Source organism: Vigna umbellata, chromosome 5 (genome assembly GCF_029865625.1).
Source record: "Vigna umbellata cultivar VRB3 chromosome 5, Vumbellata_1.0, whole genome shotgun sequence".
NCBI classification, from domain to species: domain Eukaryota; kingdom Viridiplantae; phylum Streptophyta; class Magnoliopsida; order Fabales; family Fabaceae; genus Vigna; species Vigna umbellata.
The window spans coordinates 66,590,283-66,662,219 of NC_142169.1; the positions used below are offsets into that span (position 1 = coordinate 66,590,283).

General features: G+C 35.2%; 6 protein-coding genes across 6 annotated transcripts; 5 read left to right on the top strand and 1 right to left on the bottom strand.

Annotated features, from left to right (window-relative positions):
• The first annotated feature begins 1,250 nt into the window (after window positions 1-1,250).
• LOC124835013 (pyruvate dehydrogenase E1 component subunit beta-like) lies at window positions 1,251-4,777 on the top strand. The gene is made up of 4 exons (XM_047309861.2): window positions 1,251-1,557; window positions 1,662-1,771; window positions 1,887-1,921; window positions 3,462-4,777. The coding sequence occupies exons 1-4, from the start codon at window positions 1,482-1,484 to the stop codon at window positions 4,432-4,434; spliced, it is 1,194 nt and encodes a 397-aa protein (XP_047165817.1). The 5' UTR covers window positions 1,251-1,481; the 3' UTR covers window positions 4,435-4,777.
• Window positions 4,778-6,098: 1,321 nt separating this feature from the next.
• On the top strand, window positions 6,099-8,586 carry LOC124834992 (Galactose oxidase/kelch repeat superfamily protein). The gene has a single exon (XM_047309834.2). The coding sequence runs from the start codon at window positions 7,163-7,165 to the stop codon at window positions 8,378-8,380; it is 1,218 nt and encodes a 405-aa protein (XP_047165790.1). The 5' UTR covers window positions 6,099-7,162; the 3' UTR covers window positions 8,381-8,586.
• Window positions 8,587-9,763: 1,177 nt separating this feature from the next.
• LOC124834993 (outer envelope membrane protein 7) lies at window positions 9,764-10,389 on the top strand. The gene has a single exon (XM_047309835.2). The coding sequence runs from the start codon at window positions 9,837-9,839 to the stop codon at window positions 10,053-10,055; it is 219 nt and encodes a 72-aa protein (XP_047165791.1). The 5' UTR covers window positions 9,764-9,836; the 3' UTR covers window positions 10,056-10,389.
• Window positions 10,390-11,643: 1,254 nt separating this feature from the next.
• CUL4 (cullin4) lies at window positions 11,644-24,562 on the bottom strand. Its single transcript, XM_047309863.2, has 17 exons — window positions 24,242-24,562; window positions 23,152-23,267; window positions 22,685-23,031; window positions 21,640-21,820; window positions 21,326-21,448; window positions 20,952-21,239; window positions 17,041-17,166; window positions 16,787-16,888; window positions 16,638-16,691; window positions 14,010-14,116; window positions 13,862-13,922; window positions 13,628-13,759; window positions 13,378-13,515; window positions 13,191-13,271; window positions 12,985-13,065; window positions 12,428-12,508; window positions 11,644-12,017 (listed from the first exon to the last, which is right to left on the bottom strand). Exons 1-17 carry the CDS (start codon window positions 24,471-24,473, stop codon window positions 11,904-11,906), a joined length of 2,364 nt encoding a protein of 787 aa, XP_047165819.1. The 5' UTR covers window positions 24,474-24,562; the 3' UTR covers window positions 11,644-11,903.
• A 5,407-nt stretch (window positions 24,563-29,969) lies between these two features.
• On the top strand, window positions 29,970-42,750 carry LOC148198831 (uncharacterized). Its single transcript, XM_088115928.1, has 4 exons — window positions 29,970-30,168; window positions 36,013-37,124; window positions 37,227-39,122; window positions 39,355-42,750. Exons 1-4 carry the CDS (start codon window positions 29,970-29,972, stop codon window positions 42,748-42,750), a joined length of 6,603 nt encoding a protein of 2,200 aa, XP_087972054.1.
• Window positions 42,751-63,296: 20,546 nt separating this feature from the next.
• Window positions 63,297-65,744, top strand: LOC124825962 (Glycosyl hydrolase superfamily protein). The gene is made up of 3 exons (XM_047298723.2): window positions 63,297-63,791; window positions 63,937-64,994; window positions 65,100-65,744. Exons 1-3 carry the CDS (start codon window positions 63,548-63,550, stop codon window positions 65,175-65,177), a joined length of 1,380 nt encoding a protein of 459 aa, XP_047154679.1. The 5' UTR covers window positions 63,297-63,547; the 3' UTR covers window positions 65,178-65,744.
• Window positions 65,745-71,937: the final 6,193 nt, after the last annotated feature.

Consider the following 71,937-nt stretch of genomic DNA (forward strand, 5'->3'; position numbering starts at 1 on the left):
GCCAAATATGAGAATAAAAACCACGATAAACGTCTTCAATCTTGAATTTATCTAACATTATATTAGCTACCAAAAAAACCATTATTTAATTATATTGGATAGAAATTTCATGTCAAACGGTAACTAGGAAAATATGGTCTGTATTTTTTTGGAAACATGATATTTTAATTTGATATATGTACTTTTTATGTTATCAAGGCAAGATTTTCTTTTCACATATTTTGTAATATATCAACAAAAACAAATAAATTTTCAAAAGAAAAAATATATAATATCAGGTAAAAATTAATTAATTAAATGAAAAAGCTCTTTTGAAACGTGTTTAAAATAATCTAAAATTGGATTTAATTTAAGTCTATATATTAATCTCCAAATAAATAAATAAAACCTGGTCAAAGAGGCAGCTAAAATAAGCTTCTAAAAATTCGGTCATTAAATTCAACTCATCACTTCAGTGATGGGGTTTGGTTAGATGTGAGTGCCTTTGTCTCCAAATTCTCACTCTATATTTAGTAATTTTATTTATTTTTAAAATAAATTGACACCCCAACAACGTATTTCCTGAAAATTCGCCACCACCACATCATTCTATATTATGAGATAAGCAATGGTTAATTGAGTCATTAAAATTTTCGTTAACTGATTTCTTCGTTTTTAATGCTAAAATTTTGGTCACAGTTGCTCATTCTTCATATGATGGCATTACATAACTAAATGTAGTAAAGGTAACAAGATACTAACAAAAAAAATATACTGTTGAAAGAAAAATAAGTAAGAACATTGTAGTTATCAAAGCTACTAAATGCAAGCTTCCTTTGTCGCATTTGCGAATAATGGAAGTATTCAAAAGTCAGTTGTTTTCTGTCTCACGTTAATGGTTTCTTCATCTATTTTACAAAAAAACAGATATTATATTTTACTTCAAATATAATTACATAACATTAATAAGATATTACTTATAGTTTTAAGTCTTAATGCAATAATATAAGTTCTATGGCTTTTCTTGGTTTTTATAAAATAGTACTTCTGTTCCAGTTCTTCTTTAATGAATAATTTGGTCTTTGTAATACTAAAAAATACATATCTAAAAGGGAGTGAAAATAGTAAAAGTATATTTTAAAAAATCTATGAAAAATCATCATCTAATTATAAAATAAAATTTTAGCATAATGAATTAGAGTATAAATTGAAGATGTTAGTGATTGTTTTAGATTAGATAGATGTTGGTAGGAGAACTAAATAGAGGAAAAAAAAGTTGCATCGGTGAAGGCTAGCATAGCAACGTAAAAACATAGACACCCAACACACAAACCAAACCTTTTTTTCTCGGTTACTCCGCCGCTTCCGTCTTTTTCTTCGTCACACTCTTTCTTCCTCTTCTTATTTATATTTTTCGATTCACCCAACGGCCCTGTCCTTGCTCACTTTCTTCCAACTTCGATCTCTTCGCTCTTTCATTCATTCATTCATTCCATATTTCCATGGCCACCCTTTTCCACCCGCCTCTCACCGCATTTCCCACCTCCAACAAACTCCACCTCCCATCACCCATCTCAGGTTTCTTCCAATTCTCAATTTTCCAATCTCCCTCTTTTCTTTTTATAAGTATTTTACTTTTCCTCACTGAAATGTGTTATCTTTCGTGTTTTTTGATGATACAGCGAGGAAAGGGCAAATCTTTGTTGTCAGATCTGATGCGGGGATGAACCATCTCCTCTCAAGAGGAGCTCACCAGTCTCGGACCCAGAAGCTGCTTACTAATGCAGTTGCGGTGAGTTCTTTTCGACAATCCCGTCATTTTTTATCAGTTTAATTGAGGATTATTGAGATGTCGCGTGCATAGTGTTTGTTATAATGCTGCTAATTGGCTTCTGGGTTGTTTGCAGACTAAGCCAGATAGTTCTACATCATCAAAAGCCGGGTAAATTTCTTTCTGCTATCACTTTCTGTCACTCTTACACGCTCTTTTTTATTTAATGTTTTAAAGTAGTAGTGTCTTACAACACCATTTGCAGTGTGTCATGTGATGAAACTAAGTTGATATGTTTATCCTTTTTGGCTGGTAAATTTACTTCTTTATTTAATTTAGCTCAGTTTCTCTGTTCTGGTTATCTTCCTTCATTTACTCTTGCAAGTAATTTTGTTTGTTTTGGCTATGTACACACTTGTGCTGTGCTTGACCTCCACCTCACCACTTAAGCTGCTTTGAGAATCACTATTTGACAATACTGAAAGCTGTTAGGTTCCTAAAGTGTCACGTGCCTTTGAGGCGAGAGGTACTCTCGCGGCTTTCTCTTTCCAGCCAGAGTCTATAAGATGATAAGTTTTCATTGACTCAGTAATGCTCTTCGTTTTGATTTAGCTCGAAACAGGGAGACACCAAGAGCAGAAATTCCCCTTTTATGAACCAGATTACCCTTGTTATTAATGAAGGTTACTATTGTACTAAATGACCTTCTGGATAAGAATCCAATAGTGGAAATCCTCCTTTTATAAACTAACATACCAGAATCAGATTACTGTTGTTAGTAGTGGTTGCTATTTTACTGGGTGGCCTTCTATTTGTACATTTTTTTCTGACGTTCAAAATAAAGGAATCGAAAGCCTTCTTGGAATGGACAAAAACTTAATCCTTTCATTGTGCAAACTCACAAAGGCCCTTGCCTAGACACCAAAAGCTAAACTTGTTCATTGTCTGAATGACCAAGACGGGGAGCTTTAGGAAATGGACATCATTGGTTTTGCCTTAGCTATAACATTACCCTGGTGCTAATGCTATCATAATTAGGACAGTCTAATTCATTTTGCATAAAACCCATGTGAATTTCTTAAATTAGTTGACTTAGTTGTCACTTTCAAACTGATTGTGTTTATTTAGCCCCCAGTAAAAAGCAGAGCGCTGTTACATGTTTACTGATGATCTTTTAGGAATAGATGATAATTTTATGCGGCTGCTTTTTAGGAACAGATAATAATTTTATGTTGGCTGTTTTTATTGGTGTCATGTTTTTTTAAATAGAACGTATTTTCGCTGTACATGAAATGGGTTATAGGTGTGCATTTTACATTGAGAATGCCAGTGTATTTGCATTCATCTATAATGTAGCACAACTACTAAGAACCTCCATGGAGTCCTTGATTTTATGGTAATTTCATTGTCCTGGGTGTTTGATTTTAATGCAAAAAATAATCTCTTGTGCATTTTTCTGACTTTTTTTTAGTCCGATAAAATGCAGTCGTAAAACCAAAGTATAAGTTCGGAACTATGATAAAGGTTGGTTGGCAAGTAAAATTTACGTGACACTTAATCTTGAATCTTGGTTAATAAAGGATTGGTTGAACTTTCTAAAAGCACGCTTTGGCATATGTTGTATGTTCTTATTGCCTGTGTTAGTTGTAGAAATAGGATGAGATGGTGCCAAATGATGATGAAATTGATCAGCTATGCACTTGACTCGCAGGCATGAACTTCTCCTCTTTGAGGCCCTACGTGAAGGTTTGGAAGAAGAGATGGAGAGGGATCCTCGTGTATGTGTAATGGGTGAGGATGTCGGTCATTATGGTGGATCTTACAAAGTGACCAAGGGCCTAGCACCTAAGTTTGGGGACCTCAGGGTTTTGGACACCCCTATTGCTGAGAATGCCTTCACAGGCATGGGCATTGGAGCTGCCATGACTGGTCTGAGGCCAATTGTTGAGGGCATGAACATGGGTTTTCTACTTCTGGCATTCAACCAGATCTCCAACAACTGTGGCATGCTCCATTACACGTCTGGAGGTCAGTTTAAAATACCAATTGTTATCCGCGGACCTGGTGGAGTTGGGCGGCAACTAGGGGCCGAGCACTCACAGCGACTTGAGTCATATTTTCAGTCAATCCCTGGAATCCAGATGGTTGCCTGCTCAACTCCTTACAATGCCAAGGGCTTGATGAAAGCTGCTATCAGAAGCGAGAACCCTGTGATACTTTTTGAGCATGTGTTGCTTTATAACCTCAAGGAGAGAATTCCTGATGAGGAGTATGTATTATCACTTGAAGAAGCTGAAATGGTTAGGCCTGGGGAACATGTCACAATTTTAACCTATTCCAGAATGAGGTATCATGTCATGCAAGCTGCCAAGACATTGGTGAACAAAGGGTACGATCCTGAAGTAATTGACATAAGATCTTTGAAACCATTTGACCTTCACACAATTGGAAATTCAGTGAAGAAAACTCATCGCGTGTTAATTGTTGAAGAGTGTATGCGCACAGGTGGAATTGGGGCTAGTTTGACAGCTGCTATTACTGAAAATTTCAATGATTATTTGGATGCTCCTATCATATGTTTATCCTCTCAGGATGTGCCAACGCCATATGCAGGGACATTGGAGGAATGGACTGTGGTTCAACCTACTCAGATTGTCGCAGCAGTCGAGCAGCTCTGCCAGTAATTGATGAAAAAACAGTCCTAATAAGGATATGGTTTTGGTAAAGCTATAGCTTGAACCTGCTTTACAAATTTCCCATTTCCTTTTTTATTTCTCTTCCAAGTGCCCCCATGACCTAAACCTTTTTAATTTAATTTTGGATAAGCTTTTGTATTTTTTTTCATAAAACATTTACAATTCTCACCCAATCTAGTTCATCTGCATCATTATAGTGGTTACGATCTTGTTGTTAGGCCAAGAACCTCGTATTTGTAGTATGTGTTGAACCGACCACAAATTCTTATTGTAGGCCTATTTTGTAAGAGTGATATTATTCATACAACATACTGTTGACATTTTTCTCTCACTATCGACGTTCATCAAATTGCCTATCCTATCATACACGTCTCTCTATTCTTTGTATAAATTGTTGTTAGGAGTCAGAGAACAACTATTACTTCTCATTTTGAAACCACTTTTATGGATGAATCGGTTTGTTTTTTTGGTTGTTGTGACGTTAATCGAAGTTTGTAAATGATTCGGTTTTGTAAGTTAAAGAAAAAAAACAAATTATCAAATTTTGAACTCAAACCATAACGAAAGATTAACCACTTTATCTTTCATTTTTTTCGATTGGTGATGGTCTTTGATGAGTGATAATAGAGTTAGTAATAACGACAATGATAACCATGGATGTGGTGATAATAGAAATTATGACAATGAAGATGAACGTGTACATGATATAGGACATGGTGGTAACAGTAGTTTTTACGGTATATGTTTTATGATGGAAATTCATCTAGTAAGTAGTATATATTTTAATTGAATATACAATATTAATGGCTTGTTGCCAACCTTCTAATCTAGAAAAAAACAAAAACTACTGAAGTAGCAAGGATGTTGCGAATTTGGGTGGGGCGACACGCATTGAAGTAGTGGGTGGTGTCGTGGTAGACAAATGTCATACGGGATTTGTTTGGTACACCTTGTCTTTTATGAGTGCCCAATTAAGAGATTATCTAACCATATACCTCAACAATATTAAAAAAGAATATGATAAAACGTGAAATATTTAATGTTGAAATGGTCATACAATTCAATAACAAAACATGTATTAAAAGTTATCTTTCTTGAGAGTAACCGGAAATCCCTAAAGTTGCTTGCTAAAATAACATGTGTACAAGGTATTTTAATTTTAAAATTTGATGTATTAAAATTGAAATAAAAAATAAAAAATGTATCAGGTGATTAATAAGGTAAACAGTCAAAACAACCATACAGATTCTCTCTCTTGAAAATGTGATTAGTTGAGAAATACCTGCCAATTGAACACAATTTAGTTCTTGTTAGGAAAATATAGTAAGTTAAGAAATTAAAGAAAAGAGTGTAGTATTTAACTTTAACCAATTAAACCTATTTTTTTCCAATTTAAGATAACTCAATCAAATATTTTCAGGAAAGAGAATATTTTTATAAGAAGTTTAATATTTAATTTGTCAACTCATATCCACTATAACTTTTTGATTAAAACATGGTAGTTATTAATTTCTTAAACAAGACTAGAAGAACAATGGCTTGGAAGCTTTATATTTTGTTTGATATATGGTGAGAAAGTTGGAGCAAGGACATAAATAAGATGCATGATTAGCTTGAATGAACGCGTGAAGCAGTTCAAGTTTAGATGAGTAGAGATTAATCTGTCTGTCCGCACTGTTTAGCTTTTTCTCAATAGCGATGAATAGAATAAAAGGTTTGACACACCCTGAAACAGTAGAGCGTGGTGCCCACAGCCATTCCATGTTGTTGCTGTGCATTTTTTGTGTGGCGTGTGAAGCCAACAACCCCAAAAGCGCGTGGTTTTGTCTGCATGAATCTGCACTACTGGCTTCATGTTTGCCACACAATAATCAAATCTTTCTTTGATCACAACAATCACAAGAACGGGTCATCCTCTTCTTCTCTTTATCCCTATATTCTTGTGCCAAAAAGCAAAGTCTGTCCCTCAATCTCATCTTCTCTTTCTCCCCCAACCTCTTTACTACTTTCTTGGTTTTCTCTTATAAGTTTTTGTTTTTTGTCCACTTCATTTTTCCATTGTTTGTTTGGCTCCAGTGTTTCTTACCACCTTCATAAATTGGGGTTCTTTATCTTAATAAGATATTTTAGGGGTAATCGCTAGCTGGCTTTTTTGTTCTGGTCTTCTGCTCTGGAATTTCGTATATTGTTGAGATTTTTATCTGCTGTCTCTGAGGTGTTGTTTCTGGTGGGCCTTGAATAGGGAAATCTGTGGCTGGTGCAAATTAAGACTTTTGGGGTTACCTAAAGTTAAAATCTTGATGAATCTCATTTGATAAAGGTGTTGGCTTTTGATGAAGAGGGCATGGCTCCATATTTGTGATGTGTGAAATACTTTTATAAAGTTGGAGATTTTAAGGAGGAGAATTTTGTTTTAGTTGCATCCTACATCAGCTTTTAGATAATTGTGGAGGAGGAATTGGTGCTTCTTCTCTTTATTGGGGAATTGATTTGGGGGATTCCTTTTATTTGTCCCAAAAATCTGAGGGAATCACTTGAAGTAACTTTGGAATAGGTTCTTAACCTCCGGATTGAAATTGGGTGTCACTATTTGGTTGGATATTGTTCCAACCCATTTGAGAACACAAAAGCACGAACTGGAAGTTTGCTAATCAGAGAGAAGGTAAAGTTGTAGTATTTAACAGGGGTTTTATAGCTGCATATTTGAGATTTAAAGATGCAGCGTGTTAGATTTTCTTCTCAACAGTCAGCAGTACACAAACTAGGGGATCCTCAAATGGCATTATCTCCCAAGTTTAGGTTAGCGGCGGTGCAATCTTCTTTGGCAAATCCATCACCAGAGTTAGAGCATTCTCTAAGAGAGGAACCCTTAATTCCCAGCCTTCCTGATGATGTTGCTCTGAATTGTCTTCTCCGGATTCCAGTTCAGAGTCACTCAGCTTGTAGAGCTGTCTGCAAGAGGTGGCATATGCTACTTGGTAACAAAGAGAGGTTTTTCACCAACAGGAAGCAATTTGGTCTGAAAGACCCTTGGCTTTTTGTATTTGCCTACCACAAGTGCACTGGGAAGATCCAATGGCAGGTCCTTGACCTCACACACTTTTCTTGGCACACTATCCCTGCAATGCCTTGTAGAGACAGGGTTTGCCCTCATGGTTTTAGGTGTGTTTCGATCCCCAGTGATGGCACGCTGTATGTTTGTGGTGGCATGGTCTCTGATGTGGATTGCCCTCTTGACCTGGTGTTGAAATATGAGATGCAGAAGAATAGGTGGACTGTGAAGAATAGGATGATCACTGCTAGGTCCTTTTTTGCTAGTGGAGTCATCGATGGGATGATTTATGTAGCTGGGGGAAATAGTACTGATCTTTATGAGCTGGATTCTGCTGAGGTGTTGGATCCTCTCAATGGGAGTTGGCGCCCTATTGCCAACATGGGAACAAATATGGCATCTTATGATGCTGCTGTTCTCAATGGGAAACTTCTTGTCACAGAAGGGTGGTTGTGGCCTTTTTATGTCTCTCCAAGAGGCCAGGTCTATGATCCTAGAGCCAATAACTGGGAAAATATGGCTGTTGGACTCAGAGAAGGCTGGACTGGCTCCAGTGTTGTTGTTTACGGTCATTTGTTTGTTGTTTCTGAGCTTGAAAGAATGAAGCTAAAGGTATATGAACCCGAAACTGATTCCTGGGAAGCCATAGAAGGGCCTCCTCTGCCTGAGCAAATATGCAAGCCTTTTGCTGTGAGTGCTTGTGATTGTCATATTTATGTTGTGGGTCGAAATCTTCTGGTTGCTGTTGGCCATATCTCTAGACTGAAACCAAAAGAAAGTTGTAAGGAAAAGTGGAACTTCGGTGTTCGATGGAATGTAATTGATGCGCCAGAATGTTTGTCTGATCTGACTCCTTCAAGCTCACAGGTGCTGTTTGCTTAGTTTTTCATTATCCTGTAATATCATGCTACGAATGTTGTATGAATAAAATGTTAGTACTATAATTATTGTAAGGTCTAAAAGTTGTAATAGCTGTGAAAAAGGAACAGTTTAATCAGTTTTTGAATTGTATCAGTGGTAGTATTTTCTTATGGTTGCTTGGGCAGTGTTAATTGTACATCAATATTTACATTGATATTTTCTCCTTAGTGGATGTCTTTATAAATTACATTCCCAGAATCAGAAGTTCTAGTTTTATTTGTCTCCAAAACCGTATCAGATGCAATCTTTGAAAGGATAGAAGCAGAATAATACTTGTTTGTATAAAGCCTTTTTTTATTTCTCAATGCTTCAGTTGCTCTACCTAACCATAAAAAATCAAAGTGGTGGATCCTGAGGCTCTGTAATATAATATAGTATTAGAATCAATTTGGATAAACTTCACTATAAAAGTATATAGGAGAAGAAAATAAGTTAAAATAAAATTAGCTTATTTATAAGCTAAATTTAAAATTTTTAAAGAGCTTCATCTGACAATCCGGTTCTTTAATATTGTTCAGTTGACTTAAACAGAGTTCAAAACTTACAGTTTTGTCTATAAATGTGATGTTACTTTCAAATGAATTTTGGTATTAATTCCAACGTTACCTTTCCTCATTCCGCCCCTTATGAAGATTTTGGTTGTTTGTTTTCGTTTCGATCTGTTCCAAAAGACAAAGTCTATCTTTATCAGCTGGTTTCTCTTGATGGTAGTCGCTGTCAAATGATGGAAAACATGGGGTGGCGTTTGTTCGATGTATAAGAGAAAGTTGATCCAATCCACATGGTGTGCAAGTGGAAGAAGGAGTGATGCACCTGTAATGGTCAAGGCAAGTTGACTAGTGTGTGAACATTTAAATTCATTTGAATTATTAGGTGGGCAAATTCTTAATACTATGCAATGAACGTTCTTCCAATGCTAATGACATGTGAAACGTGAAGAAGATTGCTTGTTTTGAGGGATTTTCTTTGCATAGATAGAGACTAAGCAGCTTTTTAAGCTTTGTTCAATAATTAAATTTAAATCAAAGGCTACGGAATTAGTAGTTTTTTCTATTATGCTGTAATTATAAGATATTCCACGTGCTGAGTATTTATTGGTCGAAGACTTTTGAAGAAATTTTCTTTGGGATTTTGAAGAATGAACGTCTACCATAGCGCCACAAAACAGTGTGTGCAATTGGGTCAATGCGTAATGAATTTAAACCTAAAAGGGTAAATTTAGAATTTTAAAATATTTAGGGGTATAGGTTGGAATTATTGGGGTGCAGGAATAAATAATGAAGACAAGGAAAATACTGGGCCAAAGTAGTGGCCCAATAAGAACCCGCAGAACAGTTGGTAGTTGAATCTCATTTGGGACGTTGATGATGATCGTCAATCTCTGTAAAAACAAGAATTTTGAGAAGAGTGAAAGGGAATGGGTGCGATAACGAGCGCGGTGATAGCAGTGGTGGGAGTGCTTTTGGGTTGGATCACAATAGAGATGGCGTGTAAACCTTGTCTTGAAAAGGGTCGCGAAGCCATCGATCGAAGTCTCAATCCAGATTTCGATCCCGACGACGATGAAGCCACCGCCATTCGCGCCCCACTCAATCCCACCGCCGTCGGTTCCTCCGCCGCCGTCAAATCCGTTTGAAGTTCGATGACGCTTCTCGTGTTTTCGTCTGGTATTCAATATCTGTACCCAAAGTGTTTTTTTCATCTATTTTGAGAGCAGTAAATGAAAAGACTGATTTTATATATATATATATATATATATATATATATATATATATATATATATATATATATATGGGGTGGATCTGTGTTGTTTGTCTGATAATGAAATGGTGAGTTTGGGATATTAACTCTGTTTTATGTTGCTGAATAATAGACTGTGGATGTTGTAATTTAGCTCAAGCATGGTGGCTGGGAATGTATTTGATCGTGTAAATTGCATGCGTTTGTTAAAAGGGATTAGAATTGATGAATTGGTGAGAATTGAAATTAAATGGTGGGGTTATAAAATTATTTAATTTAATGATCATATAATGTCAGTGTAAGAAGCATATTAAAAAACAGAGTTAAATTATAGCTCTGAAACTCACCCTTTATCTCCAGCTAGCATAGATATTATTCTATGATTCAGATTGTCGAAGGTGGATGGCTAGTTATTATACTAGATATCAGATATCCTTTAAATTGTTTGAACTGAAAAAAAAATACAATAATACTGAAGTAATGTATTAAAATTCTAATTTTTAAAATTAAAATTGAATTAAATGTTTTTGAAATGGAGTTTATGAAATAAGAGTTATAGTCAAATTAGCATACTTTGTCATGATTTAAAATTATTTAAATTAATTTAACATTAAGCAATACTATATGAAAAAAAATAAAACTGTGAATTAAATTAGATAATACAAAATAAATTGTGGCATAATGAAAAAAAATGTAACTTAAAAGTGCTTTTTCAAGAGTGGGGGTTCGATTAACAATTATATCTGACAATATTTCAAAATTAAAATGATTACGTATTTTGATCATAAAACACAGTTTACAATTGGAATAACTGAATCTTAAAGGGAAATGGACATAAAGATTGGGAAATGCATATCAGAAACTCGAGAGGATTTTATAGGCAAAAAAGTATTACACCGTCGTTAATTAGAAATAATCCTTTGATGAGAAAAATAAATTAATACACGTAAAAAAATTGTATAAAAGATAACACATTGTAATTGAACAGATAATGATATAAGGAAAACTTTATACCGTCAATATATTATTATTTATTCTACAATACCTTCTAGAATCGTAATTTGATTTTCCTTATTAAGTTTTGAAGCAAACTAGCAATTAAACCTGTGTGATTTTATTGTCACCAAAAAGTAACCGAAGAATTCCAAAATAAATAGAAAATATCTGAAATCGAAAAGCAAAGACAGATATAAATCAAACATAAAAATTCAGAAAAAAAAAACCAACGGGAAAAAGAAAAAGCTGTTGATAATTATTTTCATTAATATTTTCGTGACAAAAATTATGAACAATAAATAAATTAATAAAACTGTACAAGCCATGCGAGCAAATAATTGGGTGTACAACAGGATTAAAATTCAATGTTGGCATCTAATTATATTTAAACTTCTTTTTTTTTATTTTCAATTCTTAAACTTGTAGAGCAACGAATGATGAATGAATGTTAGAGGTGTAAGGAAAAAAAGCAATGTGGCACACCTCAGTGAATGAATGAGCAATTGTTTTGAATTTCTGTATCATTTTCCTGGAAGAATTTTGAATTTTGATCTAAATGAAAAGAAATTCAAAGGGTAGAATATGCTTTACAATTAAAGTACAGTTGTCCATAAATGAAGGGAAAGAAAAATAGAGGAGTGGGGAGAATCCGTTGTTACTGTACATAAATGACAAGGGAGTAAACATAGAGCTTTACCCACGTCATTAAACAAAAGAAACTTTAAAATGTGAAATGAAGTAAAATAAACTATGCCAGATAATTGTATATTTGAGGGTTGTTCTTGTCCCTCTCAAGATACTCCCTGTCAATCAGGCTTTCGATCCTTTTCTTCAAGTCCGCTGGTTTTATTGGAAATTTCAGCTGCTCACAGAAAAATAAATACTTCCTCAAATCAGTATTAATTATAAAAATCAGGTATAAAACAGTCAACAACAAAAAATGATCACCAGCACACAACATAAGAAAGATATTTTACAATTTATCAGTAATTAATCACTGACGGAATTAACACTTATAAGAACAAATTAAACAATAATGAAATAATTTTTCCATAATTAGTTTCTTCCAATTTTTTTTTAATTTATTCATAAAGTAGCTTTAACTTGTGAACTGACTTATTTCATTTTTATTTGTTTATGGAAAAAAAATATATATTTGAACCGATCTTTAGCCTAGAATAAGAGCATAGCATAGCATCGTAAGACCAGGACCTACTAATGGGAATTCACATACTCCACTTGAATTAAATAACCGAAAGGTAATGTTGTCACCTGTTGGAAGAGTTCGGTAATAAGAAGGGTATGACTAAGCACTTTCCTAGTCTTCATTATCCTCACAATAGCAGCATCAACCTGCAGTGAACCGTGCCAGTAATGAAAATATGTTACATCGTAATTATCATTACATGTCTAGTACATAGGCATTAGCAACACCTAGGTAGCTTGGATAACATTGATTGTCTACTATGCCCAAACAAGGTATCTTCCTTCGACAGTCAGTAATATTAGATATACGACTTTCAATATCTAAATTATCATTTCCCAATTTTGTGAACATAACCAAAAATCAAATATTATATTTAATCACAAACTTCATGACTTTTAAGGATATAAAAAAAATTAAAAACCTTAACATCTTTTCTCATTAAAAAAGGTTATGCTTCAGAGGTTTAATATTCATTCAAAGTGTAGACATGGCCATTCGTGAAAATATCTAGTATGACCACGCATGCGAGTTTCTTATTGATTTAAGGCCGTCATATTCCTTAGTGCATTAGTGTCCTGTAGTCTGAGCAAAGTATGGAGGGCTTTTGAGAAAAGAAATTGACCTGATACTGACGGTCTTGGAAAACTCTTTCAGTGGTGCTTGTGTTCTCCTCGACTGTCTCCTTCAACTGAATTGCATTCACCTGCACTCCCCAAGACCATATTAGTTAGGAAAATAATTTCATAATCATTAGTTAGAGGTAAATGACAATTTGAGATTCACTTAATCTGATCCCTAATTAATTCTCCCAAGTATTGGGTATGGTACCTTTATACGGTACAGAGGAGCTGTAAATATGTCATTAAAAACAAATGAGTCATCATCCTCCACATCTCTACCCTTTGGCAACTGTTGCATGTTCAACAAAAGGAACCAAAATTAGAAATTAAAAAGAACCTACAACTGTAAGAACAAAATCATACAATGGTTGTTCTGCAAATTATTACAAACGCACCTTTTGTAGGACACGAACTTTTCCACAGGCAAGTGATTGCAGAGTCCTTCTCAGTTCTTTGTCCTCAATACCAGTAGAGTCCTTGATATCTTGAAAACTTAGTTTCTCAGCATCATTGAATAACATCAGCACAACAGTCTGAAGCACAAGCAGACATACAGAATTAATAACAGAAAAATGCGTGCAACACAAGATAGACTTCTATAAAAATGAAAACATAAAATAAAATAACGGTTTTCAAGAGGCCAACCTGAAATAGGGAGACAGCCAGCTCCTTTTTCCCTTTAGGAAACTCAGCCTTTAATACACAGTGACCTAATGAATTTTGCCACATCAGACGCCTTCCACTGTACTTGCTTAGATAGAATTCTTTGAAAATATCCTGAAGAGAGAATAATGGAAAGAAGAGGACCGTGTCAAGGAAGTCACTTAAAGTATCAAGAACACCAACAGTTAAAAAGAACATTTATGGTGTGTGCTGAACCTGGTAAACGTTCAATTCATGAGGAAGTCTAACATCCATGGGTGGATATGTTGGCCAGTACCTAAACCCATCCAATAATTCCAATTAGATTCAATGAAAAAACAGCGTAAAAATTATCAATTAAAAAGAAAGGGAAAACGCAGTTTACCCAGTTGTCAAGACATGAACACTCATTTCAATCCCTGATGGGAGTTTTGTCCTAGCCTGAGATGACTGTTTGAAGGACTCATTTATTTCTTTAGACAATTCAATGTCCTGAATCAGAAAATAAAAAACGTTATAAAAATCAAGGGAGAGTAAAGCTATATTAATGCATGAAGTTTGTGAGATCATCGTAAAGTAGTTGTACAAAAACTATATGATCACTGGTAATAATTAGCTTTTAATGTTGAAGATGCAGGATTGTTCAGATTCATGTATCAGTTATAATTTTTTATATTCGTAAAGATTTTAATTTTGAACAACTCTAGAATGTGCATTAATATACAATGTGCGGGATGCTTCTTTATTCGAGCATTTCACCACTATCTTAACTTTGTAACACTGCAGGTTCGATCCTGCTCAATTTCCTAGAGCTCGGCAATGCCACAATGGATACTCATCCAAGTCCTGAAGGCCCGATTGTCCACTATAAGCCACTGGTTCAAGCTTTTTGTACTGTTTACACCTCTATTATGTTACTGGTTGTTGTGCCTCCTCTGGTTAGAAGAAGAAATCTATATGTAGCAGCCTCTTGGGTTTCTAGCTCAAAGAGAGTCCAGCTTGGTTTGTATGTGTTTGTTTGATTGTCTATGTTGATGATAATCATTCCAGGAGATTATTTTGCAATAATTTCTCAATTGAAAGTTGCTTTGTCTAATCACTTCCAAACAAGAGATCTTGGCAATCTAAATCACCTTCTTGGTATTGAAGTTACTCAATCAAAGAATGGGATAGAAATTTCCTAAAGAGTGTGCAGTAGACATTTTGAAGGAAACATGAGTACGTTAGATATAGACCCATTGTAGTCCCACAGATCTTGATAAAAGTTGTTACCCAAACAAAGAGAACCACATTTAGATCCAAAAAAAAAAAATTCTTTTGTAGTTGAAAAACTCATTTATCTTATAACTATTAGACCTGAAATTCCTTTTGTAGTTGTAGAGAATCAATTTATGCAATCCCCAGGATGAAGTGGATTGTATTCTCAGGTACATAAAAAAGGTTACTTCACAGGGAATGTTAGATGAAGATAACTGGGTACTGTAGTGCAGATTGGACATGGTCTTACAGGATTATTGATATACACTCTACTATGGGGTACTGTGTCCATTGGTGGATATTCTCTCACAGGAAAGTTAAACAAAAATGTTGCTTGATCTAGCCCATAATATAGAGCTAGGCTAGTTAAAAGCAGACTTGCTTGGACTACTTTCAAAGTTGAAGTTTTATAACATTCAACAGATGAATTTGTATTACGATAATCAGGCAGCCCTTCACATTACATCTAATCCACTATCTCACAAAAAGGACCAAACATAGCAATTAACTGTTACTAACTTCATGAGAAGATTCTTCCCAAAGAAATCATTACTAAGTCTTAAAAATAAAATTATCAACTTGCAGATATCACAACAAAACCTCTTAAGGGCCCAGATCTAGTATACATGAAGTTATACTTACAGGCCCAAATTCATTCCAACTACCATGCCTCATGGATTGGAAGCAACTTAGCTATTAACTTTAATGTTCAGGATACATGAATGTTCAGATTCATGTATAAGTTAGAGGTTTTTCATCTACTGCTCATTAATATTCTTAGTCGTAATTAGCTCTAGAATGTTTATATAAATACATAATCTGCCAAGTGTTTCGTTACTCATAGCATTTTACTAATATCATAGTATGCAACTAAACCCAAGCACACAATCTAATATATGAACTTTCATAAAGAAAGATATTATATCTTTGTGCTATGCATGCTGCAAATGCCTATATGACAGAATGAAATCCAAAAAATAATCTATGCATACTATTTCAACGGCATAGATTTTATACATGCAAAAGTACAGATTGCGAGAAGAGTAATTTTCTGAACCTTTTTGAGTGTCAAATATTGTTTATTGCCTTTTCAAATTAGAATTACGATAAATTTAATAAGCAATAGGATTTAGTTGAATGATGTGAATAGTTTCCATGGATACTCACAAGTCTATGCACATGTTTTTATAAACTAAATTCTAGATAAAAAGGCAATAACAAATTATAATTGATCCTATATCAAAATAACTAGGAAAGCTTAAACCACGGTCCTCTAATTACAGAAACTAGGAAAGCTAAACATTATAATAAATCATCTAATGCTCAAGAAGACAAATAATAAGGCACCAGTCGTTTATAATCAAGAATATCAAAGTTTACTATATATATATATATATATATATATATATATATATATATATATATATATATATATTCTCTTATTAGGAAGGTTTTTATTTATTCTTGCATCCTATCTTCATTATCAGAAGATGACAAATTCCTTCTACTAATTATATTGATTCCGTTGTCTCAATATAAATAAAGCACTCATTGTCTCATAAACACACGGTTTCAGCTCAATGTCTCTTTTTTTTCCTATAGTTTAACAATAATCAACAATTTTGATAACATTAAAAAGGAATTTCCAAGTTCTCAATGTAACCAAATAAATCCTAACCACATTCAAATTCTCAATGAACCTTTTAGCCAAATAGAGATAAAGGGAAAAAATGAGGTCTAATTCAAAGATGTGTACCTTAAACATCCCTTCTAGTTTGTTAGTGAACTGGCTGCCACACTCGGTCTTCAACTGTATTAACAAAAGAAAACGGTTGATATTACTAAAACTTGTATGAGAAACCATTTGACTATTTCAGAAATTAAAAAAGAAAGAAAATCCCTAACCTTGGAGATCATAGATTTCTCAGCATCAATAGAAGCACTCTTTCCTAACAGTAGTCTTTTAGCAAGATCTTTCTTATAAAATGCCTCAAACACATCCTTGCCCTTTAAAAACAAAATGCCAAGTAATCTTGCCAATATCAGTATGGAAGAGAAAGATCAATACAGGTGTATGATAGCATGATGGCCACAAACAAAAGAATACAGCGAATAATGTGTAATTGTTAGCTACTACACCAATGAAACATCAAATATACCTGTATGAACCTGAATAAAACCAGGACTTTATCAAGTGTGCCCTCTAACTCTTCTTCTGAAGTTCCCTTGTTACCTGCACGAAGTTTTTCATCCAAAAACTTGGCAATCAACTCTGCAGGCCGGTTCTGGCGAGGGAAAAAAATAGGAAAGAGTTAGTTGATTGCAAATCACACGTAAAAGAAATCCCACACAAGAGTAAAAAATAAAGACCTAACCCTAAAAGCGGAAAGCACATCTACACAAGCCCTCTAATGGAAAAAAGATAATATGATTAATCAACAGCTTCCACAAATGTAAATCACACGTAAAATAAATCCCACACAAATGTAAAAAATAAAAACCTAAGCCTAAAAGTGGAAAGCACATTTTCACAAGCCCTCTAATGGACAAAAGATAGTATGGTTAATCAATAGCTTGCACCGATACTCAATCACCAGAATGGGAATGGTCAAAAATGGAATTTTGAAGTTTATATCACGAGGTAAAAGATATGCCAAGCCTTTTGAGCTAGCAGCAGGGTGAGAAACAAATAACACAATGAATTTGCTTAGCATTATATATGTAATATTCAAGGAATTAATACAGTAATAATGGTTTCCTATGCTGTAGTGGTTTTACATGACTATGAAAAGCATTATGTACATGAATGTTACACTAAAAGCCATTAGTTATAGAATTATAAATATACAGTATGATCTATGCTATGAAATAGCACTCTCCTAAGAAATTGTATAGGATAAAATAATGGGAAGACATGCTTTATTCAATGCCGGTGTTCTTTATTTACTTTTGCTGTTTCCTCAGAAAATGGTAAGCTAGCAAAGACAATGAAGAGTTCTCATCGTTGGTCTTTCTGCTAACACCCCCACCAACCAGGGCCAAGGGCTAGATTGACATGAGCCCTGGGGGCACTTAATTTAGGCACTTATGCCACCTCATCTTTTTCTAGGAGATCCGTACAAGTCACGTTTCATCTCTTTCCTGAGACAGTACACTGAAATGTTACGGATTCATAGACCTAACATACCTCTCTCTATCTTGGTATGTTTCATCCAATATACAGTTCAGAAAATGAAAAACAATCAGAGAATACAAGTCCAAACAAACCACCCATTTGGAGAGAGTTTAATCCAGGAGGTGAGCATAGAGTGCAACAACTACCACGCATGAGGCAGTTGTTGTAAGAAGTGTGGCAGTTTTACAGACAGAATTTTCATAATGTAGAGTGCAATAACTAATGTCAGGCAATTATGCCAGGATTTTAGGATGGTGTAGAGAGAAGAAGCAGGGAATCAGATTTGTTGTGTATGGTATTCTGAAATTTAGGATGGAAGTCACTTGTAATGTATGGCATTCTGTAGGAGATTTATGCTCTGGATGAGCCTTGGCCCAATATTTACTAAATAAGGTCTATGGAGGAAATTTAGCACCCTGTTTGGGATTATTATGTAACAGTGTGTAGGGTATGTACTGTCCCCTTGAGTATATTATTATGCTAAACTCAAAAGGCTTTAGCAGAAAAAGAAGTGTTTCTATACCATTGTGCACTTTACAGCAATTCTGTCAGTTGGTTGGAGTCGAATGACATATATGAGAGGATATTTTAACGTTATAGCTACACAATAGGCTTTTCTCTTAGCATTGAATCCTTTATCCTGGGACGTGGTGGCAGTAGAGAAGGTATTTCAATTCATTCATGTGGAAATCATGTATGGGATTGATCAAGGTTACTACACCCATATACACCAATCCCAGATAAGAGTTGGAGAAAGGTCTCTGAGAAAGGGTGAAGAGCATCTCAGTAAAAACAAGGAAGGCTTGGACGGTGGCCGAAAACCTAAAATAAATATTATGGCTGATGAATCAGGCAAGGGGTGAGGAATAATATTTGTAGAAAGAAATCAATTTATAAGGGAAAGCTTATAGAGCAGTGGGCTTAGACCATGGGGACCCCAGATACATGCAGCAGCAGCACCCCTCTAGATTTGGAAAGACTTCATGAAAGACTAAGGGGGTTCATTCTGTTGGAATTTCAATAGATATTTTACATAAAATAAAAAGTAATGTATTTAAAAGATTTTGTAAGAATGTACTGCACTTTTGAAGATTTTTTTATAATACTTTTATGATTACGATTTTGTAATTTTTTATTCTGAAAGATTTATAAAATATGAATGCATCAATAACTATCATCTTATTTCAAAAAATTATGGGAATCAAAGTGCATTTCAGTGCTAGGATAAAGAAAAAATTTTAAAGACCCATTAAGTCAGACAACAAAATAATGTATAACAGTCAAATAAGAAAAGAAAGACCCTATTTTGATTGATTAAAAAATTATATATACTAATAATGGCAGTAACCCAGAAATTAATTGTAGGAACCAATAATAATAGAAAACAATTACTTGGATGTAGAAAAAACATATAAAACCGACAGAGAACTCTACAATTGTTGTCACTATTGAAATTGACAAAAGTCTGAATAAGAGTAGAAAGTCTCATATTTGGATGAGATTGTTTCAGACGAATGGTATTTATATGTACAAATAAAAGTCACACAAAATTCATAATAATCCAATCAAGAAAATAATACATTGAAATTTGTATGATTTTGAATTCCCGATGATTATATTTTAGTCGTTTAAAATATTAATTGAACACCACCAGAATCTGTTGCCCTCTAAAACAATCCTAATACTCTTTGATTGAACACCGTGCGATTTTTTTTAATGTTCAAAAATCTTTAACATAAAGTATTTTAAAATATTTTGAAATCCCAACAGAATACAATCCCCTAATGTAGAGTAGGGAGATTTCATGAGTTTCTTCTCATGGTTCAGTTCTCATACCACAAACCTATCATGTGCACGATGGGTATAGATTATTATAGAAGACCATATACAAACCTCTTTCAATTTGAGAGGGCTAGGGGAGTCAATGGGTACATAAGACATGCATAGACAGTTGAGAAAGCTTGGGGAGCCAATGGAGGAATTGATGACAAACTGAGGAACATGGATATGAGGACGACCCAAGGTTAGTGGGCGAATTAAGAGGAAACAGGCTAACCTGAACACAACGAACCTATTCCATGACTTGGTATTATCACATCAAAGCTATTGCCCTGGTGGCAAAGAAATCCTAATGTTCAGTGATGATGCAAAGGAGGTATGACAAGAGCTGGAGAATTTGTAAAGGCAATAGCTCACTAGAAATTCAATGGATAATGTGCAAAGAAATTGGAATGCCTTGTAACTCCTTCAAGCATTTAGTTTGGATCTTTTCTTACAGGGGAATTTCTCTTTCTCATTCCACTCAACCAATGACTCTACTTTCTCCGATATTTTCTCTTTTTAGGACGATGTATACTAAGCACTGATATACATGTTCTCCTTCCTATTAATGTATTTTTTTCGTTGAAAAGTATATTAAAGTCACTGTTACACTGCTATAACATGTAGGAAAGAAGGAAAGGAATTCAATGGCCTGAAGAAGATAATAGCTTTATTGATCTTTCCCGTAATGGCATCTATCATTAGCAGACTCCGGCTTTATAACGCTATAGAATGTATACTTGAGGCCTCCTTCTAAAACCATTACCTTACAGTTTGAAGATTCTGTTATTGAAGACAGTGTAAGCTGTAAAGCTACAAACTTGGAAGTTTGAACAAAAAAATAAAACAGCTTTGAATAATTTTAAAAAACTCAAAAATCAAGTAATTCAACTATCTTTTACAGACATTATGTTTGCACGAATAGGATTGCCAGTCACGTCGACATAATCATATAGTGGATAAGAATTCTTATTTATGCCCATATTAGGTTGAGATATTTCCAGAAGACTGGTTGGGGCTTTCTATGTTGGGATATTTATTAAACGGAAACTAACACAACAAAATGAGAAGTACCTGACGAAGATTGATGAGGTGCTCAAATGAATCTTTGATGGTGTTACAGAATGCTTCATTCTTGGAAAAGCTTTCTTCCCATGTTGTGTCAAGAGAAGCCTTAAATTCCAAAAGGGATGAAACCATATCTTTATCCTTCTCCTCATCCAAAACAATGCCCTGACCAGTTCTCCTGATGTATGAACTAATTGCCTGCCTCAATGACTCAAGGGCATTGACCCTTAAAAAGAGTGAATACATTCTCTGAAGGTCTTCGATACGATTCCCATCCATAAGCATTGCAAAGCCCTATTACAACACAAATAAAACTTTGAGCAATGAAAAACAAAACAAAAAGTACCAGCTCAAAATCTAGTAGTTGACGTGATCAAAACCTTATCAAGGATGGCAGGTATATGACGTTCAAGAAGTTGTTTTTCTGCTGTTGCTATCAATGGCTTCCTAGTACTTGCATCCAAGTAGATCAAGCATCTTTCATGCTCTTCTTGCAATCTTATCTGCAAAAGGAGCACCCAAAAACATCTGTGCAGTAAGTACACAACATGGACAAGGGAAGAATTGACAAAGAAAGATAACTTTTATTAGCAGATAATACTCTGATGTTGAACGACATAATCCATTTATTAAATAATTACGTAAATAACAAAATCCAATAAAATAATACAATGGGCTATGGAAAAGAAAACACCTCCACATGCTTCAAATAATCTGGAACATCTGATTGCTGCATGTATTTCACACCTTCAGCAGCATAAAATTCAGATGTGCATTCAAGGAATGGCTTCTCAAAGCTTTCCGCATAAATTCCCAGAGCAGTAAACATCTTCAAAAGATGGTTTAGAAGGGTTCTATCCACCGCTTCACCTTTTCTGAGAAGACAAGAAAAAATATGTAACACATGACAAAAGGATCTTACAGCTAACTTTCCTAAACTGAATGAGAAAGTATAATTATAATAAGAAAATGACGCCTCATATTTATGCAATGAATCTAATATGCTAAAAAAACCCAACCGTTTGCACACTACTTATACAAAAAGTTGCAACAGATTTAAATAAAATAAATAACAGTTGACATTCCAATACATTCTGATCAGATGCCCAGTTGAAGTGATTACATAGGTCAGTATTTGTTGGTCATCAAAAAATGTCTTATGTGGTAATCCAAGAATACACAAACTCATCCATAACAACTAAGGATCTTATTTTAACCCCTCTAGATGTCTCCAATCCTAACCGTTCATGAGCTTATGTGAATAAAAAGCAGCCATCGTCGGTCACTTTGCTAACCTGAAAATTAAATGCCCACTCCCCTGAAACTATATGCAAGTTTGAATATCCAATCCCACAAGCAAAACATGCCCGATTAATATTCCTCCTCATTAATCAAAAGCAAAATTCTTAGAAAGATAACGGCAGAGGAATGTGTTTAGTCCTGAATTTAAATAGAAATCAAATTAGTAATTGCAGTTTGGAAAATGATATTTTGTAATCAATGATATCACTATTGGCAAATATATTCAGCATGTATGCATTTCATTGAATACAACAAGTTAAAGGAATGGAGGCACAAAGATTAAAACATAAAATAAAACCAAAGAGAAGAGCCAAGAAACTCTCCATCGCAGCTCACCCTTGCTTACATGGAGAGAAGTATGGATCATTTAAACAGGCAGCATGTATATGACAGATTTCCAGTCTTTACAAATATTGAGATTGCAAAAAAGGACTAACCTTTCACTTTCAATCATTCGAAGAAGACCAGTAACAGTTTTGTGTTCTACTTCAGGAGACAATGAAAGATGTTTGCGGAAAAGTTGTAAGCCCATGTCCCATAATGACCGTACATTTGCCGTTTGTTTCACATAGGTCCTGTCCAGATACAAGGCTATACCACGAATCATCAACATTTGATCACAAAGATCCTGCCAACATCTCTCAACTAAAGAGAGGAAAACAACTAAATCTGGGCTCTGGCCAACCAAAGACTGCAACGCTGCAGATATATGTGATTCACACTCCTTCTCTATTCGTTGATAAAGATTTCCACCCATTTTATAAAGGCAGAGATCATTCACAGCCTACAGAGATTATAAGTTCACATGAAATACCAATCTGCTAGTCAATGATAAATATTCACATGTCTAAATCAACAGTGATAGCAATAATAATGACAATAACTCAAGAAATTCCATTATTACCTGATAAAGCTTCTCCAAGTCACAGGAGTTAGGTTGCTTCAAAAATATAGCACAAATGGCAGACTTTAGTTTTGCCCATGTATCCTCCTCAAAATTTGTGGGCAGTGTTGGCTTAGCTACAAAGGAAAAACAGAAAAGATGAAATAGAAATTTAGAAGCCATCCTATTCATAAGCTAAAAATTAGATATTATTTATATATGCTACAACGTCAATGGATTTTCAACAGAAGAGAATGAAGATAGAAATAAAGGCTAAATAGGAAAAACAAACACACGGCACAGCCATGTTTAACAGGTCTATTCAACATAATCACAGGACAGACACGAGGAACTTTGAGTTTCAGACACGGAATCTAGAGAAATGTAACCAAAAGGGAACTCAAAATTAAATAAATAACATCATACAAGAGGTGAGTTCGTAACGTAACCTACAATCATTATCTTGGAAATGTCAGCACAATATCGTGCCAATAAAACTCAAAACCACTAGGACATGTCAGAAAAAGACAATGGATATCATCAACATATATTAGCTCGATCCAGACTCTCGTAATTTCTTACAGCAGAGCTTTACCAGCAGCATCTATATAACAGTATTATCACGTATAGAATTGATTAAAGTTCCCTTGTTTAACTTCTTGCAAAGCTGAAGTGCATAAGTTAAGTTCAGCTTCCTATCTCCTACCAGGATAAGTGTTTACCGAGAAATTCATCGGCACTAAGACCATTATCATCTTACAACAAGAACCTGCTTTTACTTCTCCTAGGGGTTTGAAACTCAGACTCGCTAAGTTACTAATCTCTGGCACTATAGACTCGCTAAGTTAGTAGAAAGCAGGAGGAAGCTAAATAGAGGCAGAAATGAAAGCTGGAACAGAACGAATGTAGAATCTTGGGAAGCAGTTTGGGAACAATTACAGATCAGAAGCAACAATTAAAGTGCAAAAACCTAAAATTAAGTAACAGAAATGAGCGAGGCAAAATTGAAAAGAGGGAAAGGGCGTTATGGGGGAATAGGAGGGAAAGAGAGAGAAACCCTCGAGATAAGAGGGGAAGGGTTAAAAGCGAAGTAGAATGAATCGGAAGGGACCTTTGTGGAGCTTGATGAGGAGCTTCTTGGCGGGTTGGGGCGGGGTGGCTTTCTTGCGGGAAAGATTGGCGGCGCGGGCATTGGGGAGATCGTCGTCGAGAGGCATGGAGGAAGAGTCCAAAACGGCGTCGTCGGAGGGGGCGCGTAGGAGGAGCGACTTGGCCTTTTTCATAGGGGGTGGCGGCGACGGGGAGGAACCAGCGGTGCCCGACCGTTTGGTGGGGAGAGACATCAAATGGAGAAAGAGGAAGAGAGAAGGGAGAGTGATCAACACACCATTGTGTTTGTTTGGCTTTGTGTTGTCACCCAAACTATAGAGAAGAGGAAGAAAAAAAAGAAAATAAACAAATATGATTATCAAAATGGGTTAAAACTCGAGAGCAAGTCGGTCCTAGTTCGTGATGAATTAAATAAATATGTAAATTTTAATATGGATTAAGAGTGAACTTGATCTATTAATAATTCAATTTCTACTGGGTGAATTGGTTTAGTTCACCCATTCATAAAAAAAACTTATTTCATTTTTAATTTTAATTCAAAACACAAACAAATTTTTATTTTTTGAAATTTTAGAATAAAATAGTTTACCTAATTCATTTATTTTTATTTTTATTTTTTATTTTTATTAAACATTTTCATTTGATATGGTAAGTTATAATTTAAATTTTATTTAGAATTATAATTTAATTTTTAGAATCAATGATTTATTTATTATCTAGAAAATACAAAATTTTAAATGAATTTAAATTTTGGGTTAAATATGTTTTTAGTCCCTAAACTATTGGTCGTTTCTGGTTTTCGTCCCTCTTACAAAGTAAGGTACAATTTGGTCCTCATTCTTCTCGAAACGTTCGTTTTAGTCCTCCAAAACTAAACACTGTTTAAAAATTTTCCGAGGACTAAAACGAAGAGACCAAATTGTACCTTACTTTAAAAGAGGACGAAAACCAGAAACGGCCAATAGTTTAGGGACTAAAAACATATTTAACCCTTAAATTTTTTTATATTTTAGTTATATATTAAAAAACATTAAATTAAAGAAAAATAAATGAATTTTTAATTAAATAAGCACCAAACTAGAGACTGCCCCTTCCCATGCCATAGGTTATCCCAACGCATATCTTTTTTTTATTAGGTCATATTTTAATTATTTATTTTTATTGTCCTTTTTTAAATATTTAACTATTATTTAGAGAACAAAATTAAAATTAATGTTTTAATAATATGGAATTTAGAAGATTTAAATAAACGGTTTTCTTTAAAATGATGTAGAAAAAAAATTTGTAAAAACTAACATAAATGGATTTTCAGAGCAAATTTTAAGATATTTTTTTGGAAGAGAAATGATAGTGACATGTTTTTGGAATATATGTTTGTTATGGGCCAAATTTATTAGGAGTTACACGTGTTTAGGATTCTTGTTTGTTATTTAATAAATCTTGTTTTATAATAGGTTAAAATGTTAACTAGTAATTGAAAAAGAGTTATGTTTGATCCTTCTTATTATAATTATAAAAAATTGGTTGGAAATTTGGTTCTTTTATTTTTTAAGAGTGGAAGGGATTAATCCTAATTACTTCTTTTCAGTTCCCATTATTAAAAAATACTATAAAGGTATTTTTCTTATTTTTTTTAAGAATAGAATAACGAAAATTGTTTAGAAAATATTAATTTTGAAAATATAAATATATGGTTAGATATTTATTTTTAGGATACTTGGGTAACACTAAATATTACGTGAAACATTAACTTATAATAACATTAAATATCATTCTTAAAAATATAAAAAAATTAGAAATAAGAATTAAAAATTTTAAATTTATTTTTTAGCTTTTTAATAAAAGCTAGGTGAAAGTCTCATTAATATATATATATATATATATATATATATATATATATATATATAATGTAAAAGTAATTAAAAACAAATGTTTAGAGTTTTTAAGAAAAACTTTTACACACATTCAAACTTCCAAAAGAATTTTAACATGTGTTAATATATTATGATGAGCATTAAAATCAAAATAACGTATTTTTCAAAAAATATTAATATGCATATTATAAAAGATTTAAAACAGATTAAATATTATCTAAAAGGACACTATTTCAAACACAATTTTCATACTAAAAAGTTTTGTGATAGGATTTTTTCTAGGTGATATAGTAATTATACCAAATATCATGTAAAAAACATTAATTTAAATCCATAGTATTCAAACCTGAATAAGAAGACTAAGAAATTTTGTATAACTTAAAATTTGTACACCTAATTTTGTACGATAATAAATTATGTAATGTTAATTTTTTGTACAAAAATTATTATGTTAAGTAACAAAGAAAATAAATTATTTTTTCAAAATATGAAATTAATTATTTAAGAAACCCTAAACTATATTTACTTAAATAACAACCCTCACCATAAGACAATAACCTTTCACACATAATATGAACAATAATGATAGTATGTTCTATTTGTCTCATTCCAATGAATGAGTACATTTCCTACCAAATATGGACATGAAAGAAGGAGAGAATGAGTTTATGAAAACTATATTAGTTATCCCAATAATAATAGGTGGTATAATAATAATTAAACCATATGTTCTTCTTCAAGAGAATATTTGATCATCAATTAACTCCTGACCATCCAGAAAAAGATGTTATAGTTCATGCAGATACACCCTCTGCACTTTGATAAAAGAGTTCATTAGAAAAATTATTAAAAAAATTATTGTAGGAATTACTATGCTATATTTCTCTCACTTCCATGAATGAGTATATATTATACTCAATTATGAATGACAAAGAAAGAGAGGAAGAAAATTGATTTATAAAAAATAATAATAATTAGTATCAATGATAGGATTTTTCATGTGTGATATAACAGTAATTATACTAAATATCATGTAAAAAACATTAATTTAAACACATAATTTTCATATGACAATTGAAAGACTAAAAAGTTTTGTATAACTTCAAATTTGTAGATTACAATTTTTGTATGACATTAAATTTTGTAACCTTAAATTTTTGTACAAAAATTATGTTTTAGGTAACTAAGAAAATAAATGACTTGGACAATTACCTTCCACGGACAATAGAACAACAATGATAGTATTTTTTATTTGTCTTATTCCAATGAGTGAATGAGTACATATAGTACGAAATTAAGGATGAGGGAGAGGGAGATAATGAATTTAGTAAAACTAATATTAGTTATCCTAATATAACTATACCAAAAATGCAAAGATGGTGTTGTGGCTCATGTTGGAGCACAAGTGGCACAACATCAACCATTGAAAATGCACTTGATAAAAAAATTCATTAAAAAAATTATTCTAGGAATTACTATACAAAAAATAAAACAATAGAAAATGACACATATGGCAGACAAATAATAGTGGTGTACAAAAAACTAAAATCAAAATAAGATAAAATTTTATAAGAAAATTATTATACAAATGGAGATAAATGAGAGACCTATGAGATGAAAAATATTTTTATTATTTATTTATTTACTCGGATAAAATTGGGTGTTATTGGTAATGCTTTTGATGAAAGAGTTTAATAGAAAATTGATTCTATGAATCATTCTGAAAGGCACTAAAAAATAAGAGTGCAATTATCTTTCGTTTATAATGGTTGGGATAAACTTAAATTTTAGGATTTTATTAATAAGTTTGTTTAAATATTATTTTATTAGTTTTTGGATCTAATAATATTTAATTTGATTTGATAGAGATAAAATAGGGATACGTAACTATGATTTTCGTTTATCTAGGTACAATATTATATTTACGATAGATTAACCAGATTTTATTTTTAGGATAGTTGATATTTTATTTTTAGATTTTATTTTTATTTTCGTAATATTGTAAGTGTCACGGCTATTTAAAGTCTTCCATTATCAATTAATAATAAGACTCAATTTTAGGAAAATATATGAGTGTGTGTATCGTGACATTTTCTTAACAATAATAGAATAAAACACAAAACTCCCTTATAAACTGAGATGGATCTTCTATCCTTCCTTGTCATCCAACATCAAACTTGCTCTTTTCATTAACAATTAGGTTCTTTACTTTCTTCATGACTAATATCTCCTTTGCTTCAGTCGTCTTCGAAGTAACCTTCACCCATTTCTTATTGATCTTGGTTGACTTCTTACTATCCGGAATCATCTCTTCATATTCATGTTTTCTTTTTGTTAATATCTTTTCCATTTCGACGACTGAGCATATGACTTGAATTCCTAATCTCTAATCGCAGCCTGTTGCGAAACATCACATCTCCTCCTTCTCAAGAATGACATTGTTGGTTTTTCATGTAATCGAAACACACTTTTCAACAAATGGTGTTGTTGTCGGGATCAAAGACGGATCATCTTGGAAATCATATTTATTGTGTTGTACATAATGTCAACACCAAATTTTGTCCGGGTTGAAAAAATGTGTTTTTATGGTTTTTTATTTTATTTTTATTTACCTTTTTGTTTTATTCTATTTTTATGTATTTAGTTTTTTGCTTTTAATTTTTTTCTATTTTATTTCTTATTTTCAATTTGTTTTAATAGTGTTAATTAATCAAAATAATTAAAAAATTGAAAAATAAAATTAAAATTAAAAATAAAGTAAAAAATAAATAAAATAAAATTGGAAAAAGTAAAAAAATAGAAAAAAGGGAGAAAACGTGGGAAATGGGATAGGAGACGTGTCTCAGCAGAGGAGACCAGGTGGTTACAAGGGAATATTTTCAAGATTTTGGAGGGGGGATTTGGTTGGATCAGAGAGAGAGAAAAAAAGAAAAAGGGCACACGAGGACGATCATTGGGGAATCATCATTCAGACTCACCATTGGCACAGGCAGAGAAGACGAAAAGCTAGAGAAAGTCACCGGATATTCGTAGCTAGCAGCAGCCTTAGAGCTCCGAGAGGTAAGCTTCTTGCTCCCCTGTGTGGTCATGATGCTTATTCCATTTTGTTTATGCTATGGTAAGTCTGCTATATTCCCTGTTTTATAATCTTATAGCATTTGTTTATCTTCTTCCTCTGAGCATCCATCTTCATCTTCTTTTAACATTGAACCTCCAACTTCCTTCATCCATATTCACCCACTGCCACAAGACACATTAACACCCACGGCCGTCATCAATCTTCACGTCCAACACTTGATCATCTCCATTACCTGCTGAAACTCCCACCCATCATCACGGGCACATACGTAAGCTTTGTCAAACCTCATTCCCTCATCCACTCATAAACCATCATCCATATTTGCCCACGGCCACTACCAACGCCTCACGGTCACCGCCTTATTCCTCCATTGGAACCTCCATTCCAACCCACGCATAGCACCATCATCCTCAACCTGCATTATACAAAGCCATAAGCCATTTTCTCCTCATTCGAAAGTTGCAAGGACCCCATTTAACCTCACCGGCAGCGGCTGGTCTCGGTAGAATCAGAAAGAGTTCATCCAGGGAGTGCGTTTTCGTCATTCACGAGAGGGGAAAGAGAGGGTTGAATGCCGCAACCGGCGGTAGCTCCGGTGGAGTGTGGTGTCGTTGGCAACGTCGAGACTAATAAAGGGTGGTGGCGCGGTGGCTGGTTCGAAGGAATAGTGGTGCATATGCGAAGGAGGTGGGGAAGCAGGGCTTGGCCGCTGTTAATGGCGCTACGGCGTTGAGTTCCGGCGGCCTGGGCTGTGAGGGAGGTGGCCGAAGAGATAGATGGAGATGCGGCGCGGGGAGGTAAACCCGTCCCTGGGATTGGCGATTTCGAAGCGAGGAGTTCAGGTTGTCACCGGCGAGGCCAAGTCGTGGTCTTGGCAGAGGTGGCGGTGGCTGGTTCCAGCCGAGGTGGCAGCGGCGTGCCTCCCAGATTTAGGGTTTTCCTGGTCAGAGAGAAAGAAACTTGGGTCCATGGAGAGTGTGTGAGATACGAAAGGGAGCTTACGGAGGGTGTTGGGTCTGAGTGGGTGAGGAGTGAGAATGAGGATGAATCTCTGAACCCCTAGGAAATTCTAGGTTAGAAGCATTGGACTGGGCCAAGCCCAGAAATGAACGTACGTCCAGGAAGCTTTGGCCTTTTTCGAACGTTCGTCATCCCTCCTCATCATTCCCAACGAACGCTCGTCCATAACGAGCGTTCGTCATCCCTCCTCATCATTCCCAACGAACGCTCGTCCATAACGAGCGTTCGTCATCCCTCCTCATCATTCCCAACGAACGCTCGTCCATAACGAGCGTTCGTCGTCCCTCCTCATCATCCCAAACGAACGCTCGTCCATAACGAGCGTTCGTCATCCAGCCTAGTCTGCCCAGCGAACGCTCGTCCCAAACGAGCGCTCGTCATTCGTTCGTCATCCAGCCTAATCTGCCCAACGAACGCTCGTCCCAAACGAACGCTCGTCCATAACGAGCGTTCGTCATCCAGCCTAATCTGCCCAACGAACGCTCGTCATTCGTTCGTCATCCAGCCTAATTTGCCCAACGAACGCTCGTCTCAAACGAACGCTCGTCCATAACGAGCGTTCGCCATCCAGCCTAATCTGCCCGGCGAACGCTCGTCCCAAACGAGCGCTCGTCATTCGTTCGTCATCCAGCCTAATCTGACCAGTGAACGCTCGTCCCAACGAGCGCTCGTCATTCGTTCGTCATCCAGCCTAATCTGACCAGTGAACGCTCGTCCCAACGAGCGCTCGTCATTCGTTCATGATCCAGCCTCATCTTCCCAACGAACGCTCGTCCAAACGAGCGCTCGTCGTTTGTCATCCAACCTCATTTTCACAACGAACGCTCGTCCAAACGAGCGCTCGTCGTACATCATCTCACCTCATCTACCCAACGAACGCTCGTCCCCAGCGAGCGCTCGTAGACTAGCCTCCTCTTCTCAGCGTCCGTTCGTCACATCATCCACTGAACGCTCGTCATCTACCTTCCTGTACTCAACGTACGTTCGTCGTATCACCCAATGAATGCTCGTTCTTCAGCCTACATTCACAACGTTCGTTCATCCTCTATCAACGAGCGTTCGTCATTCAGCCTTAGTTACCAACGTTCGTCCTTTAAATCCCCCAACGAACGTTCGTTCTTTACCTAACGAACGCTCGTTATGCTGATACTGTCCCCAACGTTCGTTCAACCTCTCCCATTTCTTTTTTTGTTTATTTTATTTTTCTTTATTGTCTTATTTTTAAATATCTACTTATTTTAAAATATATATTTAATAATACAATATTTATAGTTTAATTAAAAAGAATTTACAAAAATATTTAAAGGTTTAAGCACACGTGTGACCGCTCGCGTCGTCCTTGTGCTAAAAACCTCTTCTTCTTCCTTAAATAAATTTACAAAAAGTATACATTTTGAAGGTTAAGCACACGTGTGACCGCTCGCGTCGTCCTTGTGCTAAAAACCTTTTCTTCTTCTTAAATAAAATTTCAAAAATATGTTTTGAAGGTTGAACACTCGTGTGATCGTTCGCATCGTCCTAGTGTTCAATACCTTTCTCTCTTATTTATGTAATATTAAACGAGGGTAGGAGTGCTCGTGCGATCGTCCGCATCAGCCTAGCACTCAATACTCTCAAATCTTCCTAAATAAGTAAATAACGGTATGAGTGCTCGTGCGATCGTCCGCATCAGCCTAGCACTCAATACTCTCAAGTCTTCCTAAATAAGTAAATAACGGTATGAGTGCTCGTGTGATCGTTCGCATCGGCCTAGTGCTTAATATCGTTATCTCTCTTTTCAAAATTAATTAAAATTATTTAAATATCATTTTAAAAATATGAATACTCGTGCGACCGTTCGCGTCGGCCTAGTACTCATTACCTTCTTTTTCTCGAAAATATTAAAAACATAAAAATCTCCAAAAATTAAAAACATCTGCTTTTTCAAACAAACAAACAGTCTTTCAGCTAGAACTACGTAACCCTGATTTCTCATTTTGAATGAGAATACGTAGGAGCAAGGTCAATCCTTGTCGGGCCCAAAAAACTAAAAAAATATATTTTGTTTATTTATAATTTTATTTTAGGGGATAGTTAAACATTTTGAAAACCACATCATATTCGCGCATTTAGTTAAAGGTACTGCCTTAGGGCAGGCGTTGTAGGGTGCTAACACCTTCCCTACACGTAACCGACTCCCGAACCCAGAATATGGTTTTCGTGGACCGTGCTTTATCATTTTGAGGTTTTTCCATAGTTTTCCATAATAAACTATGGTGGCGACTCCAAATCTCTTTTCAAAACACGTTTTCTTTTTGGATCGTCGTCCCGTCGCGATTCCGGTTGCGACAGATGGCGACTCCACTGGGGACTGTTTAGAGAGTCGAGCCATTTAATTAGATGCGCGAATTTGGTGTGGTTTTGCTTTGTGTTTTTCTTTCCCTTTTCTCTATCTATGCTTGATATTTAGAATAACTGCAATAACTGTGGAATATTGAACCCTAGGGTAGACAATATGTTTATATCTGCCTGGGATTTTTTCTGGTTGTTTTGCAGGTGAGGGTTTGGGTGTGCATAATTTCCTCCCTTCACACACACACTTTTGGCATATCATGAGTGGGGCCCTATACCCGGGTCTGAGTGTAGCTTAGAATTAGAGGAGTTGTGTAGCGGTGTCACTCTGGGATGTACTTCCTGTTTGGCTATCGTGAGAACTCCAGCTAGAGTCTGTTCTCTTCATATGTGTTTTCACACCTAGTTGATTACTCGACTGTTGTGGAAATGCTATGAAGGGGGCCATAGCTCTAGTGACCTTTGACCTTTAGGTTCAGGGAACTACCCTTGTGAGATTGCATATACTTGACCTTGAACTCAAAGCAATGAACCTTTGGTAGGGCACGATGGGAGGAATATATGCTTCTGTAACCCTCACGCTGTTCGTTTTTTTTATGATATTACATTTCATACCATGCATGTGTTTTGTTTTGTCATGTAATTTTATTATCATGCATCATATTCATACATCATTTAGTAACATGTTAATTTTAAGGGAAATCACAGGTACCTACTTGACTTCATACGAGATGGATGTTAACACAAGATCCGATGCTACACAGCACACCGACTCTTCCGACTTAAGAAAGAAGTATAGTCTAAGGACTCATGTGGGAAACTTGACCGGGCTGATAAACTTGGGCAAAAGGCTTAAGACGATAAAAAGAGAAACCTTTCAGAGAAGATATGGAAATTTGTTGAATTTAATGGAGGTTGAAGTACAAATACCCGCTATCACAGCCTTGGCACAATATTATGATTCTCCGCTTCGATGTTTCACATTTCAAGACTTTCAGTTGGCGCCAACCATAGAGGAGTTCGAGCATATCTTGGGTTTACCATTGGAGGGCACCACTCCCTACCAACATTTAGAGCATCATGCCTCTATACCCACTGTTGCTACCATCATGAAATTACATCCCAAGGAGCTTGAAAACAGGATGATGATGAGGAATCAAGTGCATGGGTTATCACAGGGATATCTAGAGCAGTATTTACATCATCTGGCTGATAAAGAAGATTGGGAAACTTTCATAGATGTATTAGCCCTCACCATATACGGCATTGTCTTGTTTCCCAAAATAGAAGAATTTCGTGGATTACACCGCGATAGACGTCTTCGTGGCGAGTAAAACCAGATCAGAGAATCCTGTAACAGCAGTTCTTGCGGATGTTTATGGGACCTTTAAGTTTTTGCCATGAGAGAAAGGGAAAGAAGATTCTTTGTTGCTTACCGGCGTTGTATACATGGATGACAACGCGCGTGTTTAAAGAGATGGTCGACGTTAAGAGTCTATCGGAGAATTTGTCACACCAAGGGCTTAAAGGTAAAGGAGGAAACGATTGGGCCCGATTCCTTGCCGGCTTGAGCGAAAGAAGTATAAAATGGCGCCTTCCTTGGTTCGGAAATAAACTGGCTATACAACATTGTGGTAGTTTTCCTAATGTACCTCTTATAGGTGCCCGGTACTGTATAAATTACAACCCTCTTCTGGTGCAAAGACAATTTGGGCATCCTATAAAAGGGGCACCTTCATCAGATTACCTTGCTACCCTATTCATTTATTACGAAGACGGGCATTTCATCGAATTGTTAAGAAAGGTTAAAAGCGCCTGGGAAAATGTTGTTCGAGCAGAGAAGGACTTGAGGGATGGAGTAGTGGATAGCAGGGTTAGTTATCCACACCTGGATTCTGGAGAGAGTGAAAGTAGTCAAGTTGCCTTTCAAGCCAATCAAGGATCAATCAGCTAGTGAAGGACCATCTCCAAGCTCCATGAAAGTGAAGAGGTGCAACAACTAAAGCTGAGATGGAGAAATTGAAGTTAGGAATGCTAGGTTGGAGAATGAATTACAAAGGGCGCGTAATGATCTTGTGGATATGAGAAATGATAATGAAGAAAAGTCGCGGGCTTATGAAAACCTTGTCAAAAGCCAGAAGGCTGAGAGGGATTACACAGTTTCGAGTGAAACAGGATCTAGCCTGCCGCGAGTAAGGAATTATCCATGAGGGTAAATGAGAAGAAGGTGGCTTTAGAAGAGGGAAAGGAGTGGAAACACCTCTACGAAGAAGCCAAAAGAGATAAACGAGAAGCCCTGAAGAGATTAAGAGAAGCGCAGATTCAGATAGAAAAAGCGGGGCATGAGATGAAAGAGATGGCCATGTCAGTTTGAGGCGGATATGAATAGGGAGCGTTGGAAGCTAACAGAAGCAGAGGAAGAGCATCGAACTCTGATAAAACAAATGGAGGAATATATCGAGGAACAGGAGGAGCGATGGAGGTCGATAGATTTTGAAGAAAGGCATCAGGCCTTGATAAAGCGAATGGAAGAGCACATCGCCGAGCAAGAAATGGCTGTAAAGCACTGGAAGGAAAGATTCTCTCAGTTGGCTGCTTTGGCAAACGGGGCAATTGAAGACATCCCCAGGATGGTGTCGAATGCTGAAGCAAGCACTCATTTTTGTAACTCACCAGCGGAAATAGAATTGTTTATTAATCATTGTAAATGGTTGGTGGGAGAGATGAAATCTTTCATTGCCCGGGCACGGGATTGATGTACATCGGAATTATGTGTTTTGTTCCTTAGACTATGTAATGGATCAAATTTCCTTTAAATGAAAGATAAGGGATGTTTGTTGGTATCGGCTTGTGTTAATTTTCCATCAGTATTGTCATCGTTATCCTGTGATTTCCACTTATTACTAGCATGCATCATGTTTTCTTTCGTTTTGCATTTTTCATCGTTATCTAATTTAATTTAATAAAAAATAATAATCGGCAGTACAAGTGAGAAAACAACGGCAAATTTTCCACGACATCCGTACAGGACCAGAGCTAACTCGAAGGTCATGGAGAATTGGGAGCAGTCACACGAATCTATTAAGGCCGATGTCAGCCAGTTGAAGGATCAAATGGCCCAGATTTTGGCGGCTCTCGAGGCCCTGAAGACTACTGGAGAGTCTTCATCTGCGCATGTTGAGGGGAATGCTCACCCTTATCCCCCAATGTTCAACGCTGCGAGCCAATCTGTTCCTTTCCCACTGTATGGTTTACCTACGGGTTACACTCCTCCTGTAGGAGAGTACTCAGAAGCTGAGCACGCTTCATTCTCATTCCCCGCGACTGTCAACATACCACCAATCGGCACTCAGGGACCTGTCTTAGTGTCGGCTCCCATGGTGGGCACGGGAATGAATGAGACCAACACCACTGATGGAATTCGGGTGACCCCAGTACCGCCTGTGGTTGCTAGGGAGGATTTTTCAGCCGAAGCTGCACCACACGCCACGGTGGTTGGGGGATTCGGTAGCCTCGTTGGAGCTACGGGTAGGTTGGAAAGTCTGGAGGCGAGGTTGAGAGCTGTTGAGGGGGTTGAGAGCTACGGGTTTGGAGATGCGGCCCGATTGAGTTTGGTTCCGGGCTTGAAAATCCCGCCTAAGTTCAAGGCGCCGGAATTTGAGAAGTATAAGGGAAATACATGCCCAAAGAGCCATCTAACCATGTTTTGCAGAAAGATGGCTGCATATGCTTATGATGAGCAGCTGCTCATTCATGTTTTTCAAGATAGTTTGGCTGGAGTGGCGTTAAACTGGTATACCCATTTGGAGCCGACTCGAATTCGTTGTTGGGCGGACTTGGCTGATGCTTTTGTGAAGCAGTACATATACAATACACATGTCGCGCCAGATCGTTTACAGCTGCAGAACATGTCGAAGAAAGACAACGAAAGTTTTAAGGAGTATGCTCAGCGGTGGAGGGAATTGGCTGCACAAGTTGAGCCACCTTTGTATGATAGGGAAATGGTGGCAATGTTTGTAAATACACTCCAACCACCATTTTATGAACATATGGTGGGAAATGTATCTTCAAATTTTGCCGATATCATCGTGATAGGTGAGCGGATAGAGATCGGGTTGAAAAATGGCAAGATTGCATATGGCTCTTCGGTGGTTGCAAATTCCAAAAAACCAAATTTCAACTCAGGGAAAAGAAAGGAGGGAGATGTGCATGCAACATCTGCAACCCCCGTGTGGAGAGGTCAAGCTCCCACCCATAACTATCGACCATACTGGGGTCAACATCCACATGCAGCTAACGCGTCATTTGGTCATCAAATTAGCCCTCAACAACAACCGGGGTACTATCAACCACAATACATCCCGACGAATAATTGGAGGGGAGGGGCAAATGTAGGTTCCAATATGAATGTGGGTCCCAATACTTATCCAAGAAGGAACCAGGAAAGAAATTATGTTAATTTTACTCCAATTCCTACAACTTATACGGAATTATTGCCTCAGCTTATCAAACAAGGGCTAGTTGTCGTTTGTCCCCTGAAGCCTTTGCAGCCTCCGTACCCAAGAGGCTATGATGCAGAGGCAAAGTGTAGTTATCATGGAGGGGCCGCTGGTCATTCCACTGAGAGGTGTCTGGCTTTCAAGCATAAAGTGCAGACTCTAATTGATTCTGGGTGGTTAAAGTTCCAAGAGGATAAGCCTAGTGTCGAGTCCAATCCTTTATCTGGGCATGGAAGTGCTTCGACGAATGCTGTCGAAGAGAAAGAACATGAGCTGGTGAGAAATGTGAAAGAAGTTAAGAGCTCTAGGAAGTTTATTTTGGAGGCATTGCTGAAAGTGGGTATCTTGAAGGGTGATTATGATGAGGGTATGTCATGCGCGCTCCACCCAGAGGCTGAGCACTCTATTGAGGAGTGTATTAAGTTTGAAGAAATTCTGCAAGACCTGCTAGATCGTGGTCTGATGCAGGTATGTTACAAGAATGAGGAGGGAGAGGTATTTGCACAAACTGGTGATGAATCCGGCATGATTGTACCAGAACCATTGGTGATTCGTTTCACTAAGACTACCTCTATTCCACCAACTCAAGGAAGGTCGCCTGTGGTTATCCATGTACCAGCCCCTTTTCCTTACAAGAACGAAAAAGCCGTCCCATGGAGATATGGGACGTATGCGTCCGGCGAAACGCAAAGCGTTGACCCTGTCGTCAAAAACATATCAGGGATAGGGGGAATGACTAGGAGTGGTCGAATTTTCACATCACCTGAGTTGGCACGAGAAAGGGTTAATGATAATGAAGCAACGATGGCCGCGAAGGCAAAAGAATTCTTAAAGGGGAAGGGGGCACAGACAGAGGAAATCCCCGACAAGGAAGAGAGGAGAGAAGTTTCTGAAGAGGAGGCTTGTGAATTTTTAAAATTCATACAACAAAGTGAGTATAAGGTGGTGGAGCAGTTAAACCGTATGCCTGCTCGTATATCCTTGTTGGACCTGCTCATGCATTCGGCATCACACAGAAAGTTGCTAATGAAGATACTCAGTGAGGCCCACGTTGAGCAAGGTATTTCGTTGAATAAATTCGAGGGTATTGTTGGCAATATTGTTGCTAATAATTATCTCACTTTTACGGATGAAGAGATACCAGCTGAGGGAAGAGGGCATAACAAGGCTCTTCACGTCTCTGTGAAATGCCTGGATCATGTTATTGCGCGTGTTTTAGTGGATAATGGGTCCTCTTTGAACGTCATGCCGAAAGCAACTCTGGAAAAGCTACCTTGCGAAGGAATGCATATGAGGCCTAGTTCAATGATTGTGAGGGCGTTTGATGGTAGCAAACGAGAAGTGATGGGAGAAGTGGAATTGCCAATACAAGTTGGCCCGAGTGTCTTTCAAATAACATTTCAAGTTATGGATATTCTGCCAGCTTATAGTTGTCTGCTGGGACGCCCATGGATCCATTCGGCTGGAGTTGTACCTTCTACACTACACCAGAAGTTGAAGTATGTGATGGGAGATAAGCTGGTGATAGTATCAGGAGAAGAAGATCTTCTTGTGAGTGGGCCCTCATCCACACGCTACATCGAGGCGGCTGAAGAAGCTCTCGAAACAGCCTTCCAATCGTTGGAAATCGTGGGAAATACTTGTGTGGAACCGTTTCCAATGAATCCTCGTCTATCATGTGCTTCTATTATGATGGCCAAGATTATGCTAAAAGAGGGCTATGTATATGGCGAAGGTTTGGGCAAATATCGGCAGGGGCGAGCATTTCCTCTGGAAATCGTTGAAAACAAGAACAGATATGGCTTGGGGTACAAACCTACCAAAGAAGACCGGAAAAGGATGATTGAAGAAAGAAAAGAGCGCAGTTTGGCCCGTGCAGAAAGACGAGGGCCCAAAGAGAGCAAAATTCACATTGTTGACATCAAGGAAAGCTTCCGCAGTGCTGGGTGGATCAACACTGGCCAGATAGCAGCCGTGGAGGATGAAGAAGGGCCTCAAAGTTCGAGCTTTGTGTGGGCTTGCTCCCCTGATACTCAACTCAACAATTGGGAAACATTGGATCTACCTGTGATGCTTAATGTGAACAAAATGTAATAGTTTTAATTAAGCTCATAGTTTCGATTGGGGCTTTAGAACTAAAGTTTTGCGGATTGATTCTTTTTACTTTTCACTCAGCGTGACAATAAAGTTGCATTTCATCATCATTTGGCATTTTTGTTTATCTTATTTATTTATACTTTTTCATAAATTTAAATGATGCAGATGTGACAATGATTGTTTTGAAAATAATGATATCAATGTTCCTAATTTTGAGCACCCTATCAATAATACGGAAGATGATTTCGAAGATGATGTGGAACCCTCTCCAGAACTGTTGAGATTAGTGGAACAAGAATCTAAGGAGATAAAACCCCATCAGGAGGAGATTGAAATACTCAACTTGGGGGAGAATGATGAGATAAAGGAGGTGAAAATCGGTACTAGTATGAAAACGGAAGTGAGGGAAAGATTGCGTGCCTTATTGAAGGAGTTTAAAGATGTATTCGCGTGGTCTTACAATGACATGCCGGGTCTGGATACCGATATTGTGCAGCATAAGCTCCCACTCAAGCCAGAATGCCCTCCAGTCAAGCAAAAATTGAGAAGAATGAAGCCGGAAATGTCCCTAAAAATTAAAGAAGAAGTCCAAAAGCAATTTGACGCAGGATTTTTGGCCGTGGCAAGATACCCACAATGGGTAGCGAATGTTGTACCAGTGCCTAAGAAGGATGGGAAGGTTCGAATGTGTGTTGACTATCGTGATTTAAATCGTGCAAGTCCGAAAGATAATTTCCCGTTACCACACATCGATACTCTGGTTGATAATACGGCCAAATTTTCGTTGTTTTCGTTCATGGATGGATTCTCGGGATACAATCAAATTAAAATGGCACCGGAAGATATGGAAAAAACGACCTTTATCACGTTATGGGGAACATTCTGCTATAAGGTTATGTCTTTCGGACTCAAGAATGCTGGGGCAACATACCAAAGGGCAATGGTGACACTCTTTCATGATATGATGCATAAGGAAATTGAAGTTTATGTGGATGACATGATTGCAAAGTCGGAATCAGAAGAGGAGCATATTTTCAATCTAAGGAAATTATTTGAGAGATTGAGAAAGTACAAACTCAGGTTAAATCCTGCCAAATGCACGTTTGGAGTAAAGTCTGGAAAATTGTTGGGCTTTATTGTCAGCCAAAGAGGGATAGAAGTTGATCCGGACAAAGTAAGAGCGATAACGGAAATGCCTGCGCCCAGAACAGAAAAGGAGGTTCGAGGTTTTTTGGGAAGATTGAACTACATTGCTAGGTTCATCTCCCAATTAACTGATACTTGTGAACCAATGTTCAAGTTACTACGGAAAAACCAGGCCGTAGTCTGGAATGAAGATTGTCAAGTTGCTTTTGAAAAGGTCAAACAATACCTGCAAGACCCTCCTGTATTGCGTCCACCTATGCCAGGAAGACCGCTCATTTTGTATTTGACCGTATTGGATAATTCAATGGGTTGTGTATTGGGTCAGCATGATGAAGATGGGAAAAGAGAGCATGCTATATATTACTTGAGCAAAAGATTCACAGATTGCGAACAACGATATTCGTCGTTAGAGCGAACTTGTTGTGCACTGGCGTGGGCTACTCATCGTCTAAGGCAATACATGTTGAGCCACTCTACTTGGTTGATATCCAAGATGGATCCTATCAAATATATTTTCGAAAAGCCTGCTCTCACTGGAAGGATAGCTCGATGGCAGATGCTATTGTCAGAGTACGACATTGTATATGTTACTCAGAAATCTATCAAGGGTAGCGCTTTAGCGGAATATTTAGCCCATCAACCCATTAGTGATTATCAGCCAATGCAACCTGAATTTCCTGATGAAGATATCATGGCTTTATTTGCTGAGAATAAAGAGGACAAAGATGAAAAAGCGTGGACGGTATTATTCGATGGGGCTTCGAATGTAATGGGGCATGGAATAGGGGCAGTGCTTATCTCTCCTAAGAATCAATACATTCCAATGACGGCAAGGTTGTGTTTTAATTGCACGAATAATATCGCAGAATATGAAGCCTGTGCCATGGGAATTCGAGCAGCTATAGAGTCTAAAGCAAAAATTCTGGATGTATATGGAGATTCAGCTTTGGTTATCCATCAATTGAAGGGAGAATGGGAGACTAGGGATACTAAATTAATTCCATATCAGGCTTACATCAGGGGATTAATTGAGTATTTCGATTCCATCACGTTTAATCATATACCGAGAGAAGATAATCAATTAGCAGACGCATTGGCTACCTTGTCATCGATGTTTGAAGTTGATCAAGATGCAGAATTGCCAATGATTGAAATGAAGAGTCATGCAAAGCCAGTGTATTGTCATTTCATCGAAGAGGAGGTAGATGGTAAACCTTGGTACTTTGATATCAAGCATTATCTTAGGACCCGAGAATATCCAGAGAAGGCATCAGAAAACGACAAAAGGGCGCTAAGGAGGTTGGTTGGCAGTTTCATTTTGAGTGGGGATATTCTATATAAGAGGAATCATGACATGGTTCTCCTTAGATGCGTAGATGCAAAAGAAGCCGACCTGATACTAAAAGAAGTACACGAGGGCACATTTGGCACGCACATGAATGGGCACTCAATGGCCAGGAAGATACTGAGAGCGGGGTATTTTTGGTTGACTATGGAAAATGATTGCTGTACACATGTGAGAAAGTGTGAGAAATGCCAGGTATACGCAAGTAATATCAATGTTCCACCCACGACCTTGAACGTGTTGTCTGCACCATGGCCCTTTTCGATGTGGGGAATAGATGTCATCGGAGCTATTGAGCCAAAGGCGTCAAATGGACACCGTTTCATATTAGTTGCAATCGATTACTTCACAAAATGGGTTGAGGCCGCTTCTTATGCTAATGTAACTAGAAAGGTAGTGACCAAGTTCATAAAAAGGGAGTTGATTTGCAGATACGGGATCCCTAACAGGATCATCACTGATAATGCCACTAACTTGAACAACCAGATGATGACAGAGTTATGTGAGGAGTTCAAAATTCATCATCTTAATTCTTCTCCTTATCGTCCAAAGATGAATGGGGCAGTAGAGGCTGCTAACAAAAATATCAAGAAGATTGTGCAGAAAATGGTGGTCACGTATAAGGATTGGCATGAAATGCTTCCTTTTGCTTTACATGGTTATCGCACTTCGGTACGAACATCGACTGGGGCAACGCCTTTCTCGCTGGTATATGGAATGGAGGCAGTACTTCCGTTTGAAGTGGAAATTCCGTCCTTACGAGTTTTAATGGAAACCCAATTAGAAGAGGCGGAGTGGGTTCAAGCTCGTTTCGACCAGCTCAATCTCATTGATGAAAAGAGACTAACAGCAGTATGCCATGGACAATTGTATCAAAGAAGAATGAAGAAGGCATTTGACAAAAAGGTACATCCAAGAGAATTTCGTGAAGGTGAGCTGGTGTTGAAGAAGATTCTACCCATACAGAAAGATCATAGAGGCAAATGGACTCCAAATTATGAAGGGCCATTTGTAGTGAAGAAAGCATTTTCTGGTGGGGCACTAATTCTCACGAGAATGGACGGAGAGGAGTTACCATTGCCAGTTAATTCTGATGCAGTAAAAAAGTTTTACGCATGATGATTCCGTGATAGTGGATGCTATTAAAGGGATGTTGATATTATCTTCAACACTTATTGTACTCTGTGTTTTATTCAATAAATAAATTTCACGTGATTTCATTCATATTTTGGTTGTTTGCATTCCATCTGAAATATTGCATGTCACGCTGAGCTGTTAAGTAGTCAAGTGAAAATGAAAATGAAAATAAGTAAACGTGTTGATAAAAGCATCACAGGTATATCAGGTTGGCGAGCTCGGTCCTGGAGGATGTCGGAAAGGAAAAACGAAAAAAAGGGGTTACATGTTGAGTTTGTTGTTAATAAAGTTGTCAAAGACATAGTATTTTCGAAAACAGTTTTGAAAAATACCGTTGGTGAATACTTCCCTGATTCAAGGTTTTGGGTGTAACCGGGGTTCTTTTCTTGATAAAGCATCTGCATTCACATTACTTGAACCCTAACTTTTTCGTTTCTCATAAGACGAAGGATTTCGCCATATGTCTAATATTGGGGCAGTTTTCATCAGGTTACATACCACCGATAATCCATTGATTAGGGAGATAAAAAAAAAAAAAAAAAAAAAAAAGGGAAAAATGAAGTTGAGGTGTCAAGCACTGCATAGTTTAGTTTCAGGGTTAAATTCAAGAGAAAGTCAGACAAACAAGATTCGGAGTGACGTGTGGCCATTTTTCATTATCCAATCGTCAAAAGCAGTTCATTCAATTGCACCCCTTTTGAGCCAAAATTCGTAATTGTTTTCATCACCCTAGACAAGAGTCATTAGCATGACGACGTCAATTTGAAAGGGTACATCATAAACATTCAAAGTGGAGAAAAATGAATGAAAAGGGAAGTATCATAAAAGACCACAACAGGGGCAACGAAAAGAATGATCCAAAAAAAAAAAGAGGACAGACGATAAACATACTTGAAGTTCAAATCCCTAAAGACAGTTGACGGGACACCTTGCAAATGATTCTTGTCTGAAGATTTTAACCGTCAAACAAATTATTTGGGCCTTTATTATCCTTTCTTTCAAAACCCTTTGTCCTCTAGCCACGGTACAAGCCCATAAAAGTCCACACTGACTGAGGACTGTTGGTCCTAATCTTTCTCATGAATTTGACTTTGAAACAAAATGATGTGGTGAACGACATAATTCAGTGTTATTTTCAAAAAAAAAAAAAAAAAAAAAAAAAAAAAAAAAAAAAAAAACGTCTCCCTGTCAATCGAAGATCATCCAATTTGGGGGAATCCTTCATACCCAAATCTTTTTACTTTTCCATTGTGCAAAACTGGGGCAGTATGGGAGCACAACATGTTAATAGCACTTTTCCCCAAAGGAGGGACACACATGCGTTAATCATTATTCATTTGCTTTTCATAACCATTCTTCCACTTTCTACAGGGTTCAAGTTAATTTGGATTGCAAAAAGCGATAAAAAGAATTTTAACTCAGGGTTACACTTTCTGCTCGTCAAAGGGTTCTATACCTATCAACGTTGTTTTTAGGAATGCGTTTTGAACGTACATTGTGTTTGATGACAATATTAACAATGGATTCCAAGCATGGAATTTAAAAAAAAAAAAAAAAAAAAAAAAAAAAAAAAAATGAGGAAAAGCGAGAGTAAAAGAAAAGACCAAAATGAAGGTCTCCTGTGTCCATGCATCCATGCATCATCATGACATAACATCATCTTAGAGGAAGCGAGGAAAATTGTTTGCAAAATCTTCATGTTTTACTCGGCATTTATCAACTTTTCAAAGTTACAAATCAAGGTTTTAATTTTCTGTTATCGACCCTCTGCATGGCAATGGTCAGATTTAAATTTCTGTTCTGTGAGTTTGGCCCTCTGCGAGGCAATGGTCAAATCCAGGTTTTAATTTTCTGTTATCGACCCTCTGCATGGCAATGGTCGATTTAAATTTCTGTTCTGTGAGTTTGGCCCTCTGCGAGGCAATGGTCAAATCCAGGTTTTAATTTTTTGTTATCGACCCTCTGCATGGCAATGGTCGGATTTAAATTTCTGTTCTGTGAGTTTGGCCCTCTGCGAGGCAATGGTCAAATCCAGGTTTTAATTTTTTGTTATCGACCCTCTGCATGGCAATGGTCGAATTTAGATTTCTGTTCTGTGAGTTTGGCCCTCTGCGAGGCAATGGTCAAATCCAGGTTTTAATTTTTTGTTATCGACCCTCTGCATGGCAATGGTCGGATTTAAATTTCTGTTCTGTGAGTTTGGCCCTCTGCGAGGCAATGGTCAAATCCAGGTTTTAATTTTTTGTTATCGACCCTCTGCATGGCAATGGTCGAATTTAGATTTCTGTTCTGTGAGTTTGGCCCTCTGCGAGGCAATGGTCAAATCCAGGTTTTAATTTTTTGTTATCGACCCTCTGCATGGCAATGGTCGGATTTAAATTTCTGTTCTGTGAGTTTGGCCCTCTGCGAGGCAATGGTCGAATCCAGGTTTTAATTTTTTGTTATCGACCCTCTGCATGGCAATGGTCGAATTTAGATTTCTGTTCTGTGAGTTTGGCCCTCTGCGAGGCAATGGTCAAATCCAGGTTTTAGTTTTTTTGTTACTGATACTTTACTTGACATTGGTCATTTGGCATCGTGACTTGAATTATTTTGTTCGTTTTCTTTCATGATTGAAACCCGGACAAAATTAGTGTCTTTATCTTTACTTAGCTTTACTTAAATAATACGAAAAGATTAAATTTTCATATTATTTAGTAATATCTAAGTAAAGAGGGGCAGCTGTCAACACTCAAATTTTGTCCGGGTTGTAAAAATGTGTTTTTATGGTTTTTTATTTTATTTTTATTTACCTTTTTGTTTTATTCTATTTTTATGTATTTAGATTTTTGCTTTTAATTCATTTCTATTTTATTTCTTATTTTCAATTTGTTTTAATAGAGTTAATTAATCAAAATAATTAAAAAATTGAAAAATAAAATTAAAATTAAAAATAAAGTAAAAAATAAATAAAATAAAATTGGAAAAAGTAAAAAAATAGAAAAAAGGGAGAAAACGTGGGAAATGGGATAGGAGACGTGTCTCAGCAGAGGAGACCAGGTGGTTACAAGGGAATATTTTCAAGATTTTGGAGGGGGGATTTGGTTGGATCAGAGAGAGAGAAAAAAAGAAAAAGGGCACACGAGGACGATCATTGGGGAATCATCATTCAGACTCACCATTGGCACAGGCAGAGAAGACGAAAAGCTAGAGAAAGTCACCGGATATTCGTAGCTAGCAGCAGCCTTAGAGCTCCGAGAGGTAAGCTTCTTGCTCCCCTGTGTGGTCATGATGCTTATTCCATTTTGTTTATGCTATGGTAAGTCTGCTATATTCCCTGTTTTATAATCTTATAGCATTTGTTTATCTTCTTCCTCTGAGCATCCATCTTCATCTTCTTTTAACATTGAACCTCCAACTTCCTTCATCCATATTCACCCACTGCCACAAGACACATTAACACCCACGGCCGTCATCAATCTTCACGTCCAACACTTGATCATCTCCATTACCTGCTGAAACTCCCACCCATCATCACGGGCACATACGTAAGCTTTGTCAAACCTCATTCCCTCATCCACTCATAAACCATCATCCATATTTGCCCACGGCCACTACCAACGCCTCACGGTCACCGCCTTATTCCTCCATTGGAACCTCCATTCCAACCCACGCATAGCACCATCATCCTCAACCTGCATTATACAAAGCCATAAGCCATTTTCTCCTCATTCGAAAGTTGCAAGGACCCCATTTAACCTCACCGGCAGCGGCTGGTCTCGGTAGAATCAGAAAGAGTTCATCCAGGGAGTGCGTTTTCGTCATTCACGAGAGGGGAAAGAGAGGGTTGAATGCCGCAACCGGCGGTAGCTCCGGTGGAGTGTGGTGTCGTTGGCAACGTCGAGACTAATAAAGGGTGGTGGCGCGGTGGCTGGTTCGAAGGAATAGTGGTGCATATGCGAAGGAGGTGGGGAAGCAGGGCTTGGCCGCTGTTAATGGCGCTACGGCGTTGAGTTCCGGCGGCCTGGGCTGTGAGGGAGGTGGCCGAAGAGATAGATGGAGATGCGGCGCGGGGAGGTAAACCCGTCCCTGGGATTGGCGATTTCGAAGCGAGGAGTTCAGGTTGTCACCGGCGAGGCCAAGTCGTGGTCTTGGCAGAGGTGGCGGTGGCTGGTTCCAGCCGAGGTGGCAGCGGCGTGCCTCCCAGATTTAGGGTTTTGCTGGTCAGAGAGAAAGAAACTTGGGTCCATGGAGAGTGTGTGAGATACGAAAGGGAGCTTACGGAGGGTGTTGGGTCTGAGTGGGTGAGGAGTGAGAATGAGGATGAATCTCTGAACCCCTAGGAAATTCTAGGTTAGAAGCATTGGACTGGGCCAAGCCCAGAAATGAACGTACGTCCAGGAAGCTTTGGCCTTTTTCGAACGTTCGTCATTCCTCATCATTCCCAACGAACGCTCGTCCATAACGAGCGTTCGTCATCCCTCCTCATCATTCCCAACGAACGCTCGTCCATAACGAGCGTTCGTCATCCCTCCTCATCATTCCCAACGAACGCTCGTCCATAACGAGCGTTCGGTCCCTCCTCATCATCCCAAACGAACGCTCGTCCATAACGAGCGTTCGTCATCCAGCCTAGTATGCCCAGCGAACGCTCGTCCCAAACGAGCGCTCGTCATTCGTTCGTCATCCAGCCTAATCTGCCCAACGAACGCTCAGTCCCAAAACGAACGCTCGGCCATAACGAGCGTTCTCATCCAGCCTAATTGCCCAACGAACGCTCGTCATTCGTTCGTCATCCAGCCTAATTTGCCAACGAACGCTCGTCTCAAACGAACGCTCGTCCATAACGAGAGTCTCGCATCAGCTAATCGCCCGGCGAACGCTCGCCAAACGAGCGCTCGTCATTCGTTCAGTCATCCAGCCTAATCTGACCAGTGAACGCTCGTCCCAACGAGCGCTCGTCATTCGTTCGTCATCCAGCCTAATATGAACCAGTGAACGCTCGTCCCAACGAGCGCTCGTCATTCGTTCATGTCATCCAGCCTCATTCTTCCACAACGAACGCTCGTCCAAACGAGCGCTCGTCGTTTGTCATCCAACCTCATTTTCACAACGAACGCTCGTCCAAACGAGCGCTCGTCGTACATCATCTCACCTCATCTACCCAACGAACGCTCGTCCCCAGCGAGCGCTCGTAGACTAGCCTCCTCTTCTCAGCGTCCGTTCGTCACATCATCCACTGAACGCTCGTCATCTACCTTCCTGTACTCAACGTACGTTCGTCGTATCACCCAATGAATGCTCGTTCTTCAGCCTACATTCACAACGTTCGTTCATCCTCTATCAACGAGCGTTCGTCATTCAGCCTTAGTTACCAACGTTCGTCCTTTAAATCCCCCAACGAACGTTCGTTCTTTACCTAACGAACGCTCGTTATGCTGATACTGTCCCCAACGTTCGTTCAACCTCTCCCATTTCTTTTTTTGTTTATTTTATTTTTCTTTATTGTCTTATTTTTAAATATCTACTTATTTTAAAATATATATTTAATAATACAATATTTATAGTTTAATTAAAAAGAATTTACAAAAATATTTAAAGGTTTAAGCACACGTGTGACCGCTCGCGTCGTCCTTGTGCTAAAAACCTCTTCTTCTTCCTTAAATAAATTTACAAAAAGTATACATTTTGAAGGTTAAGCACACGTGTGACCGCTCGCGTCGTCCTTGTGCTAAAAACCTTTTCTTCTTCTTAAATAAAATTTCAAAAATATGTTTTGAAGGTTGAACACTCGTGTGATCGTTCGCATCGTCCTAGTGTTCAATACCTTTCTCTCTTATTTATGTAATATTAAACGAGGGTAGGAGTGCTCGTGCGATCGTCCGCATCAGCCTAGCACTCAATACTCTCAAATCTTCCTAAATAAGTAAATAACGGTATGAGTGCTCGTGCGATCGTCCGCATCAGCCTAGCACTCAATACTCTCAAGTCTTCCTAAATAAGTAAATAACGGTATGAGTGCTCGTGTGATCGTTCGCATCGGCCTAGTGCTTAATATCGTTATCTCTCTTTTCAAAATAATTAAAATTATTTAAATATCATTTTAAAAATATGAATACTCGTGCGACCGTTCGCGTCGGCCTAGTACTCATTACCTTCTTTTTCTCGAAAATATTAAAAACATAAAAATCTCCAAAAATTAAAAACATCTGCTTTTTCAAACAAACAAACAGTCTTTCAGCTAGAACTACGTAACCCTGATTTCTCATTTTGAATGAGAATACGTAGGAGCAAGGTCAATCCTTGTCGGGCCCAAAAAACTAAAAAAATATATTTTGTTTATTTATAATTTTATTTTAGGGGATAGTTAAACATTTTGAAAACCACATCATATTCGCGCATTTAGTTAAAGGTACTGCCTTAGGGCAGGCGTTGTAGGGTGCTAACACCTTCCCTACACGTAACCGACTCCCGAACCCAGAATATGGTTTTCGTGGACCGTGCTTTATCATTTTGAGGTTTTTCCATAGTTTTCCATAATAAACTATGGTGGCGACTCCAAATCTCTTTTCAAAACACGTTTTCTTTTTGGATCGTCGTCCCGTCGCGATTCCGGTTGCGACACATAACTTTTTGTAAAATAATCATTGCCTCTTTGTTGTTTGCAATCTTTTGATTCATTCTCATCTCCAGTTTACTCTAAAATGTTTCTATCTAAAATAAATATGCTTATGAATTTGAATCTGGATCTTGAGAATTTTTGGTATTGCCTATGTGGATGAATAGTAGGATAGTAAAGTGTATGAAGACTTTATTCACGACATTGTGTATGATTTAGTGAAAGATTTACAATAGGTTCAACTGTCTTAGTTTAGTACGTTTTTCTACTTTTGGGGTTTTATTATTTTTATCATGTGCATTTGTGATATGATATACAAGTTTTTACATTTAAATGGAATAACTCATTGCAACCTGAAACCATCAAATAGGTGCACAAAAGTACATGATGGTTTAGTTTCTAAAATCAGTTTGACCTGATTTGAAATGAAGTGTGAATTTTTCATTGTTACACTTTATGTGATTTTGAATTAGCGAGCGAGTTGAAAGATATATCAAAAGATCATTCTTTCTCGGTATGTTTTCAAATCTTTAGTCATTGATATATGAATAATTAGTTAAATATATTTAATATATACTAAATGGAACACCCTATTAGATGAGGCTGAAGTGTATGAATGACATGACATGAGACTACCTTTTGTGGGAAAATAATTTACTCATATAAAATTCATCATTTCAGATTTGACTCCCTGAAAATCTAAAGTCGACATTTTGTTAATTTAATCAATTTTCTTAAATTATTTTTTCTTTTTGTTAAAAAAAACAAGAAAAATAAAAGAAGATAACACATAAACCCAACCAACAAAATTTTTATTTTTCTATTTTACTATTTTAATTGTCCTAAAAAAAATTCAAATCACAATAAAATTAAAATTAAGAATAGACAAAATATCAACCATACCAAAAATAAAATAATTGACATTGATTTATGCAATCTTTGAAAAATGCTCTTGATGAAAGAGTTTATTAGAAAAATGATTCCAGGAATCATTTTAATAGACACTCAAATAATAGGAATTTATCTTACACAATGATATCATTTATTGTACTAAAATATATTAGATGTACAAATTCTGTCATCTTTACCTACAACGATTTCTTGTTGGTTGGATTAGGACTTATATAAAGGGGAGTTAGGAAGTTAAAATAATTATATTCTTGTTGTCATTCTACGAAGAGATTTGTTATCCTCTAACTAAGCCATTTTTTCATCTTACACCTGATTAGGTTATGGATTGACATTAGTTCACTCTGTTTATGGAAAAAAATGAAGATTTATGATTGCCTCCAAAATTTTGACATAAAAGATTATCTTTTTCATCACTCCTTTTGTCTTTTTTCCAATAAAAAAAGAAAAACAAAAGATATGACATTAAAAAACATGGGAGAGAACAATTTTTTTTATTTTTCCATTTTAATTGTGTGAAAAAAATTCAAATCATAATAAAATAAAAAAATATCAAAAGAAAACGACAGACAAACAGGAGTGGTGTAAAAAAATAAAATCAAAATAAGTGTAAATTAAAATAAAATTTTAGGAGAGAATTATTATACAAATGGAGACAAATGATATTAAATGAAAATAAAATATTTTTTTATTTATCCGGACAAAATTAGGTGTTAATAACCATCTCAATAGTTGGTAATGTTGTTGATGGATGAGTTTATTAGAAAAATGATCTTATAAATTATTTTAATACGTACTCAAATAATAGGACATATTTTTTCCAAGGTAATCCCCAACGAAGAAAACATACTTCTTCCTTTTTTTTTTTATCGAAGATATCAAAACCATAGCCTATATCTCACAAAATAATCCACCACAAATAAAAACTGATAAAAAGACCCTAATTACATAAAAAGCTATTGTGGCTCCTTGTGGAATAAATGAGAAATTACTAATTTCCTCGAAAAAAAAGGGGAATATCCACACCAAGATAATTGGAAATTGCAACCAACAATAATCTCAAATAACCTAACAAAATGATAAAGACTTACACAGATGACCATATGATAATAATTAAAGAGACAATACTTAACATGTTTCTTTCTTTTCCATTAACGATTACATCTTGTAGTCAATTATGGATGATGAAGAGAAAAAGAGGGAGAAAATGAATTTAAAGAAACTCACATATGTTATTCTAACTTTTGTGATACGTTAATGATGGTGATGTACTAGAAAGTGTTAGACGTAAATATTCTATTATCATTACCTATAACGGTTCCTGTTGATTAGATTAGGAGTTATAGAAATCATAGTTAAGAAGTTAAAATACATGTCATTATCATTCTACTAGGAGGTTTGTTATCTTTTAGGTGGTATATGTTTTGACTAGGCCATTTTCTCATTTTATAAGTTATGGATTGACATTGGTATATGCAAAGGTATATGCAATGTATTTTGTGGTAATGAGTTTTGTTATAAAAGTAGTTAAGAGCAATGAAATATGCATTATTTTGGTTTTCCAAACTCGAGGCTTACTAGTTTCATTTAAGTTCTCTCGATTTATGTGGTCAAATGTCAAATCTTTTACTTAATATAATTTTCAAACTCTAATTCTCTTTATTTGTAACAAGAGAGAACAATTTTTTATTTTTTCTATTTTAATTATCTGGACAAAAATTCAAATCATAATAAAATTAAAATTAAGAATAAAAAAAACATAAACTATTCTAAAAATAAAATAATAGAAAATGACACACAAGATGATGAAAAAAAAGTTCAATGGTGTATAAAAAATAAAATTAAAATAAGAGTAAAATAAAATAAAATTTTAGAAGAGAATTATTGTAAAATAAAGTCAAATGAGTGAACTATAAATGAAAAATATTTTTATTATTTATTTATTTATCCAAACAAAATTTCGTCACCTCAATCACTGGATTGGGTTTAAAAAAATGTAATTTTTTTATGCGGGTTAGTTTTAACCCGGTTTACTTAGAACCCGGCTCACCGGGTTCAACCCAGGGTGAGTCAGGTTTACTCACCAACCCACCTAATTTAATTTAATTATTTATTATTTTGCGTTTGATAAAAAATTATATACAAAAAAATAGAAGAATATCCTCGGGTGTCGAGGGAATTGGAGAGATAAAGATTCAAAAAAGAATCGATCTGATTCAAGTCATAATATATATGGGATTTCCAAAGTTATTAATAGAGGGTAAGCCTCAAAAAATCGAAGAATTACAGACGAATATGCACAAAAAACTGAATTGTGTAAATAGAAAACTAAACATTGCTATTGTAAAAGTTACAAATGCTTATAAACACCCTAATATTCTTGCAGAATTTATAGCTGGTTCATTCAGAAGAAGAACCTTATAAAGATCGTATTAATTCTTATCAAAGAAAAACAGGATTAACTGAGGCTGTTCAAACAGGGACAGGTCAAGTAAATGGTATTCCTGTAGCAATTGGTATTATGGATTTTAAGTTTATGGGAGGTAGCATGGGATCCGTAGTAGGTGAGAAAATCACCCGTTTGGTAGAATATGCTACTAATCAACTTTTACCTCTTATTCTCGTATGTTCGTCCGGAGGAGCGCGTATGCAAGAAGGAAGTTTGAGCTTGATGCAAATGGCTAAAATTTCAATATCATTAGTTAGCATTATTTTTAATTATAACGGTGATAAAGAAGAAGATGTTTCAAAAGAGAAAAATATTATAGATTTATCTATTCAATACTCTAATATTATAAATGGACAACTGATACAAAAATTATCACTATTAAAAACTTATTTGTTGGCCTTTTTTTTTACATGTTTTTGGATTATGTTTGAATTGTATGATATTTTTTTTGTTGAATTATCTTCAAGCTTATAATTAAATGAGTTACTGAGACAACCCATTTAACCCATCAAAATTCGAATTTTTTTTAGTTAAATAAGTTTTGTTGGATTGACTCATTAAATAATCAACCTATGTAAGCTTAGCTGAGTCCGCTTATCTTTGACATTTATAATAAAGTAAAATACAAAATTCTCCCATAAACTGATCTTCTATCTCTTCGTCATCCTTTACTTTTTTTTTTTTTCATGACCAACATCTCCTTTGCTTGGGTTTTCTTCTATTTAACCTTTGCCTACTTTTGATTGACTTCTTACTAACCATATTCATCTCTTTATATTCATGTTTCTCTCTTATCAAGAATATCTTTTCCATTTAAGTGACTTGAATTCCTAATCTCCTATCGAAGGTCGTTGTGTTCCTTTGGCGTTTCTCTCATCAAGAACGACACAGTGAACTTTTCAAGAAAAAATAAAATATAATAAAATATAAAGATTATTATGTCAAAACTTTTCTTATATGCACCAAAATTTTAAGTCCCTCCTTCAGTACTGCAATGATATACGCTAGTCAAAAGGGTTTTGGTTCCCTTGAAAGAAAGTTTTGTTAATAGATACTATTTTACCGCTTTAATTTCAACCAGTTATATTTTTTAATTATTTTGATTCTGTTTTAGTCAACAAAAATTTTCAATCATTGAAATTATTAATTATTTCTATAAATTGTCCACCACTTCTCACTTAGGGGACCACGATAATTTAGAACTTTTTACGAAAAACTTCCAAGAAAAAGGAAAAATAAAATTATTGTTTATAAATTAACTACTTTATATATAATTTAATTTTTAAATACTTCTTCATATACTTTTTCAAAATTTTATTTTGATATATGTATAAATTAATATATTAAATTACAAAAATATTGATTTTTCGAATGTTTTTTTCCCAAAGTTTATATATAGTCGAACAAGTTTTCAGACTTTTTATCACTTTTGTTCTCGTCATCTCCTAAATCCCCTTGTTATTTACTAGTTTTAATTATACGTTAAGTATTTGTTATTATAATTCGATTATGAATTTTTAAAAATCAATATAGTGTAAAAAATATTTAAAAATACTTATTATTTTCAACGTAATAAATTTAAATTACGGATATTTTCTCAGCAGATTTTCTCTCACGTGACGAAAATACTTTCATTTATCGCAACATTTAGTTTTCTCTTTTCTTCTCACTTAATTAAGTCATCAATTATTAAAATTTTCACTATAAAAAAATTTATTTTTAATTAGGAAATTGGTTTCTAAACAAATTTTTGTCACTAAAATAAGATCATTATTTATAAATTTTTTTTATAGTGTATACATAATGTATTTTTTAATATAAATTAATATTAAAACAATAAATTACATTAATCACACCATTTTTTATTAATTATAAAATCTCATATATTTTTTAAGATATGAATACAAGAAAGTAATATAACAAGACAAAATATAACTTAAATGATACAGACTCAATTAAAAAAAAAACTAAACACTCAATAAATAAATACAAAAATTTAATAGAACCTACGTTAAAAGTACATATATTTTATAAGGGAATGAAAACCTAATTAAGCCTACATTATATTATACAACATTGAAAAGAAAAAAATCCTTCAACTCATATGCAAAGAAGAAAGTTCTTAGTCAATCACGCATCTTAGTGTATTCTGATTGACTGACTTCAACATAAAAGAAACCAGAAAAAAATAAATAAAAGTATATCAAAACTTCGTGGCACGCGAGAGACTAAGACAGATTTTGTATTAGAAACGTCTTTACTTGATGAGTTGATGATTTTGTTTTTCCAAATTGCGTGCTATTTGACTTAGACTCCCAAGTTTTCAACTCACCAGTCTCTTTAGACTGCCTTTCTGTCTTCTTTTCCTATCTCTCTCTGCATACATTTCAAATAACGCTTTTGGCAGTGTCAAACTAGGCCCCACCTGCAACCATTATGGCCACATATCACAACTATATAACACCCAATCCACATGCAGTAAATCTCAACACTCAAAACACCTCATAACAGTACTGCAAATTGGAAACAGTCTTCTTGTTCTGATGGGTGAAGCTCCGAAGATAGTGCAAATCGAAACCAGGTACGTGCAAACCGATGCTGTCAACTTCAGAGACGTCGTTCAGAGCCTCACGGGAAAGAACTCCTCCACAGATTGGATAGGGCTAAATGATAGATCTGCCGCTGAATCATGCTCAAAAGGAGGAATCCCTCAGTCAAAGGAAATAGGAGCTGCTTCTGCTGCTTCTGCTGCCACTTATGGAACCAATGAAACTCTCTCACCACCTCCTTTTTCTTCCTCCACGCATCTGATCAATAACATCTCCTTCAAAGACTTTGATGGATTCATGCTGCCTCCCACCGAGTTGATGCCATGGTCATACTCATATACCTAGCTACCATCACAATAAGAGATTCGCATATCATCATTCTTTCACAGAATTCAATTCATATTATATTTATTTAATAACTGCATGAGATGTTTTATTTCATAATGGAAAGCTTTTGGCCACTGCTTTTTATCCATTATATATATGTATGTGCGTGTCACTGAACTCTCAGATTTTTCTTATTTACTGTTGCGTTTTCTTACAAGTATATATGAATGGGTTATTGCAGTTGACAGATTCTACCTATTTTTCATAAGCAATCGTGATCCAGTTAGACAGAATTATTGCAAGAAAAATTTCCCTTCAAATATATAATCCAATGTGTATATGGACTTAAACTTTGAATCTGATTCGTACTTCTGTTTAAATTTTAGCAACCTTCTTGAGTTACTGCACGCGTTTAGTAGCTATTGGTATCAGTGCGAACTTTGTTTACAACGCAAGGGAACCTTAATTACGGACGATGTTATGCAGTAGTTAGCAGAAGTTCATACATCTATTGCTTGTTACTTATCTGATATATCGATCGTTTTTGTTTAAGAAAAATTTCTGTGTAAAATGTTGAACTTAAAGATAAATACATTGGTCTATTAGAAAAAACCTTTAACTCAACTTTTATATTATATAATTTTTTTAAATGATGAAAGTGAGATTCGTAAAAGAAAAAAAACTGTCATTAGGACAAAAGTTGCTTAATTATATTAAGAAGATTTCTAGAAGCTATTTAAGCCAAAATGTCAGCATAAGTGGGTTTAGCCAATCCGCCGGCAAATATGATTGTCCAACCACGTTGTTTAGTATGGATTTTTTGGTTACTAAATTTGCGATTTGAACAAAATCCAACTATAATAGAATATACTAATCCAACGTTGTTTTCATTTTCAGTGGAAATTTTAAGTATGCTTTTGCTGTGGTTTGAGTCCAAGACTCATTATTAGCGAGTTATGAATTTCAATATACAATTTATTGAAGAAGTATACTGTATTGACTTATTTTCAACATGTTGACTGAACAAGTCAAAATAATCCAGGTTGGTCCATTTTGCCAGTTTTGTACAAGAATTAGTGGGGCTAAAGCATCAAAATAACAAGTTTACTCGATTGTTGACACTTGCATAGTTAAATAGTTTTACAAATTGAAGGATGACAACATTGATTTTATGGACTTTAGGATTATGTCTGTATTTTTTTTATGTTATCTTAGACCTACTATGAATGGTTTGATACTTGCACATGCATTCTTAATGTATTATTTTCAAACCGAAAGTGACAATGATATTGATTTAGGGTCATATAGGTGTTAATATCCATTTGGTGAGGCGGGGTTAGAATTTTCAATTTGTTCTCTCAGGATAGATCAATCCACTTTGTTTTGGTTTTTTTGACAACGACTTATTTGCCCTAAGAAAATCACACCCTTTTTGGAAATATATTTTCATTGTAACCCCTTCACGGATAAATGTTTACTCAAGAGTATTTTCATTAAAAAAAAAAGGGAGTAAGTAGTGAACTTAAGAAGAAGGGGGTAGGGGTGAGAATAAAACTTCTGAGGTGCATGCGGACCAAGTTCAAGCTCCACTGAGTTTATGGGTTGGACATAAGAATCCTTTTATGGTTATGCTTCCTACACCCTGTCAAATTTCTGTCTCACCCCATCAAAAAGCTATGAGAAATTTTTTTCCGTATGACAGAGAGGAGAGATTGCTTTCCGGAAAAGAATTTTCAGAAATGTTTATTGTATTTGAAAGTAATAGAGTGTAGAAAGAAATTTGATAGGTTGTAGGAAGCAATACTATCCTTTTACTGAATTCAAGAAGCCCAAATGCAAGAGTCCAGCAACTGCCTTACTTTTGCCTTACGGTATTCATGATTATAATTGAGATATCCGCTTATATCATCAACTGTATTATAACACTACATACGTTCGGATTTGGGATCATTGGATGTGAAAAAAAAAAGAATGGTGAAAATTCGCTTGACGAATAATTATTTTTTCAGAAATAAATAGGTTTTCGGTATATTTAACTAAATAAAAGGGGACTTGAGTTATTTAGGTAAATAAAAAAAATGGTATACGAAAAAAAGTCCAGAGAAAGTGAAAAAATAATTAAAATTAGCACATTTTTAAGTTGTCGACATTAAAAGAAAACAGGTTTAAAGAGGAAAGAAAAAGCTTGAGTTTTTTTTCTTCTTTTTATTTTGCTTACTTGAATAGAAAAAAGAATTTAGTATACAAATATTTTCTCTCGTAATAAATAAAATATAATTATCCATTTTGTGTGAGATGTAATACAACAATAACGAACAAATTTCTTACTTCTTATCATGAAATGAAATCTTCCCTTTGAAGAGAAGACGGCAATTACATATTTTTTCGTTAATAATACAGAACAAAGTATGTATAATTTTATAATACTCAACTCCCTAATTTTCCGTGCATGCAATTGGTGCCAAACATCTTCAATCATTAACTTTTTTTTTAATAAAGTTATGTTTATATAGCCCTTAAGGAAGCATTATAGTTTAAGAATTAAATTAGGTGCAATAATGTTATTAAATTTATTGTGCAGATTATCAAGTAAAATAACGGTTTTGGAAAAAAGTAAACAGAAAAAAATAATGTAAAATATGGCATGAAGCTTTATCCCTAGATTAAGAGAAAATAAATTGAAATGAATGGCTTTTGTAACATAGGGCGTGACTTAACTTGTCTTTGTGCAAACACAAACATGTGATGTGCTTTAAAACTATCTTTTTAGTGTGTCTATAACATACCCACCATACCCTTCTACCTTTGCAACAAATATTAAATTGTCCTTCAACAAAAGCCGTGATCTTTATAAAAAAAAATAACCACTTTCAATATTCTCTTACACATGCATATTCATATTCCATTAGATGCATCAAGGGGAGAAAAAAAGCTACCACTCATGATCAACAAACAAACAAACTATTTAATACAAAGCACTTCTCCCTTATATAATGATACAGTTGAACTTGAACATATACCTTTTTAATTTATATTTTTGAGAAAAATAAAGTTATTTGATAAATTATTTAATTATGCATAAATAAATACAATATATTTTTCAAAGAGTTTTCCAATCAACTGCGACAATAACAATTTTGTAAGAGACCAGTTTCATGGTCAAAGTTTGTTGACATTTTTCTTATATTAATTTAGAAATCCTTAAACATCAAGTATCCATGAAAATATAGTTAATTTTGATAGGGATAAAGAGAAGGTAGGTGCTTTATATGAAAGGAGCTTTAGGGCACGTAAGCCTTTCTTTTTTTATCTTTTTGTAACAGTGATATCACATGCAATGCAAGTTATGGCTAGTGGCTGGGGTGATGCCATTCGTAAGTAAAGTGCATTTTCATGGCAACTTTTCCCCTCACTGAATGTACACAATAAAGTGTAGTGGGAAAAACCATAAGTATGGATACATCCACATAAGCTATGGTCGATAATTGTGATGACTGATCACCTTTCTAGTAGTAATCTCATTAACACTTTCACTATCATAAGAATGCATAACTCTTTTAGTTTTTTCTTTATCATAATAATGCAGAATTCCTTTTAGTTTTTTTTTATCGTTAGCGGTTAATATTTATTAATTTAAATAGTTATTCATAATTTCTCTCACATTTCCTTCTAAATCTATCAAATAAATTTTATATTTCTCAAGTGTTATGTTGAAATAATAATCTCCCTTGTATTTATCAAAAAAATTTTAATTTTTTTTCAGTTGAGTATTTATTCAAAATTCTTTGAAGTAACAGTAAAACTGTGATAATTATAAGTGTTAGGATATAAACCCACAGTGAATAAAACAAGAGATAGATATGAGTTTATAAACACATAAAATACGTTCTAAACGGGTATCCGCGGGTAAAATCCGCGGTGGGTAGTAACTATCCGTGGATCTGTGGGTAACGGGTATTTTAATACCCGCTTTTAAACGGGTCGGGTACAGGTAGTATATTACCCGCCCCGCGGGTACCCGTTACCCGCAAAAAATTAAAAAATAAATAACTTATATATTTTTTAATTAAATTTAATTAAAAATAAAATAAAATTATATTTACATTTAATTTAATTTATATTATATATATATATATATATATATATTTGTATTTTTATTTAAATTTTATTTTTAAAATATATTAAATATATTTTTTTAATTTTTTGCGGATATCCGTGGTACCCGCGGGTTTTAAAATACCCACGGGTACTTTTTAAACGAGTACCCAACGGGTAGCGGGTACGATTTTATCCGACGAGTCAGGTTGCGGGTAGACACTATCTGTGCCCGACCTGATCCATTGCCATCCCTAGGTGTAAGTATGAATCTAAGAGTATGAAAAGGGATACTAGAATATTTTCGCTTGAGGGAGAGCCACTCATCCTTGAAGGAAAAAAATTGATAGAATTCTGAGTGTTTGTGTTGTATTTCTCTCCTTATTGATAAACCAATGATCATATTATTTATATATGTTTTATGAATATGTTATAGAAAATATGTAAGAATGAGAGAGAACATGCATACGTAACTTTTGTTACAAGTCAAACGAGAATATGCAGATGTAAGCTAATGAATAAGATATTTACGAGGATCTATGTTCTATAGTTATCCGTTGTTAATAGTATTTGATAATTCAAGCAATTAACCGAATAAATGCAAAAGAAAGCTTTAGCGTGGCCACTTATATAAGATGATGATAATATGGTTAGGCTGATTAAACTACAAATGGTATCACTTGACACCACAAAATAGAAAAGAAGTTTTGCCACGTTACCTTGGGTTACACACAACGCAATTGGATGGAAAGTCTAAAGCATGACATTTACTGTGTTAAATAATTTGAAAGTTAGTCAAATATAATAAGTACCACATATATTCTTTACGTATATCGGAAGACTTTTACTTTTGTTCAGTTATTTATCTTTTAAACTTCTATTGGTCCCGTTATCATTAAATACAAAATCTTGAGATCAAACAGTTAAAACGAAAAGGTTAACAGAAATCAATCAATTATCACAATAATATTCCTAGATAAGAGATGATTGTCATTTTCGAATATTAAAGGTTTTTTTAGTTTAACAATATAATTATTAAATACAAGTAGAGTTGTTTTATCAGAAATATGCAATAATAAAACTCACTTGCATTTTTTGCACTTACTTTTTGTTTTTGGTGGGATTTTGGAATGATAAACTTCTGCGTTAACATTTTAGAATTTCAGTGGATTTTTTAGTTATTTAATTCCATAAATTTTCACCTAAAATTGTCTTCAACTACTTGACATATATTATCTAATAATTTTGGATACAGGATAAGATACAAACAGTGAAAAGTATTCATTTTAAGATAATTGAGATGCGATCTCTAAGTTTTAGAAGCATGTCTGGTCGCGGATAATTCGCAATCCGAACAACTTGCTCAAACTCATATAATATCACGGCCTATTTGTTGAATTTTCCACATTTTCAACAGGTTTTATCTTGAATTTCCTACTATTTTATTTTATACCTTTACCTTTTTATTCCATTAGGATAATTTTTTTTATTTCTTAATGATACAGAGAGTTAGTATGTGCTAAAAATATTTCAGATAGGCTTTTTAAAAACTTTTGTAGTATAAATAAGTAATTCCTAATGACGTGTTTGTGATGGGTTTTATTTTATTCAGGGTAGTTAGGGAGATATTATATTATATGTACATTTATTGAGTCTTATTCGAGATAAGATATTTCATATTATTTTTAATTTAAAAAAATAATTTTTATTTTTTAATTTTTTAATTTTTTAATTTTGTCATTTATATTCAATTAAATATTTTACTCAAATTATTTTCAATAGTTTGATTATAACATTATTGGATGTAACTGACTTTTGAAGAGAAAGAGTTTTTCCTCATTAATGAGGGAGGAATCTAGTCAATCTCATGCAAGTGGAATTCAAAGCTTGCTTTAGATCTAATCATTCTTAAGTTCGCTTTGCATTTCTAACGTTCTTGTTATTTTTTGTCTTTTAGCTTTAATTGATCTTGACAATTAGTCAAATTACTTCGTCCGAATAACCAAAAGCTTACAAATCCTGCACTTATGTATGTGGATACCATACTTCGCATAATATATATTAAATCTCTTCATTAATTTCTTCATAAAGTACACTTAACCTTAATGTTTCTTACACGTATCAGGGAACAATTAATTAGAAGAATACTTTGCTTTACTTAATAAGAAGACTAATGAAATTGTTTTAAGCTTATAATGTCATCTCATACGAATCTTTATACCAAAAGAAATCTAGAAATTTTTTTATACAGACAAAAATTATGATAGATTGACCATTTTTTATTATAATTTTTTGAGAATAGTTGTATCATTATTTTATTAGCTTGATTGAATTTAATTTTAGAAAAATATTTGAAATAGACTAATTACAACTCACAACTTGTAAAAAAATTATAAAATTAAAAAAACATTTTCTACCGAATACCTTAACACGTTAACCACCTTTTCATAACAATTTTCTACTGACATTAAGGCTTCATCCGAGTAACAAAACTATACAAATATAAACACACGTGCATATTCAATTAGAAAATGTTTTTTTAATAATTTTTTTGACAAAATATTTTGACCTGTAGTTAGTTCGTTTTAAATATTTTTTTAAAAATAAATTTAAACAAACTAATAAAATAATGAGATGTAACCGATGTGAAAAAATTATTCAATCGCGAATATTTGAAAAATACCAAAAACACACTATTTAATACGTTTTGAATACATCATACTTGAGCAGTTGGAAAAAACAGAATCCTATGACCTGCCTCAAAGTTCATTTTTTCTGTCAAAGAAGTATCTGATAGAAAAACCGATGCGTATAATTTGAGTATGTAACACATGTTATGCAGTAGAGCTAAAAGTATGTACTGGTTTAGTGTATCCTTTGGTTTTTGCATGGAACAGGAAACGGATGAAGCACATCCATAAGGCTAATTATTGGTATCTCTACAACAGAGGGGCAGAAAACTTTTTGCAAGGGTGGTTATCTGATCCGAACAAGATTTTTGTGTGGAAGAGAAGATGAACACCTGTTTTCATTCGATTAATTTGACCACCTATTTTGTCGAAATCGAACTAATTCAATGAAAAACAGAAGGAGGGCTCTCTGACCATGACTCCTAAAGCATTATATATGCATGTTACAGAAATCTATGGATGAACCCAGAAAAGTCCCAAACAACTCACCGACCAGACAAGGTTTTTCTAAGCAATGACACGCTCATTTCCCACTACTTTCTGTTGATTTAGATCTAACATATTATGACACTTCAACCAGAAAATAAATAATGTACCTTCCACCTCATATATACAGGTACGCTTCTCATTCTGTCCCCCTCCTTTTCAGCTCAAAGTTTTTTGGAAGGTATATATCATTTCATAAATAATACCAATTCACTCAAAGCAGTACTGATGTTAAATAATTTATCATTGTCTGACATATATAGTCCATTTTTTCTGCATGTGATCACTTACAAATTAAGTATCTAATCCCTTTCTCAATAAAATATATTTAGTATGATCCTATGTGTATATTGGAGATCCAACGTTGTTTGTCTCCGACACTGCCATGATTAAAAAGATGTACACACAAATATACGTTTGTTTAAAACATAATCTGTTATTATTAAAGTCCTCTAAATTTCACCTTATCTGAATTTTTGGGAATATGCAATGACTTGCCATAAAGACTCTGATATTTAACCAAGCAGTGGGATTTGTTTTGCTTTTGTCAGAAGAAAGTGGGTTAAATGGAAGTTGGCATGGGTTGGAAAGAGACAACCCAGACGAAAAGAAATATGCATCATTAAGAATATATAAATAAGGAAACCAAGCCAAACCAGAAAAAAACCCCAGGGATATGGCAAATGCAATAGCAATACTACTAAGGCAAGCTAACTCAACCAAACACAAATCCTCTCATTTACCTTGTCTCTCTCTTCCTCCAAAATATTCAAACAAGAAAAGAAAGGAATTCCTCCCCCATATAATAATACCTCTATATCTCTTCCATAATCCTAGACTCTCTTCCTTCCTCACAATGGCAACATTCATCCGAAATTTGGTCATCAGCTATGCTTTTCTTGCAGTTTTTCTCTCAGCAGGTACCCCGTTTGCTCTATTTTTCTATACATCTTTTTGTTTTCGCTTACCCTTTTGTGTATTTGTAATTATAATCGTTAGCTAATAATAACTTGTATAATATTGAGTAATAGTGCTGACATTTTTTGGTTGATTGTGCCATCATAGGTATTGGAGTTTTTGTAGGTGTTGAGTCTTTTGGAATCAATTATGGTCAGGTGGCTAACAATTTGCCACCACCAGACAAAGTCCTTGAATTGTTGAGCACCCTTAATCTCACAAAAACAAGAATCTATGACACCAATCCTCAGATTTTGAGTTCTTTTGCCAACTCAAACATTGAAATCATCGTGACAGTGGAAAACGAAATACTAAGCCAGTTGGATGATCCTCAACAAGCAGCTCAATGGGTGAACAGCCACATCATACCGTACCTACCAGAGACAAAGATCACAGGGGTTCAGGTTGGGAATGAGGTCTTCACTGATGATGACACCACTCTTATTCAGCACCTTGTGCCAGCAGTAGTGAACATTCACAATGCTCTATCTCAGTTAGGCTACTCAAACATCAAAGTTTCAACACCTAGTTCGTTGGCAGTGCTTGCTTCCTCGTACCCTCCTTCATCTGGTAGTTTCCAAAGTGAAATCTCTGGGATCATGTACCAGTTTTTGAACTTCTTGTCAACCTCTAAGTCCCCCTTCTGGATCAATGCCTATCCCTACTTTGCTTACAAGGATAGTCCTAATGGGATTTCTTTGAACTATGTGTTGTTCAATCCCAATGCAGGAATGGTTGACCCTTACACCAATCTCCACTATGATAACATGCTTTATGCTATGGTGGATGCTGTTTCGTTTGCCATCGCTAGAATGGGCTTCAAGGGGATAGAGGTTAGGGTCTCTGAGACTGGTTGGCCATCCAAGGGAGACGCTGATGAGGTTGGTGCCACGCCAATGAATGCTGCAACTTACAACAGGAATTTATTGAGAAGGCAAATGGCAGGTGAAGGGACACCTTTGAATCCTAGAATGAGGTTGGACGTGTACTTGTTTGCGTTGTTCAATGAAGACTTGAAGCCTGGACCAACCTCAGAACGAAATTATGGTCTTTTTCGTCCCGATGAATCCATGACGTACAATGTTGGCTTGTCTGCTCTTGCAACCTCATCGGCATCAACTTCCTCCTCTTCAGTTTCTCTTGCTTCCTCTGCCGCCAGGGTTAAGGTAAAACTAAAACCATGGATCATCAAGTTACTTAGCCTATGATACAATTTCAATCCAATTATTTGTGTTGATAATTTTTGTTCTTTTTCTTTAACCATGAAACAGGTAGTAGCACCATGGAAATGCAAAAAGTTGGTGAACTGGATTCTTGTGTGTGTACTGATTTCAACCCTTTATGGGTGAAGAATATCCCTATACTGTGAAATTCATGTCAATATTACAGTTGGGATTTTACTTCCTTCAAGTGACCAAAGAGATCCACCCCTGAACAAAGGCATTTCGAATCTCAAGTTCGAAACTAAAGGTACTATTTTGAAGAAAATGAGACCGACCAACACTCTGCAAACAATTGGGTAGCAAAACCAGTGATACACACAGCAGGAAAGGAATTATGAAGGGTTGAAAATGGTGTATTTCTCAACGTCTTAATCAAGTGGCTATGCTTACGTCCACTTACACCACCATTAGTCAGTAGTCACATTCTAGCAACTAGCATGCATGTGGCGGTGACCAGAAACTGAACTCGTTTTAGGTAGACAATGGACAAAAGCCATCTCATTCTTTCGATGCAAAAATAAATTATAGTTTAAGTTTATTTTCTTTGATTATCAAATACGAAATATATGTTGTATGTCGCTTATGTAAAGTTTATTTCTCTTTTGTTTGCTTACTGGATACGACTATATTCCTTAAAATCACACACATCATAAATCTTCCTGTATTTTATAAAATTTAGAACTATTCCAACGTCATCAAGTCCCATATATAACATCATTCTTTTTTTATTCTACAAAAGAATTTTATGGTTTTATAATCATTTTTCAAATCATGTTAGATTAATCATTCACGAAGCAAGTTTCCAATGGTTCTGTAAAGAAAGAACTCTGTCATAGTTTTATTGTGCAAGTGAGAAGATAATCTATATATTATCATTACTTTAACTAATAAACAGTGTAAGATTTTTTAACGTAACTTTATAAAAAGCTAAATTCTATGTAAGTTTCCAACCTATCTCCTTGTGAGCTTAGTATACAAGGCTACATAACCAAAAGTTAAAATTTCCTACTTTTTAATTTCATTAGTGAAAAGGTGAATAAATGACTAGTCCTTGAAGAAAAACTAGAGGCTACCCTTATTGGTTGCTAAGAAATGCTCTGCATTTGGACGTGGAATTCATTCAGGAGCCTTGAGTATTTATATTTATAGTATGTCATGATATTATATTTTATGGGTACATTTTTAAAAGAGATACATTTTTTAAGATTAACATGTCGTAAGGTTATGATTCCTTCTCACTTTGCCACTTTTGCAATCTTGAGAACGCTCTGTCATAAAGTTTAATAACAAAATCTGTTGGTTAAACTTATTGTAATACAGAAAGATAAGGCTTTGTTTGTTTCTATTATCTTCCAGAGGACAGTGGGGCGGTCCAATATTATTCCCTCTGCCAAATAAGCCTCATCATAGGTCATTCCCAAAGGTGCCTTTAAAAATAGTTTCTTTCTTGTTTAATTAATTTTCTTCTCTTTGGACCTTGTATTTTCCTTGTCTTAAAGAGGGATAATCAAACCTCAGCCATATGAAAAAGTGATGCTCTTCGACATAAGCTAACGTGGTACACATGAAACCCTAAAATGATGAAAGCTGACCATTAAGTATTTCTTCTTCTTTTTCTTTTGGGGGCATAAAACAGGACAATTTTCAAAGAATCCACCAAGAATATTTGTGTTATAGTATTATGGAGTTGAACATTCTTATTTGAAACTGTATCACGAAGACATGTGATGTGGCAACAGTTTGGGGTTGTGGTGAAATGATTAAAGTATAATAAGACGTATCCCAAAACAGGGGTCCCATGGAATTAAACTTCTGCATGTGAAGTGCTCGTCTATTATGGACCTGAAAAAAATCTGATCTTTCTATTCTATATACGCTATTTCAGAGTCTCTTTCTTTTGCCAGGTTGCTAACCCACCCACTCATATCTCAATAATACTGAAATGATTTTGTCTATTTTCTGTGTTTCGGATATGTTTTTCTATTATTTCTCATATCTTCAACTGTAGTTTTACACAGCGCTAGATTAATCTATCACCTTTTTAGAACTTCAACATGGCAGTGCTCAAATTTCAGGGGGCAATGGTGATAAATGTCATATTCATCTAAAAACTTGTAATGTGTAGTAGCTTTCAACATTGACTTAAAAGATGGATAATGCAAACCTTTTCCATTTTCCAACCTTGTAAAAAATTACAAATAACCATGTTTTCAGCATCTCAAACACTTTTAATATATAATTCAAGTGTTTCCATTACCATTACTTTGATACCCAAGAAAATAGCTTCTCACTGCAAAATTATCATGCATGTATTTTTTTCCCTCCTTTTATATTACTTTAATTGCTTTATTTTTATCCATGACGAAATTTTACCTTTATAGTATGCTCTTCCAAATTTGTACGGTGTAGTATTAGAAAAAATTGTTACATAATATATTTTTACGCACATATATCTGTCATTTCTGCTTGCCATATTAACGTTGTGTTAACATGAGAACGTATCCTTTATGATTTTTGCGAGCGAAGAAATGAAGTGAATTTTGTGTTAGTTTGAAAAGAAATGCAGAAAACGATTTGAAGAGATTTGCGGAATGAATCAGTTATTGTAATGAGATTTGGAGGAATTAAATTTAAAAAGTTTGAATTACCCCTCTGTTGGGATATAATTCCACTTGCAATTATGACATTAATATATGTGTTGAGTGCTGATGAAGGTGAGGTTAGTATGACAGTAGTGTTGTTTAGGCGAGTATTTGTTGTAGATGAAGAAGATAAGGTTGATGGCCATACCAAGATGAAAAAGAAAGTGATTGATGAAAAATACGAGTGTTTGAAGTGGAAGAAGATGAAGAACATGAAACCATATTCGATTTCAAGAAACCCGTATGGTTCCAATAATATGAAGACCAAAAGAACCTATATTGGGTTTCCATTTCTTTGTATTTGGTTCCCCATTGTTCAAAAGAGACATATTCCATTCTCAATACTGTATTAGGTTCCCAATATTGTATTCAGTTCCCCCATTATGAAATTTACCACAATATAAATTTTGTAACAATAGCTATGATGAACCACAACTGATAACACCAATGAATTGCGATGTCACTGACCTACCTGTAAGCCAAGTTACCAAAATTATGGGTAGCTTTATTGTAATTGGGTGTGGAAATTAATATGAGAACAGGGGAGAAAAAAAAAAGGGATTTATCATACTTCATTTTCCATTTTCCAAATAGTAACACGTCTATGTTTGATAAGATTTTTTAGAAGCATATAACTATTAAATGAATAAATTATAATGTTTATGTTATTACATTTAAAAAAATTATTTCATTTTACTAAATTACAATTTTTTTACATTAAAAAAATTAATAATTAGTTTTATTTTTTTTCTTTATAAACATTTTTACAATTAAATATAACAGTAATAATTATCATTTTATATTATTTTAACAATTAGGTGTATTTTGAAAATCTTCAATTTCTACTAATTAAATAGTTATTTTTTGCCGGTCATATCCTATACTAATTCTCACAAATTTTAATTCTAAATTCATTTTTACTCACCTCCCAATCTACTTAAGTAAACAATAATTAATTCACCTTCAAATGTCTTCAAATACATCTACTCACTCTCCCAAAATCTTTCCTTCAAAATAAACATAGCCTAAATAATGACATCAGAACGAAAGAATTTAATCAATTTTATTTTTTCAGTATTATAAAATACTTAACCAACAACGAACTACTTACTAACATACCATAGCGTTTAATTCATATTTAGATATATTAAATTAATCTTAATTTTTTTTATTCGTATAAAAAATAAGAGTAGATTCATTCAAGAACATAACTTCCTTTTCAAACCTTTTAATATTTGGAATGTTGGTCATTTTTCAAATTGTTGTTAGTCAAATACAAGACTTCTTTATTATTAGTTACCGGTTGCCACTCCAACGAAGATAATTTCAAGATTTAGCTCCCTTGAAGAGTGTTATTCAAATTAGAGAAAAAAAAGTAAAAAAATCTCGAGTTTTCTAATATTTAGAAAAGGCACATCTCAAACACAATACAAAAAATTAAAAATTATGGGTTGGGATTGGTAAAGGGATCCATGGGGTCGCAGTTAAGTCTGGGATTGGGGACTTTTTTATGTAAAGAATGGCCTTTTTGGATCTGTATTGTGTTTGCTACGGAATTGAAGATGCACTTAAGCTTTTTGATGAATTTCTTTAGAGAAATAAGTTGGTATGCGTGGGGTCTTTCTGTTTCTCAGCCTTTTTTGGTTTTTGGTTTGTTTTGGAAAATGTGTTTGGTTGGGCTTCAAGTCGGTGTTGCAACTGTCTGGAGTCTTTTGTCAGCTCCTGGTAACATAGGGAAGTCTGTACATGAATACTGTATCAAAATTGAATTTAGTCTAATTTGAGTGTCATTACTGCATTTATTGATCTTTTTGCAAAGACAGGTCATATCGATCTGGCACGACCGGTTTTTGACAGTGTTACAGGAAAAAGATGTGTTGTGGAAACGTTAATAGGAAATTATGCAAGGAACATAATAGTTGGTGAATCAATGACTTTACTTAAGCAAATGAGTTTTTTTTTTCAAGAATGAAGCCCAATTCTTCAACCTTGCCCTGCACATGGATCTATTCAAGTAGTTGGTCACAGCTGGTTTTCTTGAAGAGCAGAAACTACAACTGGATGCGGTTCTTGGAACCAACATATTTGAGAGAATTGATGATAAAGATGTGAAATCTTGGACAACCATGATGTTCTTTTACGGACTCATAAGACTGGTTTTGTGGTAAAATCGGAAGAAATGGTGTGAGTGATTGTGGATTTAATTTTTTTAATACTTAAAGAATTATAAAATTGGTTTAATAGATTTAAATAAAATATGAAAAAATTGTGAATTAAATTTTCTTTTAAAGTTCCTATGTTTTGTTTTTATGTATTCGGTCATATGATATATACCTTGCCATAAAAATAAAAGTCCAAATAATTCATCCTAATGCGTATTACAAAACCCAAAGCAAATATCGAGAAACATAACATGAAGACAAAAATGTTGCAAACTCACAAGGTTCAATAGGTTGCTTCCTCCTGCACCTCCATAATTTCATCTTGCATCATATTCATTTAAAAATTCTAATTTAATGGATCTGCAGGAAGAAGTGGCCGGGTCAATAATAAGACATTGGGCCGATGGGCTAGGTCATTGTTGGTCTCCCTCCCTCCACCACCCTATCTTTTCCCTCCATCTCCCCAATTTCCTTTTAAATTTTAAATTTACCTTTTTTATTTTTTATTTCTACCAATTTTACTTTTTATTTTTTAAAACTCTAATTTCAATCATCTCTTGCTTTCACTTTCCCTTTCTCTTTCACTCTCAGTAGCAAGTCTCCATCCCCCATTGTCACTTTTTCTTTTCTTTTTTTAAATTTTCACTTCGTTAACATAACATTTTCCATTTTCATTTCTTCTTTCTTTTTTTTCTTCGTTGGTACGTAATGCATTGTTTAGTTATGCATTTAGCAAAATACTTCTTGTTCGCATTGTCATAATTGTTTAATTTCACATGATACTGTATAATGGAACATCAGTCATCATCAGAGTTAGAGACATTGAAACAGTGTTCGTGTAGTTGCAATCATTTATAACAAGGAGCTTTTAGGTAATGCAATAGTTTGGTATAATCAAAACATGTTATAATAATAATATTAACGTAAGTGATTACAAGAAACTACGTAGTAGCAACATTGTTGTGTTTCCTATTTTAAGGGATCACATGGAGGTCCATGTGGGGGAAGAATTTAGACTTTAGCAAACAATTAGTGAAAACTCAACTAAGAGGATAATTATTTTATAGCTTAATTAAGTTAAGATTGTTGATTATTGAGATATTTGAAAAATAAATAATAAGTTATATGGAGAGAAGAAAGAAAGAAGAAGAAAATGTTGGGTTAACGGAAGTGGAAGAGAGAAAGTTACAGTGGGGGTGAGGGGTGGGGGTGAGGGGCTTGCTGTTGAGAAGGAAAGAAAAAATAAAAATGTGAGGAGATTGGAATTAGAGTTTTAAAAAATAAAATTGATAAAAGTAAAAATAAAAAAAGTAAATTTGGAATTTAAAAAAAATAAAGAGGTGTAGGGAGAAGATACGATGGTGGAGGGAACATGACTCTTGGTCTCATCATCATGCAGCCTAGACTAAACTAGCAAATGACCCAAATTCACTTAAATACCACACTCAAAGCTTGGATAGACTAATCCAAATCAAGGAATGTAAATTGGTCTTAAGTAAATAAAATTAACACAAATTCACGCAATGAAAAAATACGTAATTTACAGTCTTTGTTTTATATGGTGAGAGTTCTGAAATGGTGTAAGATTGTGTGTCAGTGACTGAACATAATGCAATGAACCTGATATGATGAAACCATCCATCAGAAAAGCAGCAGAAGAATTTGAAAGTGTTTAGGCTTTGGATTTATGAGTTGGTACTGTTTTGGATAAAATTGCAGAGAGTGTTGACTCTGCAACAAGTGTTGGTGGCATGATTTGGTCGGTCTGAATTGGATGGGCTGTAGAAAGCAAGTTGTTAATTAGCAATATTGAGGAAAGATGGCAAAGATTTTGTCCTTGAAAATAACAAACCGACCATTTCTTAAAGATTACGATTCAAAGCTCCCTTTGCCGAAAGACTTTTGGAGTGTTGTTATTGGCTTTGGCTGCTCAATAGATAAATTCTTACGATCTCTTCAAATAAAATTTGTTCTGCTATTCTTCTTCTTCATCGTCGATTCAGCTTTTTTTTATTCAGTGTGGTTCACAAGAATCTGTGTGCTACACAAGAATCTGTGTGCTACAAAAGAATCTGTGTGCTA

Excerpts from the sequence above, each read along its gene's own strand:
- LOC124834993 (XM_047309835.2), top strand. The coding sequence starts at position 9,837 with ATGGGTGCGATAACGAGCGCGGTGATAGCAGTGGTGGGAGTGCTTTTG.
- LOC124825962 (XM_047298723.2), top strand. The coding sequence starts at position 63,548 with ATGGCAAATGCAATAGCAATACTACTAAGGCAAGCTAACTCAACCAAA. Across the intron at positions 63,792-63,936 it reads TGCAGTTTTTCTCTCAGCAG|GTATTGGAGTTTTTGTAGGT; the intron begins GTACCCCGTTTG and ends GTGCCATCATAG. Across the intron at positions 64,995-65,099 it reads CCTCTGCCGCCAGGGTTAAG|GTAGTAGCACCATGGAAATG; the intron begins GTAAAACTAAAA and ends ACCATGAAACAG.
- LOC124834992 (XM_047309834.2), top strand. The coding sequence starts at position 7,163 with ATGCAGCGTGTTAGATTTTCTTCTCAACAGTCAGCAGTACACAAACTA.
- LOC124835013 (XM_047309861.2), top strand. The coding sequence starts at position 1,482 with ATGGCCACCCTTTTCCACCCGCCTCTCACCGCATTTCCCACCTCCAAC. Across the intron at positions 1,772-1,886 it reads TGCTTACTAATGCAGTTGCG|ACTAAGCCAGATAGTTCTAC; the intron begins GTGAGTTCTTTT and ends GGTTGTTTGCAG. Across the intron at positions 1,922-3,461 it reads TCTACATCATCAAAAGCCGG|GCATGAACTTCTCCTCTTTG; the intron begins GTAAATTTCTTT and ends CTTGACTCGCAG.
- CUL4 (XM_047309863.2), bottom strand. The coding sequence starts at position 24,473 with ATGTCTCTCCCCACCAAACGGTCGGGCACCGCTGGTTCCTCCCCGTCG. Across the intron at positions 14,117-16,637 it reads AACTAGAAGGGATGTTTAAG|GACATTGAATTGTCTAAAGA; the intron begins GTACACATCTTT and ends TTTCTGATTCAG. Across the intron at positions 12,018-12,427 it reads TTACCGAACTCTTCCAACAG|CTGAAATTTCCAATAAAACC; the intron begins GTGACAACATTA and ends TTCTGTGAGCAG.
- LOC148198831 (XM_088115928.1), top strand. The coding sequence starts at position 29,970 with ATGGAGATGCGGCGCGGGGAGGTAAACCCGTCCCTGGGATTGGCGATT. Across the intron at positions 30,169-36,012 it reads GAAACTTGGGTCCATGGAGA|CCGAAGCTGCACCACACGCC; the intron begins GTGTGTGAGATA and ends AGGATTTTTCAG. Across the intron at positions 39,123-39,354 it reads ATCTACCTGTGATGCTTAAT|GAGCACCCTATCAATAATAC; the intron begins GTGAACAAAATG and ends GTTCCTAATTTT.